The 70,276-nt window shown below is 36.9% G+C and overlaps 6 protein-coding genes, 2 long non-coding RNA genes and 2 pseudogenes across 27 annotated transcripts; 7 read left to right on the top strand and 3 right to left on the bottom strand.

The window, feature by feature from the left end:
• Positions 1–23,578: 23,578 nt before the first annotated feature.
• LOC126617350 (acyl-lipid omega-3 desaturase (cytochrome b5), endoplasmic reticulum-like) lies at positions 23,579–26,215 on the top strand. Its single transcript, XM_050285398.1, has 8 exons — positions 23,579–24,051; positions 24,151–24,240; positions 24,541–24,607; positions 24,779–24,871; positions 25,132–25,317; positions 25,404–25,484; positions 25,615–25,752; positions 25,870–26,215. Exons 1-8 carry the CDS (start codon positions 23,732–23,734, stop codon positions 26,059–26,061), a joined length of 1,167 nt encoding a protein of 388 aa, XP_050141355.1. The 5' UTR covers positions 23,579–23,731; the 3' UTR covers positions 26,062–26,215.
• Positions 26,216–28,014: 1,799 nt separating this feature from the next.
• On the top strand, positions 28,015–49,169 carry LOC126617346 (putative disease resistance protein RGA4). 13 transcript variants are annotated; one of them, XM_050285391.1, is made up of 4 exons: positions 28,023–28,753; positions 35,127–35,481; positions 46,776–48,730; positions 48,841–49,169. In XM_050285391.1, the coding sequence occupies exons 1-4, from the start codon at positions 28,146–28,148 to the stop codon at positions 48,842–48,844; spliced, it is 2,922 nt and encodes a 973-aa protein (XP_050141348.1). In that variant the 5' UTR covers positions 28,023–28,145; the 3' UTR covers positions 48,845–49,169. The 13 variants fall into 13 exon arrangements, 11 of the variants coding, with proteins under 11 accessions (XP_050141349.1, XP_050141345.1, XP_050141347.1 ...); XM_050285393.1 differs by having other exon boundaries at positions 28,025–28,753; positions 35,127–35,650; positions 46,945–48,730; XM_050285389.1 differs by having other exon boundaries at positions 28,026–28,753; positions 35,127–35,671; positions 46,966–48,730.
• Positions 32,444–33,406, top strand: LOC126617352 (uncharacterized; annotated as a pseudogene).
• On the top strand, positions 32,447–42,303 carry LOC126617353 (uncharacterized). Of its 2 annotated transcripts, XM_050285402.1 has the most exons (3): positions 32,447–32,583; positions 39,893–40,190; positions 42,167–42,303. In XM_050285402.1, the coding sequence occupies exon 2, from the start codon at positions 39,913–39,915 to the stop codon at positions 40,177–40,179; it is 267 nt and encodes an 88-aa protein (XP_050141359.1). In that variant the 5' UTR covers positions 32,447–32,583; positions 39,893–39,912; the 3' UTR covers positions 40,180–40,190; positions 42,167–42,303. The 2 variants fall into 2 exon arrangements, with proteins under 2 accessions (XP_050141359.1, XP_050141358.1); XM_050285401.1 differs by lacking the exon at positions 42,167–42,303 and having other exon boundaries at positions 39,893–42,139.
• LOC126617354 (selT-like protein) lies at positions 37,676–39,543 on the top strand (annotated as a pseudogene).
• A 786-nt stretch (positions 49,170–49,955) lies between the features above and the next one.
• On the top strand, positions 49,956–51,527 carry LOC126617351 (selT-like protein). The gene is made up of 4 exons (XM_050285399.1): positions 49,956–50,212; positions 50,323–50,396; positions 50,690–51,008; positions 51,170–51,527. Exons 1-4 carry the CDS (start codon positions 50,024–50,026, stop codon positions 51,278–51,280), a joined length of 693 nt encoding a protein of 230 aa, XP_050141356.1. The 5' UTR covers positions 49,956–50,023; the 3' UTR covers positions 51,281–51,527.
• A 408-nt stretch (positions 51,528–51,935) lies between these two features.
• Positions 51,936–55,741, bottom strand: LOC126617349 (internal alternative NAD(P)H-ubiquinone oxidoreductase A2, mitochondrial-like). The gene is made up of 8 exons (XM_050285397.1): positions 55,001–55,741; positions 54,393–54,606; positions 54,137–54,297; positions 53,922–53,987; positions 53,521–53,684; positions 52,996–53,110; positions 52,595–52,774; positions 51,936–52,511 (listed from the first exon to the last, which is right to left on the bottom strand). The coding sequence occupies exons 1-8, from the start codon at positions 55,475–55,477 to the stop codon at positions 52,359–52,361; spliced, it is 1,530 nt and encodes a 509-aa protein (XP_050141354.1). The 5' UTR covers positions 55,478–55,741; the 3' UTR covers positions 51,936–52,358.
• Positions 55,742–56,897: 1,156 nt separating this feature from the next.
• On the bottom strand, positions 56,898–60,955 carry LOC126617496 (protein PSY3-like). The gene is made up of 2 exons (XM_050285590.1): positions 60,843–60,955; positions 56,898–57,182 (listed from the first exon to the last, which is right to left on the bottom strand). Exons 1-2 carry the CDS (start codon positions 60,931–60,933, stop codon positions 57,031–57,033), a joined length of 243 nt encoding a protein of 80 aa, XP_050141547.1. The 5' UTR covers positions 60,934–60,955; the 3' UTR covers positions 56,898–57,030.
• Positions 57,773–60,271, top strand: LOC126617497 (uncharacterized). 7 transcript variants are annotated; one of them, XR_007621376.1, is made up of 6 exons: positions 57,956–58,274; positions 58,369–58,452; positions 58,582–58,657; positions 58,748–58,843; positions 59,203–59,284; positions 60,012–60,271. It is a non-coding gene; the product is annotated as an uncharacterized LOC126617497 (long non-coding RNA). The 7 variants fall into 7 exon arrangements; XR_007621377.1 differs by having other exon boundaries at positions 58,362–58,452; XR_007621372.1 differs by having other exon boundaries at positions 57,958–58,274; positions 58,396–58,452.
• Positions 60,956–68,269: 7,314 nt separating the features above from the next.
• On the bottom strand, positions 68,270–69,251 carry LOC126616440 (uncharacterized). The gene is made up of 2 exons (XR_007621156.1): positions 68,942–69,251; positions 68,270–68,690 (listed from the first exon to the last, which is right to left on the bottom strand). It is a non-coding gene; the product is annotated as an uncharacterized LOC126616440 (long non-coding RNA).
• Positions 69,252–70,276: the final 1,025 nt, after the last annotated feature.

Raw genomic sequence — 70,276 nt, 5'->3', positions numbered from 1 at the left:
TTTTATATGCTAATTATTTTTAGTAAAACTTTTATTCTTTTATTTATTTATTTTTTTACTAGAGAGAATAATTTTTTTATCTTTTGTTGATGCACAAAACTGGATGGTCTTGGTACAACGTAAATCCGACCGTGAATCTGCATGAAATGTAAATGACACAAGAGTTATCGTGGTTCACCCCAAGGTTTGGGCTACGTCCACACTGATTGTATTGTATTTCTCTGTTGAAGAGGGAGAGAGAGAGCTTAGAGCTTAAGGGGTGTGAGGAAGCTTTGAGAGGGATGAGGAGAGACCTCGGTGGTGTCAGGTCTCTCCTGAATGTAATGAGAGCTTCTCTTAGCCTTCTTAGGCTTGGCTCTTTTTGCCCCCTCTAGAATGAGGGGAGGAGTCCCCTTTTATAGAATAAGGGGCTCCTCCTCTTTTACAAAGTATGGGCTTTAGTGTGAGGCTCAAATACAAGGCCCAAGGCCCAAATATACGAGGCCCTAAATATGGTATAAACAGTAGTCCCCCAAGTCTTCAGTCAAGAGAGTCTTTTGGCTGGAGACTTGAAATTCAGTCCATGTGTGGGCCGAAGTAACTAAATGTCGTCTAGAACTGATGCTCGATATGAGGCGGTGCCCAATCTGAAATGATGCTCAACTAGAAGTAGCACATGTTGTGAGGCCGCTTTGCTTGTAGCTTATGTTGCCTTGGTTGGCTTGGCTTGTGGCGTTTGAAGGTGAGGGAGTCCCTTTTATAGAATAAGGGATCTCTCCTCAATACATAAGTGATGGGTTAGAGTTGATGCTCGCAGTGAGACGGTTGCTCAGTAGGCGGCGATGCTCTCTAATGGTGGTGAGGGAGTCCCTTTTATAAACTAAGGGCTCGCTCCTCAATACATAAGTGATGGGCTAAGTCCCCCAAGTATTTTTCATGAGTGCTCTCTAAAAGTGAAGGAGTCCCTTTTATAGAATAAGGGCTCGCTCCTCAATACATAAGTGATGGGCTAGAGTCTCCCAAGTATTTTTATGAGGCCCAGTTGAGGCCCAATATATGGTACATAATGTAGTCCCCCAAGTCTTCGGTCAATAGAGTCTGTTGGCTGGAGACTTCAAATGGAATCCATGTATGGGCCGAAGTGGCGGTTGTTCGGAGGCGGTATTTGTATACCCTGCACTGAAGCTTTGTAGGTGAAGCTTTGCAAGTGAACCTTTGAAGCTGAAGCTCTGTAAATGAAGCTTTCGAAGCTGGAGCTTTTGTAAATGAAGCTTTTGAAGCTAGAGCTCTGTAAATGAAGCTTTTGAAGCTAGAGCTCTGTAAATGAAGCTTTTGAAGCTAGAGCTCTTGTGAATGAAGCTTTCGAAACTGGAGCTTTTGTAAATGAAGCTTTTGAAGCTAGAGCTCTGTAAATGAAGCTTTTGAAGCTGATTGACATGAGTGATGCTCATGAATGTTTATGTTGATTGACATGAGTGATGCTCATGGATGTTGTCATGAGTGATGCTCATGAATGTTGACATGAATGATGGTCATGAATGTTTATGTATGATTGTCATGAGTGATGCTCATGAATGTTTATGTATGAATGACATGAGTAGTGCTCATGTATAATTTGGAGTACTAGGCGTACTTGTGATGACCTGGGTGGTGCTATTTCAAGCCTATGGGCCTTTGCCCTCCACAACATGTCAGCCCATTAATTTTGGACTTTGCCTTTTTTTTTTTTTTTTTTTTTTTTTGTATTATTACCCTCTGATGGGGTTTATACAGATGTTTATATCATTCTGGTGGAATGTTTATTCCTTACTTTTGTTTTTCTCTTTCTTTTCTACTTTTGTAATTATCTCAGTGGGTAGCCATATTTTCTGCTTTGCTCTTTTCCACCGCAAATCTCATGTTGAAAGGGTAGCCATGCTTTCTGCTTTGCTCTTTTCCACCGCAAATCTCATGTTGAAAGGGTAGCCATGCTTTCTGCTTTGCTCTTTTACTTTGCTTTGCTTTTACTTTCCCTTTTCTTTCTCTTTTCCTTGCGCTGCATTTATTATTCTCTTGCTCTTGCTGAGGTCCAGGTGCATTAGCCTTTGCAGATGGCAGACAAAAGTAAAGTGAAGTGCTCTTTAGTTTGCTTTACTTTTGCAGATTGCAAATGGCGGAGGCATAGACTTGTCTTTACAACATCTTCTGGAAAGTCAAAAAGCAGCTTTTAAGGCCACTAGCAGCAATAGCCATCATTTCTCCTTTTTCCTTTTCTCTGCTGGTTTATTGAATCTCTTCTCACGCCGGTCGCATGCGCCCCGTCCATCTGAGAACTTACCACCCTGACTTTTTGATGAAATGATGCCCATAAATCATAGGGTAATCTGTTTTCTCTAGAATCGCCATAGCTGCATTCTTATACTCCTTGAACAAAGAGACCGAAGGGAACCTCCCGGATATGCTATGAGCAGCTATAGAGCTATCATCCCTCTCCTCCCTCTGCGCCTGGCTCAAAGGGCTCGCAAAATTTTCGATCCCCGGTGACAAGTACGTTTCCGGCAACGAATAAAACGGCGTCGTAAGAGTGGTAGGCGTCGTGCGCTGCACATCTACGACAAGAGGACTAGTGTCGTTCATTTCGGAAGAAGAGAAACTCGCGATCTTGCTCGGGGAACGAAACGCCCAGGGTTCCTCGATGACCACGCCCTCTGATGCGGATGACTTGGAGTCAGAGTCGGCCGAGGAGAGTCGGGGGATGAGCAGAGAACCGTCAGACCAAGAATTGGGCTGAAGATGGGCAGAGAAGCAGTGCAGAAATATCTGGAATCACGGTGGTCCTCATCGTCGGAGTCGGGGTTGACGATCCAGAAATATCTGAGAACTTCAAACACTACAAAAATGGCAGCAGCTAATTTCCCAGCGTTTGGCTACTGAGAAGGTAGCAGATCACAAAAAAGGGGAAAAATCCAGTAGAGCTTATTCGATCTGGAGCCGAGTAGCGTCAAGTATCGAAAGTTTTACTGCTTCTTCTCTGACTCTCAGCCGTTCGAGTCGGTGATGTGATCCTCCCGGCTTTCAACAGTTCCTATGAATTTTGAAAATTTGAAATCCGATCTTTCTCGGAAAGATCAGAAAAGTGAACTTTCTGGGAGAAATTGGGAAATGAAATTGTTTGATCTCTCACAATTCCGCACAAAGCTGTTTGGGATCACCTTCAAGATTAAGACTAGCTGAGTAGCGATCCTCCATCACCTATCTCCAACCTGTCGTCGACGGCGTCGGCGGAGCAGACCCAAATCCCGGGGACACCACCGGAATACAAAGCTTCGCCGGCCTCGTCCTCCTCATTCTCTTTAACAGAAATAAACGCAGCAGCGCCAACCTTAGAGAACAAAACGTAATTTTTCGTCCCAGCCTGCCGTCGTTCCCACACTTGGCAGCGCCAAACCCTCGCCTACCCCAGCCTGATCTTCTTCCGAGTTCCTTCTGAGTTGACCCGTTCTGTATCAATCGAGCCGTTCGATTTCGCCGCCCTTTCGTGTTGCTTTTCTTGCCGGAGCCCCGTATCAATCCAGGCAGTCGGACCTGGCGAGGTTCTCTGACCTGGTCGACCCGCCTGAGTCGTGCGCTGGGTGTCTGTACAAGTCACCAGGTCGGGATCCTGTCACTGCCGAGCTCCTATTGCAGAGGCCGACGTTGAGTTCCTCCATCATTTAACCAATCCAAGCCTTGAGCTCCATCACGTCATTGATCAAGGTAGAGAGACAAGACAGAGATGAGAGATTTGATTCCCTGAATCTGCCTTGCTAGATTTGGCAGAACCAGTGCCTTTCTTGCCGGAGATGGAGTCGTCGGAAGAGATCAGGCGGTGCTTGTAGATGCGGTTGGTGGGTTCCAGGATCCGTACCCGGGATAGATTGGGTCGGAGCAGGTCCATGAGGTCGAGCGTCGCTCTTTGTGCAGAAAGAAAGGGTTTTGAGATTGGATAGGCAAGACGAGAGAGGTGAATTTTTCTGGTCTTCTTCGTCTTGTCTCGACTCTACTGGAGTGATGAGAGAGAATGAGAGAGTGTGTCTTGGCATGCCCAATGGGCTGTTTCTAAAACTTGTTTTTGAATGTGGTTTTGGAAATGGATTTTTGGGCCATTTCTGGGTTTCTAGAGAGAGAAAGATGGGCTGAGATTTTGGTTTAGTGTTTCTGCAGAATCACGGCAGAGGTGAAAAAAAATGAAAGAGAACCGACATAGTTTTTTGTAGCGATTCCCACAGACGGCGCCAAATGTTGATGCACAAAACTGGATGGTCTTGGTACAACGTAAATCCGACCGTGAATCTGCATGAAATGTAAATGACACAAGAGTTATCGTGGTTCACCCCAAGGTTTGGGCTACGTCCACACTGATTGTATTGTATTTCTCTGTTGAAGAGGGAGAGAGAGAGCTTAGAGCTTAAGGGGTGTGAGGAAGCTTTGAGAGGGATGAGGAGAGACCTCGGTGGTGTCAGGTCTCTCCTGAATGTAATGAGAGCTTCTCTTAGCCTTCTTAGGCTTGGCTCTTTTTGCCCCCTCTAGAATGAGGGGAGGAGTCCCCTTTTATAGAATAAGGGGCTCCTCCTCTTTTACAAAGTATGGGCTTTAGTGTGAGGCCCAAATACAAGGCCCAAGGCCCAAATATACGAGGCCCTAAATATGGTATAAACATCTTTTATAAAACTTTTAAATTTTCCTAATCACATAGATTACTTCAAATTGATATAAAAGAATCATTTTTTATTTGCTTCTAACTCTTAATCACCCTAAACCCTATTAGAAATACCAACATAAAGTAAACTAAAATCAAATTTTACTTCCTTCTCTCTCTTCCCCTTTTCTTTCCAATCTTTGTTTGCAACCGCTTGACCAAAACGCTCAAACTCACCATCAAACTCTCGTCCAATGGATGTTGCCCAATACACAGTATTCACACCCCACCATCCAATCTCAAGAGGAACCACAAAGCCATGACCCACCCCATCAACAAAAAAAAAATCCAATTTTTCAGGGTGAAAGTGATAAAAGTTCTTTCCTTCTCTTCTGTTTGGGTGTGCAAATCGCAATTTCCTTGAGGATTTAGACGTTCGTTGTTCCAAATCATGGTCGTCGTTGTGGCATCGTTTCAAACCCTAGGCGATTGTTGTTCCAAATTGCAGGCATTCGTCGTTAAGTGCTACGACATCATTTCAGATTGCGAAGGTAGGGTGGTCTATGTTGTGAGAGAAACAAATACAGAAGGGAGTGATTGATGAAGGTAGGAGTTGTTTTAGGAATATACATGGGTATTTTGGGTAGAAAACTTTGATTTGTGATGGAGCCCTCTACCCAGAATTCAATTACCACCTCTACAGAGGTAATCCAATTCCAGGAAAATCTGGAATTGAACTCCTAAAATTGGGTGGACCCCACATAAAATCTGATTCCCAATTGCTAGTAAACGGCGGAATGCTTCGGGAGGAATTCAATTCCATTTCTCTCCATTGCACTCCCGATTGGTAAACACACCATTAATATATTGCCATGTATCGATCTCTCGTTGTTTTATCCATTGTTCAAATTCACACGATTCCTTTTCTAACTCAGAAAATTTAAATAAAAATAGACTCTTGTGATTATAAAAAGCTCATGAATGACACAATGTTAAATAACATCCGGATCCTCTTTGTAAGGATTCTGGAGATCCTCTAATCATATCCGTTCATTGTACATCGTGCGATCAGTTTTTGTCAGGTATTGTTTATATTCAATTTTAAATAAAAAAGTTTTCAACATGATGTTCGATGAACGGATGTGATTTGAGGATCTCCAAAACTCTCCTGCTTAATAGCATTAGCTATATATAAAGAAAATCTTATCAAAATATAAATTAAAAATGTTCTCTCTACCTTTTTTCTGCTTAAAAAAATTAAACGAACAGTAATTTAATTGATTAAGAAATTTCACTTCATAATATTTGATATCTCTAGATTTTGATTTCTTTCACTCCCTCCTTCTAATGCGTTTGTATAAAAAAAGTTTAAACGAAATTAGAAATGGGTGCAATCATACTGTTTAATCTCAATCAACTTTTTCTTTTATGTTTTAGGGCAGAAAGGAGAAAAAAGACATAATGCCTTTTCTTTTATGTCTGCAAATTAACAAATATCTGAAAGATATGCTTTTTCTTTTATGTGATCTGAAAAGTATATATGCCTGAAACAATTGGGAATAAAACCAAATTATGTACACGCATGATCTAAGATATATTGATGCTATGTGTATACTGATTATTTATGTTTAGTCCTACACATTTTTCTATTAATTACACTTAATTGCACACCTTCTAATGAGTATCTCTTCCATACGTGACAAACCAAAGATGCTATTACTGGATATTATTTCGGCTTTTTAGTCAAAATGGTTCATGAGATTTGCATAACTCATCACTTTGGTCTCTGAGATTTGAAATCAATAGAAGTGGTCCCTGAGATTGTCCATCATCAATCATTTTGTTCCTTCCGTGAAACATTATGTTAAATAATTATCAAAATAACAAACATACCCTTAGTTCAATAAACAATAGGTCAAAATGATTTGACAAAAATTAAGGGTATTTTTGTCATTTTATTCTTATCTAGTGGATATTTTTCACGGAATGATCAAAATGATTAATGGTGGAAAATCTCAGGAACCACTGTATTGATTTCAAATCTCGGGAGCCAAAATGAGGAGTTATACAAATCTCAGAGATTATTTTGGCTAAAAAACTTATATTTTTCCCTTTAATTTTCAAATTTGGGATCACACCCTCCTCATTGCTCGGATTCAGCTTTTAATTTTGGTATATGGGACTTTGGTGATGGACAAGGATTATCTCCCCTTTTTTTTCCTTCATTTCTTGTTTGAAAGTTCAAGATTTTATCTTTATAGAAAGAGAAATATATACATATATAAAGAGTAGAGAATAGGGGTTGTGTGCTCTAATTTTCTTTTCTTAGTAAAAAATAAAAACAAAAAACAAAAAGAGATCCTAGCACATGCCTTCTTAATAAATTAAATGTCAATAAAGGTTTTCTACGAAAAAAAAAAATAGGTGATAGGGAGTGGATTTTTTATGCAATTGAATCTATAAACTTACTTTTGTGGTTGTAGGATTTTTTATTGTTGGATTCTTTTTCGCGATTTTTTTTCTAATGCTTGTTATACATCAGAGCACAAAATAATTTTTGGCTTGTAAAAGTATAGTATGTGTAACCGATCTAATAAAGGTAGCGTTTCACCTATACAAATACGCATGTATAATTTCTATTAAAAACGTGTGATAGAATATAATACAAATAATGTGGTTTCTCTGACTTTTTGGTCAAACAGACGTACCATATTTCCTTTTATATATAAAATACACCACAGCATCTATACTATTATTTTCTTAATACGTTCTCATGGTAATAAAATTCTTGTGCCGGCACTAGGCCTGGCAAGTGATCGTATTTGTCGTGTTCGTGTCGTTTTCGTGTAACATCTGTTATCTTAACGGGTCGTGTCGTGTCACATCTGTTATCTTAACGGGTCCTTAACAGGTCGGGTCACTTTACCCGTTATGAACCGTTAAGAAAAATATAAATTTTCTTAAATTTGCACATACCACACATTACCACATAAATATTACTTCAAAACATTAAAACATATTTGTCATTTAAGTACTACATCTACACTCGAAAATAAGAGCCTAATAAAAAAACAAGTTTGACAGTTATGATCTCGAAGCATATATAAACAAGTTTGTGATTTTTGGCGTATGCGATCTCGAAGCATACACAAACAAGTTTGACAGTTGGATCGTTAAAATTAAATTCATAGAATTCGTATCCCATCAAAACGATAGATTCACTAACATTTAGAGTTTATTTATACTTTCATTAAGTATAACATAAGATTTTGTGGTATCCACTTGTGTAAATATTTTAAATTGATGATCAATTCATTCATTGTCTTCATATAGGGTTAAGGAGTGTAGCTGTAAAAAATTATCAAAATTGGAGTTAAAATAACCGTTAAATCGTGATTTTTTATTTTATAACCGTCGAAAAGTTTTGTTTAATTACTTGATCTCTGAATGTTTATTTTTTGTGATTTTTGGCGTATGCAATCTCAAAGCATATACAAACAAGTTTGACGGTTGGATAGTTAAAATTAGTTTCATAGAATTCGTATCCCATCAAAACGATAGATTCACTAACACTTAGTTTATTTATACTTTCATTAAGTATAACATAAGATTTTGTGGTATCCACTTGTGTAAATATTTTAAATTGACGATCAAATTCATTCATTGTAATCATATGGTCAAGGAGTGTAGTTGTAAAAAATCATCAAAATCGGAGTTAAAATAACTGTTAAATCGTGATTTTTTGTTTTATAACCGTCGAAAAGTTTTGTCTTATTACTTGATATTTGAATGTTTGTTTTTTGTGATTTTTGGCGTATGCGATCTTGAAGCATATACAAACAAGTTTGACAGTTGGATCGTTAAAATTAGTTTCATAGAATTCGTATCCCATCAAAACGATAGATTCACTAACACTTAAAGTTTATTTATACTTTCATTAAGTATAACATAAGATTTTGTGGTATCCATTTGTGTAAATATTTTAAATTGACGATCAAATTCATTCATTATATTTGTATAGGGTCAAGGAGTGTAGTTGTAAAAAATCATCAAAATTGGAATTAAAATAACCGTTAAATCGTGATTTTTTGTTTTATAACCGTCGAAAAGTTTTGTCTCATTACTTGATCTTTGAATGTTTGTTTTTTGTGATTTTTGGTATATGCGATCTCGAAGCATATAAAAACAAGTTTGACGGTTGGATCGTTGAAATTAGTTTCATAGAATTCGTATCTCATCAAAACGATAGATTCACTAACACTTAGAGTTTATTTATACTTTCATCCACTAGTGTACATATTTTAAATTGAAAATCGAATTCATTCATTGTATTCATATAAGGTCAACGAGTGTAGCTGTAAAAAATCATCAAAATCGGAGTTAAAATAACCGTTAAATCGTGATTTTTTGTTTTAAAACCGTCGAAAAGTTTTGTCCCGTTACTTGATCTCTGAATGTTTGTTTTTTGCGAGTTTTTGCTGATTTGATCTCGAAGCATATACAAACAAGTTTAACGATTGGATCGTTGAAATTAGTTTCGTGTATCCCATCAAATTCAATGGTGTGTGTGTGTATATATATATTTATTATGCAGATTTAAATCTATTTATTTTGTACGTATAATTATTATAGTTTTTAGGGGTATAAAATTTAATTTAAAACTTAATATATATATATATATAATTATTATAGTTAATATTTTGGGGGTATAATTATTATAGTATATATAATTATTATAATTATTTTAGTTAATATTTTTGGGGTATAATTATTTTAGTTAATATTTTGGGGTATAATTATTATAGTATTTTTTTAGGGTTATAAAATTATAAAATTAATATTTTGCTTATCGTGTATCATGTTACCCATGTATATACCCGAACCAACCCATTATCTTAACAGGTGCTTATTAGGTTAGCCGATAACACCTGATTCGTTATCGTGTCGACCCGAACACCTGTTAATTTCGTGTCGTATTGTGTCGGGTTGTCGGGTCGTGTCACGAATTGCCAGGCATAGCCGGCACTAACCTTGATTAACCTACTCAAATTGCGAAATAATTTCTATGACCCGTAAAAATATATTTTTTAAAAAAATGCCTCTGTTTACGTACCCGACCAATAATTCTTTGGGCTTTATGAAGTTACTACATGACTGATAAACTCATGTATTTTAATTTACTTGTTTTATAGTTTCAAAAAATACAAAAATAAGAACACACTTTCGGTTGCATGGGGTCTCCAACCATATTGGTACAAGTGTAATCTGTAAAAATGTCTCAGAAATAGGCATAACCGCAGACCAAAGCTGCCAAAGACATACTTGAAGATGAAGGAAGGCATGTCCAAGTTCCCATAATCTAAATCTATCTCCGGATCTCGCATTTTGGAGCCGACAAATCGAGTAATTCAGATCTTTTATTTTAAATTTTATGGTCTCATTAGTCCATTTTGCTGGTCCACACAAAAACCAAAAGTCTAATCTCTCTCTCTCCCTCTTTTGAACGGTTCAAATTATGCAGTCCATCAACTTTGGACTGCAAAATCTGGAGAGGATTTAAATTCAACTTCGCATACCCCCTCTTTTGAAAAGTGTAATAGACAATATTTATTCTGATCTAAATATCTTCTGAATTTTCTATCTCTTTTCTTCTACATCGTGAAACCTCGATGTTCTATCTTTATTGATACATGTTGCCAGAGCCACACAGCCACGTTGTAGTGAAGCATTCATCCAACCCTATTGCTCAAATGTGGGCGATTCTTCCGACACCATTACCCCATTGCTCACTTCTAAGAAATTTTTTGCTTGTCCCTGTTATTATTTAATAGTGGATGAAATGGCATTTTCTGTACGAAACTGTCATTTGGACTCTCTCGAATAAGTCCAGCATTTTCAACAAGGCCAGTAATATTTTTGTTATTTTAGCAAGAAAAATTGTTAGTTAGTTTTAGATTATTTTTTGTGATTTTTGAATTAAAGTAGCTAAACAAGATAGTTTAGTTGGTTTGCTAGAGATGTTATTCTCATACTGTCATACATGCATTTCTTACTTTAAACTTATGTTGCCGCTTTAGCCTATTATAACAAAATATAGCAATGTTCCTAAAAAAACTGAACTGAAACAATATTACACGTGTTAGCGATAACTTGCTTTTGAGATAGTTTGAACAGTAGCTTTAGTTTTAGGGAAAGAGATCCTCTCCGGATCTATGCATAAGAAGCTCAGGGATCAAATGATCTGAGCCTTTAAAATTTGATTCAACGGTTAAAAGCAGAGAAGTTAGTAAAAACGTTTAAAAGCTATAATAATTTTTTACTGTAGGATCAAATTTTAAATGCCCGGATCATTTGATCTTTGAGCGTTGAATGCATAAATCCGGAGATGATCTCTTTCCATTTTTTAGTGCGCTTGAATGGTATTAGAAGTCTTGTATATTTTTTAATAAGAAAAAGCAAATTACATAGAAAAGTCCCTAGGGTGCCACGAAAGCATAGCAGAAATCTAACCAATCTAACCAATCTTTACAATCGCATGCATCAGCAACAAAATTTGCCTTATGAAAAATACAGAAAAATATATGTTCTGAAAAGTGGCAAGCTGACTTTTGAATACTGGAGAGAAAGGTTTTGAGACACCATAGATGGAATCAATGAGAATCTTTGAGTCACCTTCCACCTCATCTGGAGCAAGTATCCAATAAACCATCAAGCAAAGCTTGACCTTCCATGATTAGAGAAAGTAGCTACTCATTGGTACTGAATCCCTTAGAGCACCTTCACCGTGCTAAATAGCTCGATGGACAGGCTTCCCCACCAACCCAATGGCCCGAGCTGCATGCTCCAGCCCACAAAGGCGTGTGGATGAAAGGGGGCCCGAGAGAGAGGCCTGTGGGGAGTCGTTGGCCCGAGAGCCCGGAGTGGGTATGATGCAAGGCTAACGTCAGGGCAACGTCGGCCACATTTTCTCTCTTTTTTGTGTCAGGTGCGTGCGCTTCAAGTGAGCGTGGGTGCGCGTCGTCCGACAAGGTTTCAGACGTGGGGCTCGCGGTGCTTTTCTGAAATGTTTCTGTTGGGGAGGCCACGTGGCTTCCCCATGTTCGTTGGATTTCAACGACAACATTTTATGGACTATTGGATTTCCAACGATAAAAAAAATTTAAAACCTTATTTAATTTCAGTCGTTAGATCTGAGATCAACGGTCCACGTTATTCGGCTTTATAAATTAAAAAAAAACAATTTAAAATTCTGAAATCTTACCGTTGTGCCACGTGGCACAATATGGAGTGTTGGAATTCAATTCTTTTTTAATCCAACAACAGAGATTAATTATGTGAATAAAAAATTTTAAAAAATATCTTTTCGGATAAAAATCTTATTGAAATCCATCACCAATAATTGTCTTTTCAGATAATGACACGTGGCGCAACGAGAACGATTAAAAATCTTATCTCAAATTACAAATTAAATTATTTTGTATTATTTTATAAATAAAAAATACTAATATTTTATTACCTATTGCCAGGGCTATTCAGTGTAGGGGTTGAGATGCAAAAGACAGTTACTGTTCATTAAGGGCAATTACTGTATACTGGGTGAATTAAATACTGAATAGCCCTAGGGGGCCTTTGCAACGGTGGAGTTGCTCTTAGACCATCTCCAGGAGTAAAACCTAAAATTTTTAGCTCATAAAATTTAGGTTTTAACTCAGAAACAGTTTTTCTACTCCAACTCTTCTGACCTAAATTTTTTAGCCCAAGGTTATTAAGGAATAAATTTGGGCTAATTTTTTTTAAGTAATTTAAAAAAAAATTATGTACACTATCCTAATTTAATTTTATGAACATTTTAAAAATATTTAGATTCCGATAAATATTGAAAAACGACTAAATTTTGGTGAATTTTGAGTTAAATAATTTTTTTAATTATTTTAGCCGTTAGGTTTAAATTTGGGTTGTTAGTGTTGAATGTAATTCAGAAATGATGAGTGCCATGTCAACATAAGTGGATAGTGATTGGAGTGCCATGTCAGTAGGGTTGTTAGATAGGTTTGTTAGAGTCGGTTATATAGTTAGAATAGTAGCTTGGCTACTAAGTCTTGAGGGAATATATATATCAACCTTAGTAATGCAATTGTAGTCATTCAGAACCATCAATACACAAGATTTCATTTATCTCTCTTGTTTTCTCTCATTTGTTCTTTAACATTTCTTTCTGTTCTTCTGGGTTTTCTGCATTCTAGTATAGCTGTTATCATGGTATCAGAGTCGAAGGTTTCGATTTTTGGGGCTGTTCTTCCGCTGTGATTGCTGAGGGTTTCTTTTTGTTCGCCGGGGTTTTCTGGTAACTGGTGATTTGCTGGAGTTTCTCTGATAGGGTTTTCCGATCACGAACTCAAGTCTCAGGTTTTGTTACTAAATTTTGCACTCCATCTGTTTGCTTAAATGCCGCAGTGAAAATTTGTTTCTTCGATGTGGTTTCTTGTATGAAAGTTTCTCTGTTAAGGCTGACATCCATTTTTTGCGAGATTGTTGAATGAATACAAAGGTCTATAGCCATTCCTTTCTATTGCCTGATTAGTTCTTGGTTGTTTGAGATTTGTGCACTCAAAAAAGGCTGATTGCCAAGAATGTGTTGAATGCAATTTGTTTTCTATAGATTGTTGAAGGAGTACAAGTGCCGATAGCCATTCTTTTCTGTTGAATAGTTTGTTCTTGATTGTTTAAGACTTCTGCACTTGAAAAGGCCGATTGCCAAGAAGTGTATTGATTACAACAAACCAAAGGTTAATACTTGCTTGAAGTATGCCAAGATTCTATGTTCTTAAGAAGATATGGCGTTCAATACTGTCAAGATTAAGAGTCTTTTGGGTATGATAACTGTGAAGCTAGAAGTTGATAATTTTTTCAAATGGAATTATCAGTTCTAATATGTTCTTCGAGGTTATGATCTTTTTTATTTCTTTGATAGGGAATCACAATGTATGCCCAAGTTTTGTATCATTGCTGAAGCTGGAGTGACAAAGAAAGTCTCTATGGCTTACAAAGAATGGGTTAAGACTAATGTATCTTTGTTGAGTTTGCTCATTGCTACTCTTTCGGATGGAGCCATAGACTATGTTATTGGCTGCAAATCCTCTCATGAAGCATGGAAATGTCTCCAAGAACGTTATGCATTTATGTCTGTAGTCAAGATTAATCAGCTTAAGACTGAATTTCACATGATACAGAAGGGATCTGACTCTGTGGATAAATATTTGTTACGGTTGAAGGGTATTAAAGATCAGTTAGTAGTTGCAGAGGAGAAGGTCACTGAGAATGATTTGGTCATTACTGCTTTATCTGGGTTACTATCAGAATTTGAAACGATTAAGGACAATAATTCTGGCTCGAGAAACACCAATATCACTAACAAATTTTATTGCACAACTTCTAGGGGCTGAAGCAAGCTGATAGCGATTTTACCACTTGTAAAATAAAGGGTTAAACCATAGAAAATTCTTGCAAGAGAACAAGTGTTTGTAGTATAGAATGGCTCAAGCAAGGTCGATCTCCTCAGTGACTGATATAAACAATTTACGAGTTTTTGTGTATTTAACTTATTTAACTCTAAGAACTAAACTAATTTGACGAAACTAAATACTACTGGATGTGACTTAAACAAATATCTAAAATGGGAATTGGTTTATAGGAATAATGATTCAACTAAACAAAACAAGTAAATGAGAAAATTCAAGATAAAATAAATGATTGAAGAAAAATAGATTGACAATATGCTAGAGTTCAACCTTTACCAACAACACTCCTACGTAGCTCTTCCAATTGCTTAAATAATTGAAAACACACATGCTTTGAAGGTTGGATTTTCCTTGTGTATGTTTTACTTGTGACATTCAAGCTAAAACGCATACCACTACATGCAACTTATCCATGACATTTGGATTAAATATAAACATGAGTGATTCATTAATCTTGGTGAAAATCCTTTTGTTAAACCATGTAATCCCTAAGAGCATGATATTTACCTTAGGAGAGTACAATCCTCAATCACAAGAAGCACAACCAATTTTAACGTGACATTCGTTCAAAATTGCATCCGATAACTTTTCTAAGCATCCTAATGGTGATCAAGCATCAAGGTACATAGATAGTTTAATTCAGTGATTGAAAATATCAAAGCAAGCATGTAACAACACTTAAGCAATTGAAAAATAAATCTACGTATTCATGTTGCAGCTTATGGCCTCACTCTAGCAAAATAAATTAGTTACACATAATTATTTGAATACATAAGAAATTATCCATGAAGAATCAAAGAAAGAGACAACCCTTTTTTACAAGACTAGCTCTCCATTCCTTTACTCTCCTCTGCTCCTGACTTCCTCTCTGCCGTGCTCCCTTCTTCTTCTCTGCTGTGTTGCTCTGTTTGTGTGCCTCCCTATTTCCTCTTCTGTTTTTCCTTGTTGCCGTGCTCTCTCCTCTCTGTCAGTCTCTCCTTTTCTCCTCTCTATCCTTGTCCCTTCAACCCACTAATCAGCTATATGCTTTTCTTTTTCCCCACCACAAAAGCTTTATGGAAGACAAGTCCAATCTCCACTTGCCATGTCCCCTCTTGCTTTTATTCTTTCTTGCTGTCAATTGCCTTAAACAATAAGGCAAATGATTTTTAAAGACACCACCCGTGGAGACAAGCTCCACTTCCATTTCTTTTGTTTTTTATTTTTATTATTTCCTTTTCTCCATTTTGCTTGAAATTGATCCTAAAACAAATTTAACTGCACACTAACACAAGGTAAGGTAAAATGCCACAATTTTAACACAAAAACATCACAAAAACTTTAGAAATGGATGGTATAAATGCATGAAATATATGAGTGATCACAAGCATTGAGTCTAGATTACATAGTTTGTCTCAGTCTATTTCTGCAATGTCTGTTTAAGGGCATTCCTCACATTCACAGGGGCAGTGCCAAAGCTATGAGAAGGGTGAAAGCTCGAATTCACAAAGGTCACAAGGAAATAATTTCAATGATGGTTATGGAGATGGGAGTTTTAATAGAGGATATGGTTATGGAAATAATGAGGGCAAGAATTTTCATCAAATGCCAAGTTATAACAATTTTAACAATAGAAGAAACAATGGAGGAGGCAACAACTTCAGGTTTAACTCTAGAAACAGATTTAGTTCTACCTTTTCTCATGATAATGGGAAAGGTTCTTAGTTCAATGGGTCTCAAAATTACTCCAATGGAAGCAAGAAAGTTAACTCTAGACTGGAAATACTAATTACAAGTCTGCTATATCTCCTGAGTGCCATATATGTACAAGAAGGGGTCATACAACACCTAATTGCTATTTCAGAACTGATAGTAGTCAACCTTCTAGAGGATTTGTGGTTTGTCAAATATGTGGCAAGAAGGGACATATTGCTTTAGAATGCTTTCACAGGAATAACTTTTCGTATCAAGGTGCTTCACATCCTGCTTCAATTAATGGAATGACTACTCAGAGTTCTACTACTGCAAATGGAGTCCAAAATATTCAAGATTTTACATATGCTGATATGATAGGAGTATATTTATGCGACTCAGTTAACTTGTTTTCTTGCATTTATGTTGTTAGTTCATAGTTATCTTAGTATTTTAAGCTATTTTCGTGTGTTTGTAGGTCCAAAAGGCTAAGTAGCAAGAAAGTACATTTTGGAGTTTTTTGGAGCAGTTTTGGGCTTGGAATGGATATCACATGCATGGAGCAAGGTGGATGGACGAAATTGAAGACCAAAAGAGGCTAGGATTATGCTGAAGTTATAAAGAAATTAATTCAAGAAAAGGAAGTTAAAGATGCAAGCAAGAAAGAAGGAATGTTAGTCAAAGTTACCTTATTTTGTCCTAATCCTTTCCTAACCCTAAACCACCTAATTTCCAGCTGCAAGAAGGATATCTAATTATTTTAGGAAACTAAATAAATGATTCTAGAAGACCTAATTTCATTCCTGATCTGTGCCGCACCTTTCTTACCCTTTTCCTAGCATTGTATGACTTTCCCCTTTTCTCCTAGTCCTAGCCGCATATCTCCTTACCCTTTCTTCCAAAATCTGCCACATATCTTCTTTCCCTTTTTCTCAAAGTTGTGCCGCACCCCACACTCCCTTTCTTCTTAAATTCTGATATTTATTTCTCTTTTTCCTTGTGGATTTGGGATCAAACCTGTTTACAAAAATTAATTAGGTTGTGCCTTTCCCATCCCTATAAAAAAACCCTTTGCCGCACCACTTGGGGGTTCTGATCACCACAATACCAATCCATCCTTCACCATAACTCACCTACATTCATCCATCACCACAATTCACCACTCATCCATCATCACAACCCTTGTGCCGCAGCAAAGAAGAAGAAAGATGACCCTTGGATGTGCTTGCCATTCAAGCTTTGTTTTTAATGTTTAAGTTTAATTATCTTTGTTTTGCTAATATGAGGAGAATTCAAAGCCATGAACATATTTGTAATATGAATTGATTACTTTCAGTTGTGATTTCATAAATCATGAATGCAATTTACTTAACTGTTTGATTCAGAACTTATTTTTGTATGTTGATTAAGAGGGCCCGCTTAGTTTGCATGCATGAATTTGATGCTAGAATATAAGGGAATTTCACCTAATCGTTATTAACTTATATTCATAAGTAGTGGAGGTTGCTAGTCACAATCGTGTTAAGTAGATTCCTGGCAGGAGTATCATGTTGTTCATAGTTACGAATGCCTTGTCAATGCTTATGATTTTCACAAAGCTTAATGATTTTTTATTGTATCTCTATTATGTTGTTCATGTAGGGGACTATTGAAGAATAATTTGGTTGCCGATGCGTTATCCATCCAATTCAATGACTTAAGGAAAATCTGAGGGTTAATTAGTGCTGTTCACGGTTAATCTGAGGCGTTGAGGTTCATGGTTTATTGGAAAAGCAACTGGAAATCATTTTGTATGCAAATGTGTCATGTGTGGAGAATGACTCTCTAGCTAGCTTATCACCTATCCATTTACCCCAATTTCGTCCAAACTTTGTTTAAGTTTACAATCTGCTTGTTTTTACTTTAATTTCGTCCAAAACCCAATCCCCCTTTACTTGGTTGTTTCTTTTAGTTAGAATATGTCCCATTTTGTGTCTTTTAGTATTTTGAGTCAAGTTAAAGTTAGAATTCGTTCAAAGAAATTCCTAGTGTATAGTTTGAGTCTATTTGATTGTTTTGTGTTGTTTTGAGTTGTTTTAGTTTGTTTTGAGTTCTTTGAGTCTAGTTAAGTGTTTTTAAACCTAGTTTTATGTTTTTAAGTCAGTTTTAAATAAATTAGCAATCCCTCCTAATCCCCAGTCTAGAACGATCCCTACTTATATCTTTACTACAATTGTTAATAAAAGGGTTTAATTTGTGTGTCAGTTTATATCACATCAAATTTTGGGTCTCAAAATTACTCAAGTGGAAGCAAGAAAGTTAACTCCGGACTGGAAATACTAATTACAAGTCTGCTATATCTCCTAAGTGCAGATATGTACAAGAAGGGGTCATACAACACCTAATTGCTATTTCAGAACTGATAGTGGTCAACCTTCTAAAGGATTCGTGGTTTGTCAAATACGTGGCAAGAAGGGACATATTGCTTTAGAATGCTTTCACAGGAATAACTTTTCGTATCAAGGTGCTCCACATCCTGCTTCAATTAATGGAATGACTGCTCAGAGTTCTACTACTGCAAATAGAGTCCAGAATATTCATGATTTTGCATTTGCTGATACATGGGTGGTTAATATAGGTGCAACTCACCATATGACATCAAATCTTGATGTCTTAAACAATATTACTTCTTATAATGGTGATGCAAAGATAAATGTTGGTAGTGGATAAGGTTAGCCAGTTTCAAATATTGGCTTATCTATATTTAAAACACCTCAGCATACTTTAGTTTTACATAATGTTTTGCATGTTCCAAAGATTGCAATGAATTTATTATCTATCAAGAAATTATGCAAAGATAATGGATGCTGGTTCATTTATGATGATTTGGTTTTCTTTATACAAGACAAGGCAACTTGGATGGTGTTGTACCACAGAAAGAGTGACGATGGGGAGTTATTCCATATTCCTGTTAATGTGTTTTCAAGGTCTTTTGTTGCAAAGCTTGGGAGTAGTACTGCTTTTGTTGGAAAGAAAAAAAAGAGTTCAATATGGCATAAACGGTTGGGTCATCCTTATGAGGAAATATTAAATAGGATGTTGAATGTTGCTCAGTTGTCTGTTACTTCAGATTCTAGTCAATCCATATGTACTGCATGTTTTCATGGCAAGATGAGTAGGTTACCGTTCCTTGTAAAACAAGAAAGATCACATGTAGTATTTGAGAAGATACATTCAGATGTATGGGGACCTACACCTATGAAGTCTGTTGAGGGTTTTAGATATACATAAGCTTTGTTGATGACTATTTCAGATTTGTATGGATTTTCCCAATGTTGAATAAATCAGAAGCTTTTCCAATATTTTGCAAATTCTATGCATTTATTGTTACTCAATTCCATGCACATGTCAAGTACTTTCAATCAGATGATGGTGGTGAGTATATGAGCAACATGTTTCATAAGTTTTTAGAAAGCAAAAGAATTGTACATCATACTTCTTGTCCACATGTACCTCAACAAAATGGTCTAGTTGAAAGAAAGCATAGACATGTTGTGGAAACAACAATTAGTTTGATGCAAATGCCAAGTTACCAACTCAATTTTGGTACCATAGTTGTTCATATGCATCTCTTCTGATAAATAGAATGACCTGCAAGAATTTGGATATGAGGTCTCCTTATCAAATGTTGTTTAAGTGTCATCCTGATATTACTTCTCTTAAGATTTTTGGAACTGCAGTATATCTTTTCCTTAGACATTTTAATGACAATAAGCTTCAACCAAGATCACTTCAGTGTGTTTTTCTGGGTTTTTCCAGTGGATACAAAGGAGTATTGCGCTATAATATTAATACAAAGAAATTTGTCATTTCCAAAAGTGTAATTCATGATGAAGAGGTATATCCTTTCAAGCAGTTTTGTGATATAAATGGTTCCAATAATGCACAAAAGAGGTCATCTTCTCCTGTGATAGTGCATGTTAATATACCAAGTGCAAGGTCTCAACAATTGTCTAATTTTCATAATGTGATTCAAGAAAGGATGAATGTATCAATATATGAAAGAAGTCAGTTTTCAGGATCAAATGAAAGAGAAGTTCAATCTCCTGGTTCCAGTATTAGTTATAATTCTGGAAATTCAGATAGTAATGGGATTATTCATCATAACAATGAATCACAGTTGATTGAATCAGGTTGCAACAATGTACAAGCTACTTCTCCAAGTCATCACTCTGGTACAACATCCATGTTGCATGTCCACTCCTCTAATCAGCTTGAGGTAATTCTTCCTATCTCACCTAATTGTGAATCAGTTCAGTGTGACACAAGGATCAATACACATTATATGACTACCAGGCTAAAAAATGGAGTGATTGAGAAAAAGAACTATGCTGTTTTAGTAGCTTCATTTCCTGAGCTTCATTCTTTACACATTACTAAAGAAGATCCAACCACGGATGGTTATTCATTTATCTCTGAGATAGCTGATGTGCAAGAACCTTCTTCATTTAGAAAAGCATCTACAATACGTCAATGGCAGGTCGCAATGCGAGATGAATATGACTCATTGAGGGCTCAAGGCACTGGGGTTTTGGTACCTTTACCAAAAGATAGAGCTATAATTGGCAGTAAGTGGGTATATAAAGTAAAGAAGAATCTAGATGGTACAATCTCAAGGTATAAAGCAAGACTTGTTGCTCAGGGGTTTTCTCAAAAACATGGCATTGATTATATGGACACATTTAGCCTTGTTGTTAGACACACTACAGTTAGAATTGTCTTAGCCCTAGTTGCTATTAATCACTGGAATTTGAGACAAATAGACATTAAAAATACCTTTCTTCATGGAGATATACAAGAGGAGGTATACATGAAGCAACCTCAGGGGTTTGTTGATGTTTCTTATCCCACACATGTCTGCAAACTTGTCCAATCATTGTATGGTTTAAAACAAGCTCCAAGAGCTTGGAATTCGAAATTTACAGCCTATCTGGGAGCTTTGGGATTCTGTGCTTCTGCATCTGATACTAGTTTATTTGTGAAACAGGATGGGTCTGATATAATCATTTTATTGTTATATGTTGATGACATAATCCTAAATGGTTCCAATTTTGTGAAGATACAAGGTGTGATACAAGAGCTGTTTGAAGTCTTTGATTTAAAAAACATGGGTAAGCTCACATATTTCTTGGGGCTACAGATACAGTATAAAGATAATGGGGACATCTTTGTCAATCAATCAAAATACATCAAAGATTTAATACATAAAGCTGGTATGAAGGCATGTAAACCAGCTCCAACTCCTTGCAAACCTCATCATCAACTATTAACTTCAGAAGGTACATTGTTGACAGATCCAACTTTGTATAGGAGTATAATAGGTTCATTGCAATATTTGACCTTTACCAGGCCAGACATTGCTTATGCAGTCAATACAGTTTGTCAATTTATGTCATCACCAATTGAGATTCATTTTGGGGCTGTGAAAAGAATTATACGCTACTTGCAAGGGACGATGACTACTAGGATCATGTATTATGCAGATACAATTCCACAATTAAATGCCTTAGATTATGATTGGGCAGCCGACTTGAATACAAGGAGATCAATCACTGGTTATGTCCTATTTTTAGGCAATAATTATATCTCGTGGCAGTCTAAAAAGCAAACATCAGTGTCTGGGAATTCAACAAAAGCCGAGTATAAAGCCTTAGCTCATACTGTAACTGATATAGCTTGGGTGAGAAACATACTAAAGGATCTGGGAGTGTTTTTATGTCATCCACCAAGTATTCATTGTGATAACATGTCAGCTATTACACTTAGTGCCAATCTAGTATTTCATTCACATATCAAACACCTTGACACATATTTTCACTTTGTTAGGGACCAAGTACAACAAGGAGATTTGGAGGTATTGTATGTTCCCACAGAAGATCAAATCGCAGATATATTGACAAAAGGGTTACATAGTCCTTCTTTTGTTAAACATTTTCGCAATCTCAAACTAGGAAATCCTAGTTAAGATTAAGGGGGGATGTTGAATGTAATTCAGAAATGGTGAGTGCCATGTCAGCATAAGTGGATAGTGATTGGAGTGACATGTCAGCATGGTTGTTAGATAGGTTTGTTAGAAGTCGGATATATAGTTAGAATAGTAGCTTGGTTGCTAAGTCTTGAGGGAATATATACATCAACCTCAGCAATGCAATTGTATTCATTCAGAATCATCAATACACAAGATTTCATTTCTATCTCTTGTTTTCTCTCATTTGTTCCTTAGTATTTCTTTATGTTCTTCTAGGTTTTCTGCATTCTAGTAGAGCTGTTATTAGTTAGATCTTTTTTTTATACCGTTGAATTTTATCATATTAGATATCAACCATTGGATTCAATAAAATTATAAATATATAAAAAAACAAAACAAATATAAATCTGGACCGTTGGTCCATTTGAATTATGGCCATTGGATTAGAAAAAAAGAGTCGTTGGGCTCATTATTACGGCCGACAAGAGGGAACATGCCCACATGGGTGGGTTCCAACTGGTGATGGGCAGTTGATGGGCTGACGTGTGCTAGCACGTCTGAGCGTGGATCTTGGGCAAATGGGCTTCACATCCCGTTTTCCACTCTCACATATGGGCTCCACCACTAATCTTGGCCTAAATCTGACCTTTTTTTTTTTTTTTTTTTGAGTTTTAAGACTTAACCCCATTTTAGAACAAGGGTTGAAATGAAATGGGAGAAATAGAAGGGAAAATTTAAACAATGGTTGAAGTTAGTCTTAGTAGAAAGGTCTTGGTCCATTCATTGGCCACAGCTAGAAACCAAAGCTATAGTGGGTAGTGGGCATAGTATGGACAAGTAACCCAGCTGGCCTTCAGGATTTGGTGGAGAATTGCACATGGCAGGCTGCCTCATGTTCAATTTTTGGAGGTAAGATTTAGCCGAAAGGCCACAACTTGTGACCAAAAGACATGCAAATTTCTCGATGACTGGAATGAGTGATGAGTATGATGACCACCCTTTTACTCCATCTTTTGATTTTTCTTTCTTTTCTTTCTTTTCGTATCACAAACAAATGTACGAGTGCATCATGACCAAGCGTAGAGATCTTTCTTGTACGTGTATGCTTACGTGATGAAGGACTTTCATGCAACGAGATGTTTTAGACCAATCACATATTATCATAACGTAAAGTTAAAATGTATAACAATGCATGTTTGACTTTAGATACTACACAATGATATTCTTTGTAAATAGTTTTTTTCTTTCTAAATGGTACAGTGTACTCTCGCTCCGTGCATTCATTATGCAACCATATTATCCAGCTCATTAATGGTGTACTCTCGCTCCGTGCATTCATCATGCAACCATGTTATCCAGCTCATTAATGATGCACCTTATTCATCTAAGCATAGAGATTTTTGTGTCCGTATGAAGAAGAACTTTCATCTCATTATAACGGTATCTTAAATCAATTTCGTACTATCGTGATGAACTTGGAATATTTTCACTTGGTCATCTTTGTTGTAAGTAAGGTTCTCTTCTATGCAATGGGATGATGATTGTGCCAATTTTTCAAATCAATTATATATGTACTATCATGCATGAAGTACAAAATGTAAAGAATGGACTCAGAAAATAGTCGTTTGGGCTATCTATTGACCTAAGATATCGACACAAGAGGATTTTATTAATCTGAAATACTGTCACAATGAAATACTGTAGTAAGTTTCTCTAGTGTGTATGGTACGGTGTACCCTCGTGCACCCATCATTGCACTGTGCTTAGGCTTATAAATATAAACTTTCTGACCTTAACCTCACTTCCTGTAGCAGCCCTCTTGTCCGCTCTACAGTGGATACAGAGATTTTGAACCAGTGGTTTCCTCCTCCTCCACCAAAGGATTCAACTTTTGCTACTATGGTGGAAACTCAGACTCAGAAGCAGCAGAGCAACCCCATCAATGGCGTCAATGGGATCCACAACCACCACCATGACGAAGCAGATTTCGACCCAAGTGCCCCTCCTCCATTCAAGATAGCTGAGATCCGAGCTGCCATTCCCCAACACTGCTGGATCAAGGATCCATGGAGGTCTCTGAGCTATGTTTTCAGGGATTTGTTTGCGATTTCTGCAATGGCAGCTGCTGCCATTTACTTGGAAAGTTGGTATCTTTGGCCTTTGTACTGGGCTGCTCAGGGAACCATGTTCTGGGCTGTCTTTGTTCTCGGACATGATTGGTAATTTTCCCTCACTCACTCACTCACTTTATCCTCCATTTTCTGTACATTTTTCTGCATCTGCTTGCTTCTAATGTGGTTGGTTTTTGGATTGAACAGTGGCCATGGAAGCTTTTCAGACAGTAGAATTCTGAACAGTGTTGTGGGGCATATATTGCATTCTGCAATTCTTGTACCTTATAATGGATGGTGGGTTCCTCGTATATCTCTTTGCTTCATAACCTGCTTCAAATGATTTTTTTTCGTGAAGTGATTTTCGTGCTCCAGTTTTATCTCCCCTGCATTTCTCCCGTTTGTTCTAGCCTGTGGATTGAATAAATCGAAAGAGAATAAGTGATGGAAACAAGAGGAGTGCACAAGAAAACGAGAGTGTGAAAATCACTACCGTGTTATTTCTTTCTATTTTTGACCTTTTAGCCTTTCCTTTTGAAAATGTTGTTGATTTTTTAATCTGATTTAAATTTTTACATTTTCATGTGATTTCTCCAGGAGAATTAGCCACAGAACTCACCATCAGAACCATGGACATGTTGAGAACGATGAGTCATGGGTTCCTGTAAGTGCTTCTCTTAATTCAAACTGTTTCATCTATTATTAATCATAATGCTCTTACTTTGCACAACAGAAATAATTAGTTCTGGAATCTAAATCTGCTGATGCTGCTTTACTTAATTTTCAATTAGTAATTGATTAACCTGTATGTTTGTTGTTATCTTTTTGGATATAGTTGACTGAGAAGATTTATTCGAGTCTCGATGAAAGTACCCTGAAATTCAGATTCAGTGTGCCTTACCCCATTTTTGCATATCCTTTCTATCTGGTGAGAAAAAACCATCTTTTATTGCTCATACGTTTTTTGAAGAGTGATTTTCGCGCTCCCCTTTTCTCCCCGCACTTCTCCCTTTTGTTCGAGCCTATTGATTGAAGAAATCAAAGAAGAATCAAGGGCGAGAAACAAGAGGAGTGCAGGCGAAGAAAACTGAGTGTCGTGTAATGTTTAGGTCCAAAATTGTGTGTTTCTGATGGTTCATGAAGCTAAATTTTGCCTCTTTTTTCGGTTGGGTTGCCTTTCGCTATCAGTGGACTAGAAGTCCAGGAAAGCAAGGTTCTCATTTCAATCCGTACAGTGACTTGTTTGCCCCAAATGAAAGGAGAGATGTGATAACATCAACTACTTGCTTGACTATGATGGTTTCCCTGCTTGTTTATCTGTCATTTGTCGTAGGCCCTGTCCAAATCCTCAAGCTTTATGGTGTCCCTTACTGGGTTAGTCCAATTTTTCTTCCTGATAAGTTGCACTTACCTGCAGACAGTTTTTTTTTTTCCTTATTCTCATCAACTTCGGCTTGCAGATTTTCGTAATGTGGTTGGACATGGTCACATATTTGCATCACCATGGTTATGACGAAAAACTTCCTTGGTACCGCGGCAAGGTAAAACTGATACATTAACCCTACTACGTTGATCATACATGCTGCAAGTGAAGATCGTATCAGAAGGGTTAAATCAATTAAGACTCTTAATCAAGAAGCTCTATTTCCTCTCATGGTTTTAATTCTGCAGGAATGGAGTTACCTACGAGGAGGCCTCACAACCGTTGATCGCGATTATGGAATGTTCAACAACATCCACCATGACATCGGCACTCATGTTATCCATCATCTCTTCCCTCAAATCCCACACTACCACCTAAGGGAAGCAGTACGTTACTTTCCATGCTCTTCCCCACTTAAAACAAATTAACCTTCTATTCACAATTTACAGATATTAGCCCTGCTTGTTGATTCTAATGGTTGCATTCACATGATTATATTGCAGACCGAGGCAGCTAAACCGGTTTTGGGGAAGTACTACCGGGAGCCGAAGAAATCCGGGCCGTTTCCGGTTCACTTGATTGATAATCTGTTGTCAAGCATGAGCATTGATCACTATGTTAGTGACACCGGAGACATTGTATACTACCAGACAGACCCCAAGCTGTTCAAAAGCCTCAAGGGCAAGTCCAATTGACTTTTCTTTTTTTGGGGTTAGCTCAATTGGGAAGGCAGATATGAATTGTTTTCTGTATTGCATTATCTGCCTAAAACCTTGAGAAGGATACTTGTATTTGGTGATTTGTTTAGTTTCTAGCAAATAAACAATAAACAAGATTGTTAGTTTGCCTCGTCCCGTGAGTTATCCTATCCAAGCTAATTTTAGACAACAAACAAGGCCAAAGAGTAGATGAAATCGCAAGAAAACACAAAATATTTTTCTTCACCACCCCCCTAAAGTTTTTCATATGAAGTGTCAGTCGTGAATAATGTGTTGCATTTTTATTTTTTAAATTTAGAGATATGGTATGATGTTATGTGGGTGAGGGAAAAAAAAAAAAAAACAAGAAGATTTGGTTTGTATGAAGTTACATTACTACCGATGATTTTATTTTGTGATATAAAATCAAATTGTTTTTTCATCTTTTGGTTGACAAAAAATGTTTTGTTAATAGGTACACTAGCAATCAATTCGCACGCGTGTGCAATTAAGTTTGTTTTTTAATTTACTGAAATTTATCATGCCTAAGAATAGCAATTGAAAAATAAAAATAAAATAAAAAGAGAAAAGAAAAAGAGACTGATCCATGCTGCTCTCTGTTCTCCATCTTCCAACATTTTTCACACTGTACCAAAGCCACCTCCCCCACCTTCCCCTTCCTTGCCCACTCGTACATCCCCACTTCTCATCGCCCCCAACTATACCCACCAAATCCCCAGCGCCAATCACTTCAATTGCAGATGCGAATCTTTTAAGTTAATTTTAATTTTTAAATAAGACTGTTATTATTACCTTGAGATTCAGGTAAAAAACAGTAAAATTCGTTTTCATGTAATTATTGAATTGCTCATAATTTTTATTTATGTTCAGTTTTAATTAGAAGGTTAGCATGGTAATTTTTATTGTGTTTTGGTTGACAATAAAAGTTTTATTAATATGTAATTTAGATTAGATAAAGAGAGAAGGCAAAAAGGCGAAACTTTCATAATATCCAAATTACTCTTCTCCCATTAGAATTTCAAAAAAACAAAAATTAAAAAAAAATCATAAGAAAACCTACATATTAGGACTATGGGTGGTTACGTTTATTATTTTTTTAAATATATTTGAATGAAAATAATAATATCTACCATAAATAAAACTAAAAAAAAATATTAAACAATAAAAAAAATTAAAGTTATCTTTAATTTGTTCTACAAGCCCAAAATTATTTGGGCTACACACAATGAGCTGAGACCAATATCTCAAAAGGTCCAAATAACCATCTTCCTCCATCTTCCCCTGTCTCTCTCTCTCTCTCTCTCTCTCATATCTGTAGAGTGCGGCAATGGATCGATCACAGATTGTTCTGCTAGGGTTTTCACCACCATCATCACTTCCAGCTTCCGGAGAAATCTGAGAATTCTTCTTGCAGGTATTTTCCAAACTAAAGTTATCTTTAATTAAAAAGTCAATAAACTGTTAATTGTCAAATGGTAATTAAGCTCAAGAAACACTCTTTGGCGTATTACAGTAAGCTGTTATTTTCCATTAAATTTAAATTTAATCCTTGGGTTAAGCAGTTAAGCTCAATTATTTGTAATTGTCACCCACGAACCCCTCATTACTTAATTAACTATACTACTGCATTATAATTTGTTCTCGTAATCCAACTCTGATGGCTAATTATTTGTAATTGTCACCCACCAACACCTCATTACTTAATTATTTGTTCTAGTTGTCCAACTCTGATGGTTAAACAAACTCAACTTAAAACTTGAAATAAATAGTCACTTGAATTTTTTTTATGCATTATAATTTGACTATTTGGGTTTAATATATTATAATTTGGAGAATTTTCAACTCAGTTAGCTGGATCCATGTATCAAGACAGCGTGTCCCCGTCTAATTTTTGTTGAATTCAAAGTTAGGATACGTAATATAATTGACTTGGCTTTTGCCTTGAAAACTATGATCTTGGTAGAGGAAGGACACTTGCACAACCATCCTGCCTTTCTTCTTCATATAAACTTTCCTATTTGTTTCACTAATCCACTGTCAGTTGATTCCAAACACTAAACATGGCTGATGCGATCGTTTCCGTGCTGCTAGAGCGGTTGGCTTCAGCAACTTTTCATTACATAGAAGATAAGGTGAAAAACGTTTTGGACGTTAAGAAATACGTTCAAGAATTCACTAGCAATCTCAAAGCTGTTCAAGCTGTGCTTCAGGACGCTGAGCGAAGGCAAGTGGAGGACGAAAGCGTGAGAAACTGGTTGGATAACCTCAAGGAAATATCATACCAGATGGGGGATGTGCTGGATGAGTGGAACTATGAGATTCTGAGGCAACAGGTTGAGAAGCAAGAAAGAGAAGGTGCAGCTGCTCTTGTTCCTGAAAAGAAGGTCAGATTTTCTGTTTCCTCTGGTTGCTTTTGTTTTGGCCAAGTCAGTCAGGTCTTTCTTCATGATGACATTGCTGCTAGGATAAAAGAGCTGAATGAGAGTTTAACTTTGATTTATAAGCAAAGAAAAATGTATGGGTTTCACATAGAGAAAGGCACTCAACGACTTGAACAACGGATAACTTCGTCTTTCGTTGATGTATCTAACATCTTTGGACGAGAAAACGAAAAAGATGTTTTGATAACAAAGTTGTTGACTGATAGTAGTGAACAAGGGAGGGGGACCTTTATCATCCCTATTGTAGGGATGGGAGGAATGGGCAAAACAACTTTGGCCCAACTAGTATATAATGATCCCAAAGTTAAAACCCATTTTGAAAAGAGAATATGGGTTTGTGTGTCAGATCCTTTCGAGGAGATTAAGATTGCCACAGCTATTATTGGTAATGACCCCCCAAGTTCAAATGAGTTGGACGATGTCTTGCAGCGTGTGTCTAAATTCATTGAGGGCAAAAGGTTTCTCCTTGTCCTTGATGATGTGTGGACCCAAGACCGTGAAAAGTGGGAGCAATTAGAGGTAGCATTGATCCAAAGTGGTGCTAAAGGCAATAGAATATTGGTGACAACAAGAAAACATGAGGTTGCTGATATGATGAGAGCAACAAGTCACATGATCAGTATGGGAGAATTGAGTGAACAGTCTTGTTTGTCAATCTTCAATCACATGGCCTTTTATGATAGGGAAGTAGATGAGTCCAAGAAGTTTGAAGATATTAGTCATGAAATTGTAAAGAAGTGTAAGGGTTTGCCTCTTGCTGCAAAGACTTTAGGTTGTCTGATGCACAACAAGAGAACACGGAAAGAATGGAAAGATGTTTTGAGCAGTAAAATATGGGATCTAGAAGATGTCGAGCAAAAAGTTTTCCAACCACTGTTACTAAGTTATTATGATTTGACCCCAACAATTAAATGTTGCCTATTATATTGTGCTGTTTTTCCTAAAGATTATGAGTTTGACAGAGATTGTTTGATTAATCTCTGGATGGCACAAGATTACCTTAATTCGAAAGGGAATAAAGATAAGGGAATGATTGGTCAAACATATTTTGATAACTTAGTAGCACGCTCTTTTTTTCAAGATTTTGAGAAAGATCGTGGTAGTGGTAAAGTCGTAAGTTGCAAAATGCATGATATTGTGCATGACTTTCTACATTTTCTCACCAAGGATGAATGCTTGATTATTGAGGGTGAGGGTGCCACCAATGAAATACCAGTATTGGGTGATAAGGTTCGCCATTTGACCTTAGCTTCAGTACCCGAGGGTCCACTTTCACCAGCTATCTCATCTTCCAATTGCAAAAATCTACGCACAGTCACAACTTTTAAATCAAAAATAACTGCAATAAGCTCAGATTTTATTTTGCAATTGAAATGTCTTAGGACATTAATTTTGAGTGGTGAATGGATAGGTTATACTTACGTCAAAGAACTCCCAGAGGAGATTGGACAATTGATACATTTGAAGCATATTGATTTGTCTTATAATAGTAGTTTGGAGAAATTACCGGATGCTATTTGTGAATTGTACAATTTGTGTACCTTGCGCCTTTTCTATTGCGTCGCACTCGAAGAACTACCTGATAACATGGGAAAATTGATTAGCTTAAAACATCTTTATATTGAAGGATGTCTTTCTCTCGAGTACTTACCAAAAGGGATTGGGAGGTTATCAAGTTTGCAGACACTGGATACGTATATTGTGTGTTGCGATGACAAGGAAGAAGCATTACAATTTGAAGATCTGAGAACCTTGAAACTTCAGGGTAGTCTTGTCGTACAGGTTTCTGGGGATGTAAAAGATGTGAGGGAGGTTGAGAAAGCTCAGTTGTGGGATCAAAACCAACTTTTTCATCTCGGAATAGATTGTAGAGATGTGCACTACAAGCAGACAAAAAGCAATGTAGAAATATTGAATGTCTTACGACCGCACAAAGATTTGGAAGCTTTGGACATTCTTGGGCATACTGGGACCACCTGGCCAATTTGGATGGCATCGTTAAACCACTTGAGAATCGTTACCATTGTTGGGTGGGAAAAGTGTGAACTTTTGCCTCCTCTTGGGAAACTTCCGTCCCTTGAAATACTGACCATAGATGGGATGCCAGGAGTGAGAAAGGTTGGTGGTGAATTTTTGGGAATAGGAGATCAAACATCATTCAAATCATCGCCATCATTATTCCCAAAATTGAAAGAACTCCGCCTACGCAAAATGGGGAACTGGGAAGAGTGGGAAGGCGTGGAAGGGTGGAAGAAAGAAGAATCTGAAATTACAATCATGCCATGCCTTTCTTACTTAGAAATTTATTTCTGCCGTAACTTAAAGACACTGCCAGACTTCCTTTGCAAAGTATCACTACAGAATCTTATCGTCAACAGATGCTCGAGCATCCTTGAAAAGCTTCGCGAAGAAGGCAGTGGAGAGGAGTGGCCCAAGATTTCTCAGATCCCAAACATCCATTTTCTATCCGAACGGAGGGCTCCAAACCTAATGCATCCTGAAACTAGAAATTGGCGGACCCTGGAGCTTATTTCAGAGTACGAACCCTGAAATACCAATCTCGTCCACTTCTTCTGGTAATTGAACTATTATGTAGATATTTATGTATGAGATTATTAATAGTCACTGCCATTATATTTGTTTTCTTATTTTTCTTTTAAATCTTCATATGATCTCTGGACATGATTTGTTAAAGGAGCCATGTCGATCAAGCGGTGACTCGCTAGGCATAATCTTCTTATGGCACATGATGATCATCAAGTTTAAATTGTCCTGTACTCCTGTGGGGATATGTATGATCAGGAGCAATGCCGCACTTAGTCCCAACATCTTCTTACTGCAATCCGAGGATTACTGATGCTAATGGGTAATTTTCAACTATCAAACCATGATTTGCTTTAAGCTCTGGGTTTGTCTCACTTTCTTGTATTCTTTTTGTTTTCGTTTCTAGATGGGTAAGGTTTATGCCCCCTTCTTTTGCATGTTGTTTTTTCTCCTTTTTTTTATTGTACTACGAAGGGTTAGGTTTATGTCCTCCCTTCTTTTGCATGTTGTTTTTTTATCTTTTTTTCTTGTACTATGAGGGTTTATGTTTATGTCTCCCTTTGACTAGGTGTGATTTCTTTTTTCGTTATCAATAAAAAATTTCTCGTACTGCCGAGGTTTTCTAAAAAAAAAAATAATAATAAAAGTAATTTTGACTTTGTATGCACGAGCGTTCTTAACGGCTTAAGTAATGTTGTATTTATCGTTCTATCTACGAAGAGTTTATCGGTTTTTCTCTCTTTGCTATCAATGGATGTCATACTCTTCGTTCTCCTTTCTTTCTTTTTCTTTTTTTTAAAATTTTTTTTTCAGTTTATAATTTTAGTGTTAAATTCTCTATTATATCAAATCAAATGTAACTTGTAAAGGTTTAATTTTGGTTTATTTGTAAACTTGTTTGGGTATCCAAACCAATGTTTTTTTTTTTCATTTGTTAGGCAAGCAATTTTGTTTAAGGAATGAATACCTTAACCAACTGAATTTCAACCTTCTTACATATCAAAATTCCTTCATAAAATTGTTATATAATTCTCCAAAGAAAGCGATTGTCTAGCAAGACACATGTAACTCAAGTAGGTAAGAGCGTTTACCTTTAAGAAGGTAATTTTTACTCTTTTTAGCTTCATGCACCTCATTTTTTTATCGTCATATTGAATAAATCAAACAAAATGAACGGACTGAATTAAACAGGGATGTATGAAGCTACAAACGGTGTGTGTGTATCATTTTCCTACCTTTAAATCATTATCTCTCCCTCCATTGTTCATATTCGTCTAAAATGAGAAAAATGACCATCAATGTGCTAGTTATGGGCCAGAAGCCCAAAGTTTCCTTGAGGCCAGCAAGCTGGTTCCGGTTGCTCAAGTTGGAGTTTCAAGCTCGCATCGCATACTTAGTTAGTAGGTTCAAAGGCTTCGAGCTAGGAGTTGTGATGAATTGTCACTGTTATACAACACAAGACACATCAATAGAATGTTTTGTGGATAGTTGTAATGAACAGTTTCCCATCCAGGTTCGCGTTCGTCTCAATTTCTCAACCATTTCGTTTTCTTTGAGTTATATTTTTTCCATTTGATTTTTGAAAATTTTGGAATTTCGATAGATTTGATTGGAATAAAATTTAGGGTTTTTTTAATGGATTTCTTAGTGTTCATTGCGAATTGTTTAATCAAATTCAAATTTGAATCTCGAAATTTGGTTGTTCGGTTAGATTATGTTCAATTCACCGTACTTGTTCTATTTCAATATGAATTTGATTGTTTGAATCTGGAATTTCTGTTTGGTTCCGAGAAAATGTGCAATCAGAAACGAAAACTCCATATATAATGGGATTTGCATATTTATGTTGAAATTTGGAATTTACAAAACTTTCTCATCTCTTCACCCACTCGAATTTTCCTAAATTTTTCATCAGTTCTCAATTCTCAAGTGTATTTCTAATGGAAATTGTGAAATTAGTATTTCGTTTATCCCTATCGAGCTTAATTTTCTCTTTTTCGCAGAAATCCAAGCTTGAAACAAAATGACTGGGCGTGGCAAAGGAGCCAAGGGTCTCGGAAAAGGGAGGGGCAAAACGTCACTGTAAGGTTCTCTGCGACAACATCCAGGGCATCACCAAGCCGCCCATTCACTGTTTGGCTCGCAGAGGCGGTGTGAAGCGTATCAGCAGCTTGATCTACGAGGAGACACGTGGCGTGCTCAAGATCTTCTTGGAGAACGTTATCATAGACATTGTGACATACACTGAGCATGCTAGCCGCAAGACCGTGACCTCCACGAATGGGGCCTATGCGCTCAAGAGGCAGGGCAGGACCCTCTACAGGTTCAGTTGGTAGGGTTTTTTTTCGTGTTCTTGAAGTCTTGCTGTTAAGAAATGGGTTAATGGGTTGGGTATAGTGGTTAATTACGTATCAATTAGGTGTTTTGTTAAATTAGTCACTGATAAGTTTGACCAAAAAAAAAGTCACTGATAGGATTTGCATCTACGCCCTTGTGAAAAGGGACAACAACTTTTTTGCATGGGAATATTTCTAGGACAAGGATTGCCCTCTTTGTTTCTGTGCCCTCCCATGCCTTCTTGTTTGTGTGGTCACATATAAAATGTTAACGTGGTTTAACCGTGACCACACGATGGCACATGAACAAAAAAAGAGCAGATAATCCTTGCCCATATTTCTATTTCACCTTTCTGTTTTTTGTGATTTGTCTTTTTTATTTTTTTATTTTTTTATGAACATGGTGTCAGCTGGCAACAATGGCAAGTTAGAGTTGATTGTGTCGGCCACTTGAAAGGTTCGATCGCTTTAGAGCTGGAAAGTGATTCGTTACAGGAAAGAGCCAAAGCTAAAAAAGAAAAAGACAAAACACTCGGTACAAAGTTTTCACTTTACAGGAAAGGGCAACCGAAAGATGACAACAAGGGTTGATAAATAAAAAGATGACAGGGTTTGATAAAATAAAAGAGAACTTTAACGAAAAGTATCCGGTTTATTTTAACGAAAAATTATATTTTTACACTAAAAAGTCGATCATGGTACTATTTACTTTACCCTTTATTTTGTCCTTATCATTAAAACTCAAAGTTTTCAAGCCCTTTTCATTAGTTTTCCTAATCATTAAAAAATTAATAACATAAAAACTAAAATTTCTCACCACTTATCTAAGAACACGTGATGTGCCACTCTGTGTTCTGGGCATCCTAAAAAATTTCTCCACTAATTGATTTTAATGTATTATAATTTGAGCTGGATTCGTGTATCAGGACAGGGTGTCCCCATCTAATAATTTTCGTTGAACTCAAATATAATTGAGTCTTGACTTGGAGTTTGCCTTGAAAACTATACTTGGTAAAGGAAAGGCACTTGCACAACCATCTAGCCTTTCTTCTTCATACGTACTTTCCTACTTGTGTCGCTAATCCACTGTCAGTTGATTCCAAACACTAAACATGGCTGATGCGATCGTTTCCGTGCTGCTAGAGCGGTTGGCTTCAGCAACTTTTCATTACATAGAAGATAAGGTGGAAAATGTTTTGAACGTTAAGAAATACGTTCAAGAATTCACTATCAATCTCAAAGCTATTCAAGCTGTGCTTCAGGACGCAGAGCGAAGGCAAGTGGAGGACGAAAGCGTGAGAAACTGGTTGGATAGCCTCAAGGAAATATCTTACCAGATGGGGGATGTGCTGGACGAGTGGAACTATGACATTCTGAGGCAACAGGTTGAGAAGCAAGAAAGAGAAGGCGCAGCTGCTCTTGTTCCTGAAAAGAAGGTCAAATATTCTGTTTCCTCTGGTTGCTTTTGTTTTGGCCAAGTCAGTCAGGTCTTTATTCGTCATGACATTGCTGCTAGGATAAAAGAGCTGAATGAGAGTTTAACTTTGATTTATAATCAAAGAAAAAGGTATGGGTTTCACATAGAGAAAGGCACTTAACGACTTGAACGACGGATAACTTCGTCTTTCGTTGATGTATCTTACATCTTTGGACGAGAAAACGAAAAAGATGTTTTGATAACAAAGTTGTTTTCTGATAGTAGTGAACAAGGGACGGGAACCCTTATCATCCCTATTGTAGTGTTGGGAGGAATGGGCAAAACAACTTTGGCACAACTAGTATATAATGATCCCAAAGTTAAAAACCATTTTGAAAAGAGAATATGGGTTTGTGTGTCAGATCCTTTTGAGGAGATTAAGATTGCCAAAGCTATTATTGGTAATAATCCCCCAAGTTCAAATGAGTTGGACGATGTCTTGCGATCTGTGTCTGCATCCATTGAGGGCAAAAAGTTTCTTCTTGTCCTTGATGATGTGTGGACTCGAGACCGTAAAAAGTGGGAACAATTAGAGGCAGCATTGATTCAAAGCGGTGCTAAAGGCAGTAGAATAGTGGTGACAACAAGACAGCATGAGGTTGCTGATATGATGAGAGCAAAAAGTCACATGATCAATATGGGAGAATTGAGTGAACAATTTTGTTTATCAATCTTCAATCACATGGCCTTTTATGGTAAGGAAGTCAACGAGTCCAATAAGTTTGAAGATATTAGTCAAGAAATTGTAAAGAAGTGTAAAGGTTTGCCTCTTGCTGCCCAAACTTTAGGTAGTCTAATGCGCAACAAGACAACACGAAGAGAATGGCAAGATGTTTTGAGCAGTAAAATGTGGGGTCTAAAAGATGTCGAGCAAGAAGTTTTCCAACCACTGTTACTAAGTTATTATGATTTGGCCCCAGAAGTTAAATGTTGCCTATTATATTATGCTATTTTTCCTAAAGATTATGAGTTTGACAGAGATTGTTTGATTAATCTTTGGATGGCACAAGATTATCTTAATTCTCTGGATGGCCAAGCATATTTTGATAACTTAGTAGCACGTTCTTTTTTCCAAGATTTTGAGAAAGATCGTGGTAGTGGTAAAGTTGTAAGTTGCAAAATGCATGATATTGTGCATGACTTTCTACAATTTCTCACCAAGAATGAATGCTTGATTATTGAGGGTGAGGGTGAGAGTGCTACCAATGAAATAGCAGTATTGGTTGATAAGGTTCGCCATTTGACCTTAGCTTCAGTACCCAAAGGTCCACTTTCACTAGCTATCTCATCTTCCAATTACAAAAATATGCGCACACTCACAACTTTTAAATGGAATATAACTACAATAAGCTTAGAGTTTATTTTGCAATTGAAATGTCTTAGGACATTAAATTTGAGTGGTGACTTGGTGTATGGTAATGGCTTCGAAGAACTTCCAGAGGAGATTGGACAATTGATACATTTGAAGCATATTGATTTGTCTCTGAATAATAGTTTGAAGAAATTACCGGATGCTATTTGTGAATTATACAATTTGCGTACCTTGCGCCTTTTTTGTTGCGGCTCACTTGGAAAACTACCTGATAACATGGGAAAATTGATTAGCTTAAAACATCTTTATATTGAAGGATGTTGTTTTCTCGAGTACTTACCAAAAGGGATTGGGAGGTTAACAAGTTTGCAGACACTGGATACGTTTGTTGTGTGTTGCGGTGACAAGGAAGAAGCATTACAATTTGAAGATCTGAGAACGTTGAAACTTCAGGGTAGTCTCGTAGTAAAGGTTTCTGGGGATGTAAAAGATGTGAGCGAGGTTGAGAAAGCTCAATTGTGGGATCAAAAGAAACTTTTTCATCTCGGAATAAATTGTAGAGATATGCACTACAGGCAGACAAAAAGCAGTGTAGAAATATTGAATGTCTTACGACCGCACAAAGATTTGGAAGCTTTGGACATTCTTGCGCATGCTGGGACCGCCTGGCCAATTTGGATGGCGTCGTTAAACCAGTTGAGAATCGTTACCATTGTATGGTGGGAAGAGTGAATTTTTGCCTCCTCTTGGGAAACTTCCGGCCCTTGAAACACTGACCATAGCTGAGATGCGCAGAGTGAGAAAGGTTGGTGGTGAATTTTTGGGAATAGAAGATCAAACATCATTCAAATCATCGCCATCATTATTCCCAAAATTGAAACAACTCCGCCTTCGCAGAATGCGTAAATGGGAAGAGTGGGAAGGCGTGGAAGGGTGGAAGAAAGAAGAATCTGAAATTACAATCATGCCATGCCTTTCTTACTTAGAAATTTATTTCTGCTTTGATTTAAGGGAACTTTAATGAAAAGCACCCGGTACTGTTCACTTTAACGAAAAACCACATTTTTACACTAAAAAATCAATCATGGTACTATTCACTTTACCCTTTATTTTGTCCTTATCATTAAAACTCAAAATTTTCAAGCCCTTTTCATTAATTTTCCTTTGATTTAAAGACACTGCCCGACTTCCTTTGCAAAGTACCACTACAGAATCTTATCTTCAACGAATGTTCGAGCATACTTGAAAAGCGTTGCGAAGAAGGCAGTGGAGAGGAGTGGCCCAAGATTTCTCATATCCCAAACATCCATTTTCTATCCGAAATAAGGACTCCAAATCTATTGCATCTGAAAATAGAAATTGGCGGACCCTGGATTTTGTTTCTGGTAATTGAACTATTATGTAGATATTTATGTATGAGATTATCAATTGTCACTGCCATTATATTGTTTACTTATTTTTCTTTTAAATCTTCAGATGATTTCTGGACGTTATTTTGATCAGGAGCAATCCGAGGATTACTGATGCTGATGGGTAATTTCTTCAACTATCAAGGCTTGTTTTGATTTAAGCTAGAGGGTTTGTTTCACTTTCTTGTATCTTTTTTGTTTTCGTTTCTAGAAGTGGTAAGGTTTATGTCTTTTCTTTTTTTGCATGTTTTTTTTCGTTATCAACAAAATATCCTCATAACGCCGAGGTTTTCTTTAAAAAAAATCCAAATATGTTTAGGTTACACACAAGGAACTGAGCCCAATTTTTCCATGAGGTCCAAAGAATATTATCCGCTACCTGCATCAATGGATCAATGGATCGAGCACAGCTTGTTCTAGTGGGGCTACCGCTTTTCCCCTTCTGCACCGACCTCCTAAACCTCTTCACTCCGCCCCCTCCTCCACCCAACAAGCCTCCCCACCACCACCACCACCACCACCACCTCCAACACCAACCTGCTCCAGTTGCCAAAGATATTTCAATCTGAATTCCTCTTAAATTCCCAATCTTTGTTGCAATTGATTCCATATTTTTATCGTATTCTAATTTCCGTCTGTAATTCTTTGGTTTGATCGGATTTCAGAAACCAACCGCTTTCGGGGCAATCGGCGACGGCAGCACGGTCAATTAGCTTCTGCACTTCTTGCTCTTACAAGTAATTCTCTTGTTTCTTGTGTGATTTCTTGAATTGGGTTTTTAATTTTATGTCGAATTATGATGTGGGATAATAGAAGATCAATTGAACAGCTATTCAATAGAAAACTGAATTATTATTCGGATCCTGGGGTTTATCCTTTAAGCTGTAAAATGCTCTTAATTTATCTGTTAGCTCCGAATTAATGCTCCGAGAAATATGTGGTTTTCTACTTGTTTTGCTCTGAACATGTTAGATTGGATCCTCGGGGTTGGGCTATATTTACTTATCGAAAGTATTTGCATTTGGTAGGGGGAATGCGGTAACAATGACGAAGATGTTGGAGGCTGCGTTTCCTGGAATTCATGTTGAACTTTCGAACTGTCCCCTGCCCCTTCCAAAGCGTGTGGTCAGCAAGCTGGTTCCGTTGCTCAAGTTGGAGTTTTTGGGATTATAATGGCGGGCGAGCAGATATTTCCTATGTTGGGGATTACGACACCTCCTGCTTGGTATTATTCTCTTCGTGCAAATAGATTTGGTACCATTGCATCCACTTGGCTTCTAGGCAATGCATTGCAGTCCTTCCTCCAAGGCACTGGTGCTTTCGAAGTTTACCTCGATGAATTGGTGCGCAAACCCCTTTTTCTTCTTGCTGGGAGCTAGATTATCATTTCCTGTTCGTTTAATTCCTTTTGTGAAAACAGCTTTTGGCCTTTTCAATAACGCTCGTCTTTGATTGATGCACACGATTTACTGTTAGCTTCTGTTCTCTTGTATATTGCAGGTTTTCTCTAAGCTGAAGGAGGGAAGATTTCCGGGAGAGACTAAGAGTGCCATTGTGAGTAAGTTGGGTAGTTCAAGAATCACAGACTCGGCTTTATGGTCCTAGTCTAGCAGCTTGATTGGAAAGTCCAAATGATTGTGGTTGGAGTATCAAGCTTGCATCGCATACTTGCTTAGTAGGTTCAAAGGCTTCGAGCTAGGAGTTGTATTGAATTGTCACTGTTATACAAACAAGACACATCAATAGAATGTGTTGTGGATAGATTATGCATCAATAGAATGTTTTGTGGATAGTTGTAATGAACAGTTTCCCATCCAGGTTCGCGTTCGTCTCAATTCCTCAACCATTTCGTTTTCTCTCTTCTTTTTTTCCTTTGATTTTTGAAAATTTTGGAATTTCGAAAGATTTGATTGGAATAAAATTTAGGGTTTTTGATGGATTTTTAGTGTTCATTGTGAATTGTTTAATCAAATTCAAATTTGAATCTCGAAATTTGGTTGTTCAGTTCACCGTACTTGTTCTATTTCAATATGAATATGATTGTTTGAATCTGTAATTTCTGTTTGGTTCCGAGAAAATGTGCGATCAGAAACAAAAACTCCATATATGATGAGATTTGCATATTTATATTGAAATTTGGAACTTACAGAACTTTTTTCATCTCTTCACCCACTCGAATTTTCCAAAATTTTTTGTTATTTCTCGATTCTGAAGTGTATTTCTAATGGAAATTGGGAAATTAGTATTTCGTTTATCCCTATCGAGCTTAATTTTCTCTGTTTTCGTAGAAATCCAAGCTTGAAACAAAATGTCTGGGCCTGGCAAAGGAGGCAAAGGTCTAGGAAAGGGAAGAGCAAAACGTCACTGTAAGGTTCTCTGCGACAACATCCAGGGCATCACCAAGTCGACCATCCGCCGTTTGGCTCGCAGAGGCGGTGTAAAGCGTATCAGCGGCTTGATCTACGAGGAGACACGTGGCGTGCTCAAGATCTTCTTGGAGAACGTGATCATAGGCGTTGTGACATACACCGAGCATGCTAGCCGCAAGACCGTGACCTCCATGGATGTGGTCTAAGCACTCAAGAGGTAGGGCAGGACCCTTTACGGGTTCAGTGGCTAGGGTTTATTTCAGGTTATTGAAGTCTTGCTGTTAAGAAATGGGTTAATGGGTTGGATCTAGTGGTTAGTTACCTATTAATTAGGTGTTTTTACTTTTTTTGTTGCGGTCTATTTTATCTGACAGAGGGACTAGGGCCGGCGGCAGAGAGAGAGATGAGAGAGATGTGTGTTTGTAGAATTGTAGGGGAATGTGTGTGTTGTTATCCCTCCTACATTGTGCCTTTATTTATAGTAGTAAAGGGAGAGAAGATATTTCTTCTCCTCCAAGTAATACAAGTTGTAATAGGAAAGGATAACTAGAATCAAATCTTATCTAGGATTTACACAATCATACTTAAACTAGGAATGTTTACAACACTCCCCCTTGAGTGGGTAAATACTCAAGGTAGATTCAGCATCATGCAGAAGTTGAGGAAGTCGACTCGTTGGCATTGATTCCAAGGAACAACGCTTATTCTCAATAAGGTAGGAACTTGCATAAGTAGTAAGTCTTACTAAAAAACCCTAAGGCTATGGCAAAAACCCAAGTAGGGACAAAATCCATAGTCTAAGGAAAAATGCGTGAGAAATGCAAAGTCAAAAGAAACGTCTATAGGACGTCATCAGGGATATGACCAGCCCAAGGTGGGTGCCTCGTTAAAACCTAGTTAGGTAGCAAAAACCCAGTGGGAAAAATGCTACTAATCGTAGGGAAAAAGAGTACATTAAGATCAAGCAAGTATCTAGAAGATACTCCCCCTGAGTTTGACATAATTCCACAGAGAAATAGCAAAGTTACAACTCAGAAAGTTTACGCATACCAATTCCATGAACAAGCTTCTGAAACGTCGCCTTCGGTAGTGATTTGGTGAAGAGGTCGGCCAGATTGTCTTGTGATCGGATTTGCGTGACTTCAATCTTCTGATGCTCTTGTTGTTGATGTGTAAAGAAGAACTTCGGCGCAATATGCTTGGTGTTGTCTCCTTTGATGTAACCCTTCTTGAGCTGTTCGATGCAAGCTGCGTTGTCTTCAAAAATCGTCGTCGGGGCATTAACGGCGGGATGAAGATCACAGGAGCTTCGAATATGGCCCACTACTGCTCTCAACCAAAAGCATTCCCGATTTGCTTCATGTAAGGCGAGAATTTCAGCATGGTTAGACGAAGTGGCTCTGTTGATCGTTTCCGCTAAGTTTCTTTTACTCTAAGCCAAGATGGCTGGAGAACATTATGAAGCTGAGTGCTCGATGGATGCTCTGTTGATCGTTTCCGCTAAGTTTCTTTTACTCTAAGCCAAGATGGCTGGAGAACATTTACTCTAAGCCAAGATGGCTGGAGAGCATTTACTCTAAGCCAAGATGGCTAGAGAACATTATGAAGCTGAGAGCTCGATGGATGCTTTAGCTCTACCTAACGTTGTTCAAGTTTGTGGCACGAAGCCATTATTCTTTGTTTGCGGCACGAAGCCAGCCATTATTCTTTGTTTGCGGCACGAAGCCATTTCAAGTTTGTTTGTTTGCGGCACGAAGCCATTACTGTTTGTTTGCGGCACGAAGCCATTTCAAGTGGGAATTTGGTAACATGGCGCAGCAAGAAGCAAAGCGTTATTTTTACTAAACCTCTTCCTACGGTTCAGTTCATGCGCATTCTGTCCAAGCTTGGCTCAAGGAATCCCCTCGATCCAGCTTGAGGGGGAGTGTTGGAATGCATGCAAGTCATATCTTTTGTTAAAATGCATGCATGAAATAAACATGTTGGATGACTAGTGAAGTTAGGCTAGTCAACCTTCTTTGTGTAAATTAGGCAAGTTAGGCAAGTTAGGAAATTAGGCAAGTTAGGTAAGTTAGGCAAGTTAGGCTTATGTTCTCTTTCTTTTCCTATATAATGTTTCATCTTGTAATTGTTTTGATATGAAATACACATCCAAAATTCAACAAAGATTAATCTGAGAAATTTTAATTACAGAAGTGGTTGAATTTTGTCTGGGTTGGCCTGGCCGCTGCAGGAACTGTCACCCCAGGCCAATCTCACGTCTTCACCTTGCCGGCACTGAACAATCATCAGCATCGTCGAATCTTTGCCGAACGGGAGCCTAGTAGAAGGAGGAAGGAGGAAGGAGGACGCGGGGGGGGGGGGTGGTGTGGAGACAGATGAGTGGGGAAGAAGAGGGTGAGATGGATAGGGGTAGGGCCACAATATTAAAGTTTCTTAATTATTTTATGTTTAGTTTTAAATTTTAAATATGTTTTAAAAATTAAAACTAAAAGGAATAAAGTAATTGTTTAAAAAGTTAATTTTGATTGGTTAGAGGGACACATAGCAAACCATAATAGGTGGTGAACATATCCTATTGATAAGGGTAGTGAATAAATAAGGTTTTTTTTATCACAAATGATCCTTAAAATTGACCCACCCTATCAAGATGGTCCCTGAAATTGAAAATCAATCAATGTAGTTCCTGAAATTGGGTATCACAAATCAATGTAATTATTCCGTCATAACTCCGTTAAAAATTCTATTATGTGATGGCAAGTGACGTGACACACTTTATATTAAAAAAACTAAAAAAAATATTATTAAAAACTAAAAAAAAATCATTTAATATTTTTTAAATGTTAAAATAATAATTAATTATTAAAAAAAAACCCATGTGTGTCAAACTCCACCCCGTCCGTTTCTCCCCCAGCCCCTGCAACCCGAAGAAGAGAAAGAGAAAAAAAAAAAAAAAAACCTTCTCCCCCACCCCCTGGAACCGAAGAAGAAGAAAAAAAAAAACTCTTCTCCCCCACCCCCTACAACCCGACGAAGAAGAAGAGAAAAAAAAAAAAACCCTTTTCCCCCACCCCTTGCAACCCGAAGAAGAAGAAGAAATATATATATTAAATGATTTTTTTTTTAGTTTTTAATAATATTTTTTTTAGTTTTTTAATATAAAGTGTGCCACGTCATTTGTCACATCAGCATATAACAGAATTTTTAACGGAATTATGACGGAATGACTACATTGATTTGCGACACCCAATTTCAGGGACTACATTTATTGATTTTCAATTTCAAGTACCATCTTGATGAGGTGAGTCAATTTCAGAGACCATTTGTGATAAAAACCCGAATAAATATGCTTCCTTATTTAGTTCAACTTGGTAAATTTATTTCAAGTTACTTCTATAAAACGTGGACCACTGCATCTTTATATCCACTTAAACTTGAACATTTGAGTTACAGAAATCTGATATCTCAAAATGGTTCCAAAGTGAATTTTGTTAAATTAGCAACGATAAAATTTACATAACCGCCGCCGTGAAAAGGTACAACAACTTTTTGCATGGGAATATTTCTATTTTACCTTTCTGTTTTTTGTGATTTTTTTTTACAGCTGGCAACCGTGGCAAGTTAGAGTTGATTGTGATGGCCACTTGAAATGTGAGATCGTTTTAGAGCTGGAAAGTGATTTTTTTTTTTTTTTTGTAGAGAGGATCCTCCAGAGGATATTAGGAATATTTTAATCATATTCGTTTATTGTATATCGTGCGATCAGTTTTTGTTAAGTACTGTTTATATTTAATTTTAAATAAAAATTTTAAAATAATTTATGATCACACAATGTACAATAAATGAATATTATTGAAGAATCTCCAAGATCCTACTATTATCCTCCTGGATTTTTTTGGTAGAAGAGCTAGAAAGTGATTTGTTCGATGAATAATTGAAGTAATGGGTCCCAGTTTTGAGATACAATTAGTGCAAGTTGTAAGTATCTAACATGAGTTTTCTTTCTGAAAATTAATATGGTGTATGCAACCAAAAGTGACTATGACTTGATTGGTTTCGGTTGTTTTAGGTGGCATTTTCTTCCAAGTTTGGTACAATGTCATTGTTTCCAAATTTTTCATTTGATAGAAACATCATGTAATATAAAGTTATAATAATATATTTATCAAACCATTAAAAATATATAAATTAGTATATAATATTTCAATATGCATCTATAATGTGACGATTTGTTTGAAACGTGTAAATTACTGATACTGTAGCCACATCACAAATTTCGTGTTTGAATTTTTTTTTTTCCCTCTCTAATGTCGTAGAATAAAAAATAGTTTGATAATTTTTTTTATATTTTTATAAATTTAGAAGGTAAAGAAATATTAGAGAATGTAAACACAAAAAAAGTTAAATTCTTTATTACTTTCTTTGGCGTGTAAAAAGAGTCAAAGCAAAAAAAAGAAAAAGCCAAAATACTTGGTACAAATGTTGGAAATTCATTACAGAGCTTTCACCTTACAAGAAAGGGCAACCGAAAGATGACAACAGGGCTTTGATAAATAAAAAGAAAAACTAATGAAAAAGGTTTAAAAATTTTGAGTTTTAACGATAAAGACAAAATAAAAGGTAAAATAAATAGTAACAAAATTAACTTTTTAGTGTAAAAATATTATTTTTTGTTAAAGTAAACAGCACCGAACTTTTCGTTAAAGTTCTTTAAATAACAAAAATGACAGGGTTTGATAAACCAAAAAGATGACAACGACGGCGGCAAGTTGCGGAAGATGTCAGAGCAAGGTTTGATCCACACAATGCGATTGCGGTTGCGAGTGTACACACGTAATAGACTAGTTTCTTCTTTTCACATTGTAATATTCTAAACAACTCTAATTTACTAGAGTTTAGAAGAAATTTTGAATGCAGAACACTTTTTGAGCCAATTGGCTTAACTACAATGTCTGCAAAAAAAAGAGGCTATAATTGCAAAACAAAGATCAAAGACCACTAACAATGACTGATAAAATTACCAAATGATCAAATGCAATATAATGACCATTAACTACGATGTCTTTGCTTATGTTTATCACCCACTTGCAGGCATAGGTCTTGGTTTATCAGCAATCTTAGTTGTTGCTTGAAAATGTTAACATGATCGCAAACTATGTAATTTGTTTTATTTTATTTTTAATGTTATCGTTTTTATATTAGCCATTTGCTAAGGAGACTCTCAAAACTACATGTTTCACATTTATTAATACTTCAATTAATTTACTCTACTGCTTTGAGCTATAAAAATCCCTTAAATTTATAAAAAGTGAAATTTTCAAAATATCCTTAAATTTAACATTTCTTTAGGGGCTAAAGCAGACAAAATCGGTTTCAAAAAGTAAATTATAATACATTAAACTCAATTAATGATACTAATTGAGGTTAATATATTATAATTCATTAATTAGAGAGATTTTTCAATGTGGCCGGAACACGGGGTGGTACACCACATGCCTCTATACAAGTTGTGAGATTTTTGTGTTAAAAAATTAATAATATAAAAAATAAAATTTCTCACCACTTATATAATCAGTCTTCTAGATACATTGAACAATCTCTCCACTAATTGAGTTTAATGTATTATAATTTGAGCTGGATTCTTGTATCAAGACATGGGGTCCCCATCTAATAATTTTCGTTGAATTCAAATATAATTGAGTCTTGACTTGGAGTTTACCTTGAAAAATATAAACTTGGTAGAGGAAAGGCATTTGTACAACCATACTGCCTTTCTTCTTCATACATACTTCCCTCCTTGTTTCACTAATCCACTGTCAGTTGATTCCAAACACTAAACATGGCTGATGCGATCGTTTCCGTGCTGCTAGAGCGGTTGGCTTCAGCAACTTTTCATTACATAGAAGATAAGGTGGAAAATGTTTTGGACGTTAAGAAATACGTTCAAGAATTCACTAGCAATCTCGAAGCTATTCAAGCTGTGCTTCAGGACGCAGAGCGAAGGCAAGTGGAGGAGGAAAGCGTGAGAAACTGGTTGGATAAGCTCAAGGAAATATCTTACCAGATGGTGGATGTGCTGGACGAGTGGAACTATGAGATTCTGAGGCAACAGGTTGAGAAGCAAGAAAGAGAAGGTGCAGCTGCTCTTGTTCCTGAAAAGAAGGTCAGATTTTCTGTTTCCTCTGGTTGCTTTTGTTTTGGCCAAGTCAGTCAGGTCTTTATTCGTCATGACATTGCTGCTAGGATAAAAGAGCTGAATGAGAGTTTAACTTTGATTTATAAGCAAAGAAAAATGTATGGGTTTCACATAGAGAAAGGCACTCAACGACTTGAACGACGGATAACTTCGTCTTTCGTCGATGTATCTAACATCTTTGGACGAGAAAACGAAAAAGATGTTTTGATATCAAAGTTGTCGACTGATAGTAGTGAACAAGGGAGGGGAACCCTTATCATCCCTATTGTAGGGATGGGGGGAATGGGCAAAACAACTTTGGCACAACTAGTATATAATGATCCCAAAGTTAAAACCCATTTTGAAAAAAGAATATGGGTTTGTGTGTCAGATCCTTTTGAGGAGATTAAGATTGCCAAAGCTATTATTGGTAATGACCCCTCAAGTTCAAATGAGTTGGACCATGTCTTGCAACGCGTGTCTGAATTCATTGAGGGCAAAAGGTTTCTCCTTGTTCTTGATGATGTATGGACCGAAGAGCGTGAAAAGTGGGAGCAATTAGAGGCAGCATTGATTCAAAGCGGTGCTAAAGGCAGTAGAATACTGGTGACAACAAGAAAACATGAGGTTGCTGATATGATGAGAGCAACAAGTCACATGATCAGTATGGGAGAATTGGGTGAACAATTTTGTTTGTTAATCTTCAATCACATGGCCTTTTATGGTAAGGAAGTCAACGAGTCCAATAAGTTTGAAGATATTAGTCGTGAAATTGTAAAGAAGTGTAAGGGTTTGCCTCTTGCTGCAAAGACTTTAGGTAGTCTGATGCGCAACAAGAGAACACGGAGAGAATGGCAAGATGTTTTGAGAAGTAAAATATGGGATCTAGAAGATGTCGAGCAAAAAGTTTTCCAACCACTGTTACTAAGTTATTATGATTTGACCCCAACAGTTAAATGTTGCCTATTATATTGTGTTGTTTTTCCTAAAGATTATGAGTTTGACAGAGATTGTTTGATTAATCTCTGGATGGCACAAGATTACCTTAATTCGAAAGGGAATAAAGATAAGGGAATGATTGGTCAAACATATTTTGATAACTTGGTAGCACGTTCTTTTTTCCAAGATTTTGAGAAAGATCGTGGCAGTGGTAAAGTTGTAAGTTGCAAAATGCATGATATTGTGCATGACTTTCTACAATTTCTCACCAAGAATGAATGCTTGATTATTGAGGGTGAGGGTGCTACCAATGAAATAGCAGCATTGGGTGATAGGGTTCGCCATTTGACCTTAGCTTTAGTACCCAAGGGTCCACTTTCACCAGCTATCTCATCTTTCAATTGCAAAAATCTACGCACACTCACAACTTTTAATTGTGAAATAACTACAATAAGCTCAGAGTTTCTTTTGAAATTGAAATGTCTTAGGACATTAAATTTGAGTGGTGAGTGGGTGTATGGTAATGACTTCGAAGAACTTCCAGAGGAGATTGGACAATTGATACATTTGAAGCATATTGATTTGTCTGATAATGGTAATTTGAAGAAATTACCAGATGCTATTTGTGAATTATACAATTTGTGTACCTTGCGCCTTTTTGGGTGCCGCTCACTTGCGGAACTACCTGATAACATGAGAAAATTGATTAGCTTAAAACATCTTTATATTGAAGGATGTATTTCTCTCAAGTACTCACCAAAAGGGATTGGGAGGTTAACAAGTTTGCAGACACTGGATAAGTTTGTTGCGTGTTGCGGTGACAAGGAAGAAGCATTACAATTTGAAGATCTGAGAACCTTGAACCTTCAGGGTAGTCTCGTCGTACAGGTTTCTGGGGATGTAAAAGATGTGAATGAGGTTGAGAAAGCTCAATTGTGGGATCAAAAGAAACTTTTTCATCTCGGAATAGATTGTAGAGATATGCACTACAGGCAGACAAAAAGCAGTGTAGAAATATTGAATGTCTTACGACCGCACAAAGATTTGGAAGCTCTGGACATTGTTGGGCATACTGGGACCGCCTGGCCAATTTGGATGGCATCGTTAAACCACTTGAGAATCGTTACCATTGTAGGGTGGGAAGAGTGTGAATTTTTGCCTCCTCTTGGGAAACTTCCGTCCCTTGAAATACTGACCATAGCTAGGATGCAGAGAGTGAGAAAGGTTGGTGGTGAATTTTTGGGAATAGAAGATCAAACATCATTCAAATCATCGCCATCATTATTCCCAAAACTGAAAGAACTCCGCCTTCGCAGAATGGATAACTGGGAAGAGTGGGAAGGCGTGGAAGGGTGGAAGAAAGAAGAATCTGAAATTACAATCATGCCATGCCTTTCTTACTTAGAAATTTATTTCTGCCCTGATTTAAAGACACTGCCAGACTTCCTTTGCAAAGTACCACTACAAAATCTTATCGTCAACAGATGCTCGAGAATCCTTGAAAAGCGTTGCGAACAAGGCAGTGGAGAGGAATGGCCCAAGATTTCTCATATCTCAAACATCCATTTTCTATCCGAAGTGAGGACTCCAAATCTAATGCATCCTGAAAATAGAAATTGGCGGACAGTGGATTATATTTCATAGTACGGACCCTTGGCCAGGTAATTGAACTGTTATGTAGATATTTATTTATGAGATTATTAATTGTCGCTGCCATTATATTTGTTATCTTACTTTTCTTTTAAATCTTCAGTTGATCTCCGGACATGATTTGTTAAAGGAGCAATGTCGATCAAGCGGTGACTCGCTAGGCATAATCTTCTCATAGCACATGATGATCATCAAGTTTAAATTGTCCTGTGGGGATATGTTTGACGAGGATTACTGATGCTGATGGGTAATTTCTTCTTTTGCATGTTGTTTTTTCTCCTTTTTTTCTTGTACCATGAGGGTTTAGGTTTATGTCCCATTTTCTTTTACATGTTTTTTCTTATTTTTTCTTGTACTATGAGGGGTTAGGTTTATGTCCCCCCTGACTAGGTGTAATTTTTTTATCGTTATCAATAAAATTTCCCTCGTACCGCCGAGGTTTTCTAAACAAAAAAAAAAAAAAAAAAGTTATTTTGACTTGTATGCATGAGCATTCTCAATGACTTAAGCAATGTTGTATTTATCGTTCTATCTACGAAGATTTTATTGGTTTTTTTTTGTCTTTGCTATCAATGGATGTCATACTCTTCGTCCTCCTTTCTTTTTATTTATTTATTTTTCTTCAGTTTATAGGTTTAGGGTTAAATTCTCTATTATATCAAATCAAATGTAACTTGTAAAGGTTTAATTTCGGTGTATTTGTAAACTTGTTTGGGTATCCAAACCAATGTTTTTTTTATTTGTTAGGCAAGCGATTTTGTTTAAGGAATGAATACTCATAACCAACTGAACTTCAAGCTTCTTACATATCAAAATTCCTTCATAAAATTTCTATATAATTCTCCAACGAAAGCGATTGTCTAGTAAGACACTTGTAACTCAAGTAGGTAAAGAGTGTTTACCTTTAGGAAGGTAATTTTCACTCTTTTTAGCTTCATGCGCCTCTCTTTATTTGATCATCGGATTGAATAAATCAAACGAAATCAACGGACTGAATTAAACAGGAATGTGCAAAGTTACAAACGGTGTGTGTTTATTATTTTTCTACCTTTAAATCATTATCTCCCCCACTATTGTTCATATTCGTATAAAATGAGAAAAATGACCATCGATGTGCTAGTTATGGGCCAGAAGCCCAAATTTATTTGGGTTACATGGATGGAACTATGCCCAAAGTATCGTTGAGGTCCAAACAATATTATCTGCTACCTGCCGGTCGAGTCAAAACAACCATTTTCGTCTCCAACACACTCTCTCTCTCTCTACTGTCTCTGTAGACTGCATCAATGGATCGAGCACAGCTTGTTCTGCTAGGGCTTCCGCTCTTCCTCTTCTGCACGGACCTCCTAAACCTCTTCACTCCGCCCCCTCCTCCGCCCCACAAGCCTCCCCACCACCACCATCCCCACCTCCAACACCAACACCAACACCAACCTCCTCCAGTCGCCAAAGAAACCCTAGAGTTTCCCTCACAGGTATTTCAATTTGAATTCCTCTTAAATTCCCAATCTTTGTTGCAATTGATTGCATATTTATATCGTATTCTAATTCCCGTCTGTAATTCTTTTGTTTGATCGGATTTCAGAAACCAAGCGCTTTCGGTGCCATCGGCGTCGGCAGCACGGTCAAGATTAGCTTCTGCACTTCTTGCTCTTACAAGTAATTCTCTTGTTTCTTTTGTGATTTCTTGAATTGGGGTTTTAATTTTATGTCGAATTATGATGTGGGATAATAGAAGATCAACTTGAACAGCTATTCATTTGAAATTGAATTGGTTATTCGGATCCTGGGGTTTATCAGTTAACCCTGTAAAATGCTCTTGATTTATCTTTTAGCTCCGAATTAGTGCTCCGAGAAATATGTGGTTTTCTACTTGTTTTGCTCTGAACATGTTAGATTGGATCATCGGGGTTGGGCTATATTTACTTATCGAAAGAATTTGCATTTGGTAGGGGGAATGCGGTAACAATGACGAAGATGTTGGAGGCTTCTTTTCCTGGAATCCATGTTGAACTTTCGAACTATCCCCCGCCCCTTCCAAAGCGTTTGGTCAGCAAGCTGGTTCCGGTTGCTCAAGTTGGAGTTTTTGGGATTATAATGGCGGGCGAGCAGATATTTCCTATGTTGGGGATTACGACACCTCCTGCTTGGTATTATTCTCTTCGTGCAAATAGATTTGGTACCATTGCATCCACTTGGCTTCTTGGCAATGCATTGCAGTCCTTCCTCCAAGGCACTGGTGCTTTCGAAGTTTACCTCAACGATGAATTGGTGCGCAGACCCCTTTTTCTTCTTGCGGGGAGCTAGATTATCATTTCCCATTCGTTTAATTCCTTTTGGTGAAAACAGCTTTTGGCCTTTTCAATAATAACGCTTGTCTTTGATTGATGCATACGCGTGAGTTCTAGCTTCTGTTCTTTTGTATGTTGCAGGTTTTCTCTAAGCTGAAGGAGGGAAGATTTCCGGGAGAGATTGAACTAAGAGATGCCATTGCGAGTAAGTTGGGTAGTTCAAGAATCACAGACTCGGCTTTATGGTCCTAGTCTAGTAGCTGGGTTTGTAAAGTCCAAATGCTTGCGGTTGGAGTTTCAAGCTTGCATACTGGCTCGCATACGTGCTTAGTAGGTTCAAAGGCTTCGAGCTAGGAGTTGTAATGAATTGTTTCCCATCACTGTTATACAAAGTTATGAACGATAACCTGGGCCTGCTTGCGTCCTGAGACGGTCATTGATTCGGTTTAAAATCGATTTCAACTCTATTAAGCCTGTTAATATAGTTTCATTCGGAATATTCCGTATCTACTCAAAATACGTATTCTTCCTGGTTTGCACGTATTAGTATGGTTTTGGGGTACTTGATCGTGTACTCGCTCGCTCTAAGTTCTGCTCTGCATACTGGAACTGCCTCGAATGAAATGGAACTTGAACGTGCATTTCAATTTTCTTGAGTTTATGGAGGTGTTTTGGATACGTAATGCATGTGTTTTATTTTGTTCAAAACTTCTAACTCAAGGGAGATGACGGTTTACGTTTCATATCAAGAAATAGCCGAACACGATGGTTGTATTGCCAACAGAATTGCAATGTAAACAAAGATTCAGTAGTGTCTCGAGTTGTAACTGTACGTACTTGTAAAGAACTTAAACTGACACCGCGGGACGATAATGCACGATAATACGATGTGATGACAACGCTGCACTTCAAGAATGATATCCGAAAGGAAACCAAATCACATTAGTATTCATATAAACAGTCACAATATGACCTATAAAATCTGAACGGCAAGAACATCTTGTGTAACCCCGTAGTTCGAAAGCCATATGTTCTTAGAAATGAACGTAAGTAGAGTGAATAAGAGCACCACGTCATATGACACAAAACATGGCAATCGTTATCATATCTACGTCATCTCTTAGTACTTTATTTTATTTGTTTATTTTACCGCGGGAGTGGTTCAATCGCCACCGCCACCATCAACCGTCCATTGAATCTAATCGTTAACCATCACAGCACTCACCGCCGCCACATCATCATTGCCACCGCAGCTTGGTCTCGCCTCAGCCGCCAGCATCACCTAGTAGCAGTATTCATGCTACTAAGTTTCTTCGTTTCCTTGTCAAATCTAGATTCTGCTTATATCGCGCCCAAACACGAATGTTGTAAGCCAATTGATCGCCACATAGAATCTGTTCCTCCAGCTTATGACTCGGGTTAAATATGCCGAGCGCCAAACAAACCAACTGAAGAACCCAGCCATAGATACGCCTTTTCCCGCCTGCAAATATGTGCGTTACATAAGGTCAGTTATCTTTAGCTTAAAGCGCGAGAGCAGAGGCTTCGAAGTAGCTTGAAATTCACCTTGCTCTGTCTGAGGTCCACAAGAGCCTTGTATCTCCCCAGAGTCGCCATGCTTCCTAAATGCTTGTACACAAATGGTTCCTCGTATTTATACTCTCTTGCGGCGTTGGCACGTCCTCCACCAGCTTTGCCAATTTTGTTCAGTAAATTGGCCAAATACTTTCCTTGCCTCTCTGCAACCTTCATATATTTTAAACAGAGATGCATAAAGATCATTTCAGTTGCCCTTTAACAGCAGACCATAAAATCTCGAATAACTTTTAAAAAGAAAATACTTTCATTGAATTTGCCGGTTGGCTAGACCTTCATAGTATAATCCTACCATCACACAAAGTTTATGGACTTTTGCACACATGGGAGATGGGATTCTACGAGAATAGATAATTCGAACAAATCCTAACCTGGGCCAAGGCAGGAAGAGTTGGTTTTCCGGTACTTTCAACAAAACCGCTACAGTCTCCAATTGAATACACATCCTGCACGTCAGGAACACGCAGCCACTCGTCAACACCAATCCTGCAATTAGAGAAACGGTTCATAAAAAATTATGCTAACAGGATATGTCATTCTAAAGCATACTAAACAATTTGGGTAGTGAAATAGGGAGCAAGAATGGGAACACATGGACCAAATCATACCGAAACCTTATGATATGAAAAGAAATATGACATTCAAAACAATTAAAGACAGATGGTATTGAAATGAAAGATTTGTGTTGTAGAGGAGGAAATGGAACAATATAAACTGAATTTGGGGCGAAAAGTGAAGTAAAAAGTTCACCACAAGGTACCGAAATTTATGAAAACTCATGAGGTTCTAAGATGAAGATCAGAACAATACTATACCATAAGCTTAGATTTGTTAGAAACTCCAGTAGTTGAAAGGAGGAACAAACTCATTTCATTAGAAACAAATTAAAGTATTACCTTCCACCAGGAGACTTTGTAAGCGGCAATGAGTTCACCAAAGGTGATGGACCAACACCGGTAGACCATACCAAAAGACCATAAGGAACCTCTGTGCCATCATTAAGAATTATTTTCTTATCCTTGACATCCTTAACGATCCCACGGACAAGACGAACTCCTGACTGAGAGAAACAATCAAATGTGCAATGAACACACCCAGGGATTAGTGGGAAAACTGTAGCAATCAACAACTGTAGTTTGTGGGAGATAATCTCTGCGAACCAGTCTTAGTTCTTTAATACAACAGGTGGTGTAAGGATTTGAAGTTCCCATTATGTGCATAAGAGCGATTCTCAGAGATGATCTCATTTGACTAATAACAGGGCAATAGGTTCTGTTATGAGTAAAATATCTCTTACCTTCGTCAGTTGTTTCGTAGCATAGTGCCTCAGCCGATCATCAAATGATGATAATATCTCATTTGCCTATGAAGACAAGAATGTTACTAAGTCTCCATATAGAAATCTACTTACTCAGTTGCATGGACTACATTTTTATCTAATAATTCTGCAAAAGAGAAGACATTAAGGAGTATTCAACATGGTTGAATCTCGAGGCGAGGTAATGAACAAACCTCAATTAAGGTAACATGAATATAATTTTTCACATGAGCATATCGTTCCTGAACATCTCTCTGAATAAAGTCACTAAGTTCACCGCTGAACTCAACTCCCGTGGGACCACCTCCGACAACAACACAGTGTAGGAGTCTGCTTTTCTCTTCCTCTGAAACACCTGCCTCCAAACCAAAATCAAACGAAATACACAATGAGATCTCATATCATGTGATTGTCGCTCTCTAGTAATTAAATCCAACTGCAGCAGTATACCAGGCACATCCGACAACATCAAGTTTAGAAGCAGCTTCCTACGGATTTCCTGGGCATGAGAGACTTCACGAAGAAAAATTGCATGTTCATGTACACCTTGTATGCCAAAAGTGGTTGGCATTGCTCCCAAAGCAATTACCAATTTGTCATACGCAATTTCAAACTTCCATGGCTTCAAGGGTTCAGCTCCATCAGTTACCGTCTCGCATTTCACCTTCATTTCCCAAACCAGCATTTTTGCAAGTAAGGCAATCTTAAAATCCAAATATTCTCCAACATTTTGTATATTCTCTCCACCCAAAAAAAAAAAAAAAAACTCAAATCTTTGTAGCACTTGAATCAAATAATGAGTTAAAATTAAGCCACTTTCAGCTGAAAAATCATATTTTTTATCAAAGATTAACAACACAGAAGCTAATTATTTGATCCACATTTTTCATTACAGTGTACAGAAAAGCAAAAGTTCAATTAAGTAATGATTACCCATTGCAAACTTAACCCAAAAGTTTCAAAATTTTACCAAGAAAGTCACTAATCCCGTAAATCTAAAGCTACCCAATTCACTATTTACTATTCAAGAACAAAAAACTAGGAACAAATTGACGTACCACATGCTTATCAGGATCGAGGCCGATACAATTGGAGAGGAAGAAATACGACCCGGTTTCTCTCGAAATAGCGGGTTGGATCCTCGCAATGGGCTCGGCTACGGACCGGAACTCCAGAGTTCCGACGCAGGTGGACGCCAGCAGCGGCGTGAACACCATGTGGTTCCTCGGCGACACGCAGACGATGTCGTATTGCTCGGTGTCCAATCCTTTCATAAGCCGGCACCCCGCCCAGCCCGAACCCAGGACCACCACCCTCGGCTTGTCGCCGGGCATCGTGGGGCCCAGACCCGAGTAAAAGGTCGGCGGTTGAGGGGTCGGAGTCGGAGCCGGAGTCTCATGGATCGGACTCGGTCGAGCCGGCTCAGAGCTGAAGCGGGAGAGCAGAGTGTAGGAAAACGGGTCGGAAATTCTGGGTCGGGCCGATGATCTGGCGGTGGTGGCTGAGACTTGGATGAGGCTCCTGAACCAAGACATGGCGTTCGGATGGGTTACGACGTCGTTTAGTGGAAGTTAAGAGTAGAAAGTGGCTCTGCAGCACATATACGTGAGCTTGACGAAGGTGGAGAAAGTTCCAATAATTTGGTGTCGTTTTCTGCGGTTGTGATGAATCTGTGGCAGGTCGTTTTACGAACTTGACACGTCAACAGTGGCCTTCGTTCTCGTGGCAGTTACATTCATGTTACAGTTGGCTTGGCTGAAACGTTCGGACAAGCTGTAATTCTATCCGTACCGTTTGTAGCGTTTCCTTGGTAAATCCGTAAAGACTTGGAGAACAACCAAGTTCAAGAGAAATTTTTTGGCATATCAAAAACACCGCCTAGTACACGTGTCATTAAATAACAACCAATTATTTTACGATTTGATTTATCGGAGAGTGTTTTTGATACATTAAGTTCATCTTTAAATGATATGCTAAATTTAAACATAAAATTTAAATTTAACAGCTTATGTGGCACTTTATATGTCAAATTTTAAACATAAAATAGAAATTCATATTTATTTTCTTTTTATTGGTAATGAAAGAAAATGAACTGAAAGGTATACAAATATTTAAACATTGCATCGGTAATGAACAATAAAAAGGCAATGCTTTAAACAAATAAAAAATTAATAGAAAGCATTTAATAATATATTAAAAGAATTTGAAAGTGCTGTCAAATTTGGCAGTAAGGGGTAGAGATGTCATTTTATGTTATGTCACATTAGATTTAATTTATTAGTTGGAAAGTATTAATGCTATCTTTTTTAACTATTATTGCTGATAAACACTTTGACATCTCCTTTAGAAATGCTCTATACAAAATTTCCAAGTTCAACATCATACACCAGGAAATTACCACGTTGAATTGTAATATGTTACATGTTTTCGAGATTTTCGGCTATACTTCGAGCTCTCATTAATCTATTACACTCTAGTAAAAAATATAAGGAATAAGATTTAATGAAAAAAATGTCAGATCATAAAATACTTTGAAGATACATTGAAAAAATGGTGAATAATACAATAAAGTTGATACACTTTCCCAAATTAAAAGTGAGATAAGCTAGAGTACTTATTCTACATATGTTTTCTTCTTATGAGCACAAAATCTCAGTGTACAGGTAAGTATTATTAACTACTAGCCTAACTTTGTTTTGTTTTGTTTTGCAGAGGTTTGTGCAGTTAAGAAGAGAGGCGTTGGGTAGAGATAGAGTGGGGTGTGATGCTTTGAAGAAGAGAAAAATAAACATAAAATTCTTTAGGTGCAACTACCTTGATGTCCATAATTTTTCTTTTCTGATATTTTTATGGAATTAGACCAAATCGTCTTTCCACACTTTTTTAATTAACAAAAAAATTTTTGTCAACAGATAATATAGATTACAGTCATCGCTTATTTAATGTAGCTAAAAGTTAGAATAAGAATATTTTGAGTACAATTTTATTTGAGATACAACTTGGGTGAACTCAATGGAAAAAAATGAAAACACGTTATGTATGAGGCAATATATTAGCCTTTTCAAGCAATATATTACATTTTAAAGTTTTAGCCCTTCCGGCCGCCGCCTCCTTTGGATTTGACTCTTGAGGAGGCGGGGGAGGGATCATGCCCACGATTGGCAGTTGGGTCGTTGTAGTCATTTGTCGTCACCCTCAAAGACCTACCCTCCATCTCCATGGCCATCACCACCTCATCATCTTTAGTATATAACCAAGCACCAACAAAGGAAAGAAGAAAATTAGACTCCATTGCATAATATTTAGTACATTACAACGATAAATAAACACCTTGTTAACAAACTAATTACAAAAGATATATGTATATTAGTATTTACGAAATAATGTTTTTATTGTCAAACTTATATTGCCTTATAAACACTAACGTTATGAGACCTATATTGTGAACATACAAAGCACACTTAGCTAATCAAGAATCAAAGAAAACAATACATATCCTTATATACCCTCTATCTTAGGGTCAAAGAGAAAAATTGACACTGCTTATTAGTCTAAGGACTTCTCCACCCATTTCTTTGGCTCCTGTCTTTATTTCTCACTTCACGTGAGATGGAAATGAGAATATTAATTGTCCTTATGTCTCACTACATGATAAATGAACAACAAACGAGGATATGGAAGTTTATTAATTGTCCTTATGTCTCACTACATGATAAATGAACAATAAACGAGGATATGGAAGTTCTTCTCCAACGAAAGGATCTAGGGAAAATGGTTTAAACAAAGTTTCAATTAGTGTGTGAGCAGTGTCCATAAGCACAACTAGCAAATATACAAATTCAATCTATACTAAAAGAGAAAAAAGCCTGAATCACTGTTCATAAGCACAGTGAATTTCCGATTTTGCCCTCGCTTATTTGTCTGTAATTTCAATATTAGTCTAATTTAAATCTGATTGAATCTGGACCGTTCATTGTTTTTGGGCAGTGTGATAAGAAATCAGTCCGTATTTATTTTGTAATCTTATTCTCTCTGCTGATCATCATTCTTCCTCTCGCTCTCTCAACATCCCGAAAACCCCAACCCCACCCACGAACCCAGGTACACCCAAAACAATCACCATTCTCATCCCTTCGACCTCACGAACTCAAGTCTGAGCCCATTCTTACTTTCTAGGTCAAGATTTCGTGGCTTTCATGTACGATTTGGTGAAGGTTTGAAAAAGATTGAAGCTCAATCCGTTACCTAGATTCCGGCGAGGTTTTCCGGCGAGTCCGCTAGCTTCCCTGTATTTTTTGAGGCCCTCACAGTCATCCAATCACCAAATCTTAGGTATGTTTTGATTCTTTAAAATTCTAAAATTTTGACAATCGTTATTTAATTCATCAAATTTTGCACTATAAATGATGTAAGAGTTAGTCTTCAGGGGTTTAAGAGAAGGGTGGTTTTACAGGAGTTTACATCTGAATCCGACCGCCTCTTCTTTCACGGTTCCACCCCAACATCATCGGTAAGCTTTGAAACGTTTTTATGGGTGTGAATTTCTGAATGCATGTCTAAACTTTGATTGGAATTTGGTTGTTTCCTCAATTTCCATCAACCCTTCTCACAACTTCATCTAAAATGTTCTGCATGTAAGATCTGTGTTCGTGTAGGTCATTTCAAAGGGATTTCAAGCTGGGTAGCAGAGATTTGATTCAAATTTGTGGATTTGGGTAAGAAATTGAGAACCCCTAATCTTTTCTTAAGGTTTTGGGGCTTTTTTTTTTATGTGATTTTATGTGAAAATTATGGTTGCCTTGAAGGATGGTAACAACCCCCCGGCGGCTAATCGCTGGACATCACACGCCGACTTACCACCAGTGCATCCGCGTCGTTTCGGATAACTGTATTTACGGAAGGTAAGCAATTTATTCTACTTTAGATTTCAAAGATTTCTGTGCAAATTAAAGTTATCTTCTGGGGATTGTTCTGGAGATGCAAGATTTGAAGTAAGAGAGAGAGAGATAGGGAAATTAATAAAGAAAAGAAAGCACACAGGTAAAACCCCAACAAGATTATGTACAGAGGTAATTGCGAAATATTTAGTGGTGCGGCAAATATTTCTTGGCTAAATTGGGAGAGTTATATTTTATTTAAGTTTTTATTTTTATTTTTATAGCTTTTGGTAAAGATTAAGTTTATGGTATTTTTGATCTTCAGAGGCCTAGAGGCTGATGAGAGCCTATTACCAATCTGCTACTACTCTAAACCTTTTCAGGGCGTTTGCCTCTAGAAGTGACTAAGCAGAGGGTCACGTAGCAGAACTTGGATTTCATAGATCACAGAGAGCAGGGTGATAGGTATGTTTCCTCACTTTTACCATTTTTGAACTTAGATTATTGATAAATTAAGCTCAGAGGCAGAACGTGGAAACAGTATTGCCTGGTCTTCTAAATTTTAATCTCAAAGGCTGTTGGTCATAGTTTAGAGGATTAAGTTCCAAAAATAGTTTGGAGTTTCGTTTTTACCAAGATTCATTCTTTTTCCATTGTATTTTCAATTTGTAGGCTTTAAAAAACTTAAGTACATTGAATGTGTGGTTTAGGACTGATGGATGTTTTTTGAAGCTTAAGTGAGTATAAGGTCAATATACAAATCTGAGGTGAGAAATTATATACCAACTACATAATTACAAAGGGCACCAGTTTCACTTGAGGTCATACTGATGCTTTTAGGTTGTTTTTCAAGGTTTTGGAATGAAATAACTTTTTTTTTTACCAAAGAAACATAAGAGATGGTAACAACTATATTAGACCTAACTTCTATATGGAGAGCAGGTATAACACTGACAAATTGAGATTGATTCGGTATAGACTGAACTATATCTTAACAATTTTTTTCCCATCTTCAATGAGTAGTTTCTCTAACACGGAACTATATCTTATAAATATTGCATAATATAGATATAAATATTTCATTTGGGTTGTCGATGAGGCCAACTGGAAAATAGAGAGTTTATTTAGTATGGTAGCAAAATATATGCAATTTAGAGTCATTCAATTCTTATGTCAATTTTTTTTTTTTCAGTTCATCGTTGTCATCCAAGATGGAGGAGTTACGTATATGGGTGTCTTTAGTAGAACAAATCTTACTTTTTGAGCTTTGTATAGTTTTAGACGTAAAAGTCTCATTGGGATAGGACCATAGCTTTTGAAAAACAATCCCTAAGGATGACACACTAACATCCTCAACTTTTTGCATGTAATATATGAATGTAAATAGAACTCTCTGGCTATGGCGTACGACCATCCCAATTTTTCTCATGTATATAAGCCCTACTTTTTACACGTTTAAGATCATTTTGAAACCCGCGCTCACTTGCTAGTAATATATAAAAGAGACAAAACACATATATATGGATGCATGAGATGAGAGTCAAGAGACTATACGACTATGAATGCGCAAACCCAGCTGGTGTTGCACACACTTCAACACCCCCCAACCCAATTCCAAAACGCAGGCAACGGATACCTGACGCTTGCTGATCAATAATGAATCATTTATTCCTAGATTTATATTCTTTATATTAAATAATAGTAAGGTTCATTTGTATATCGTAACGAGACAAAATATACAGAGTATTATAGAATTAATTTCCAACAAAATAATCCTCCAATGGTTAAGATTGGAAAAGAATAGCAAATTCAATGGCTTTGGAATGATTGTTTTTATGCATCAGTTGAAGGACGGTAGGAGAAGACCTGCTTGCAACGCGTTTCATATCCTCTCTCTTCACATGATCAATGAAGATCGATGCACAGAAAGAAGGGTATGAAACTCGACTCGTTGCGGGTAAGTTTTACGCCAACAAGTGGTTGAAGTAGATATAGGTAGAGAGAGACATATACGGCGGCATACCTGAAAATAGAATGGTGTTCCGAGCAGATGAAGATATTACAGCGAAGGCAAGCAAGAGACACAAGCACAGCTGAGTACCTCCAAAGCCCATCTCTCTCTCTCTCTCTCTCTCTCTCTCTCTCTCTGTGGTTGGCTCTGATATGATTATATACAAGAAGCATCGGAGGCCAAATATTTGCTCCATTTATAGGTTGAATAATACTACTACGGAGAGACTTTTCGGCATCCTTTATCATGATGTGTATTATTTCACTCATATTATCATACGTATATTTATTATTTTTATTAATATATCTTATAAGTAGAGATATATGAACCCTAAACCCTAAACATTTGTCACGTATTATTCTACGTGCTATGCATTAAAAGTTGACATTAACAGATCATGCCATCATGGTTGTCACGTTCACATACGAATGAACAAAGGCAGACTCCTGGATGAGTGCCTCTGAAGATGCTGACTTTTAAAAGTCAACGGTGATGATGTCGATCCCCTCCTTTAATTACCAGACTAGCCGACTAGCCTTCATGCACACGGGCATGCGCGTGCAGAAGATATTTTTTGAATCACGGCATGCTACGCGTGATTTACACGTTTTAAATCATGTTAAAAGAAAAGTCAAATATTTGAAGTAAACGAATAATCTTAGATCATGCTAGAAGAAACCCTTTATAAATTAATTAAAGCAGCTGAATTCACATAATAAAATAAGTCTTTATAGAATTTACATTAAGAATAGAGAAAATAACATTTAATAAACAATTGATTGAATCACATTATTGTTAGCTCATTGTGAGGCAAAGCCCACCCCCTCCCCCTTAGTGTAGATAATATTGTTTGTTAAAAAAAAACCATTTGACAACTAATTTAATCACATTATTATCTGTGTGCAAAAGATTTTTTTTATAACCAGCATTACAGGTCTGTTAAGATGTTTTGAACTTGTTTAAAATAGAGAGAATAATATTTAATAAACAATTAATTGAATCACATTATTGATAGCCAATTATGAGACTAAGCCCACTTCATTTCCTCTTAGTATAGATAATATCGTTTGTTACAAATAAAAAATCATTTGACAACTAATTTAATCACATTATTATTCGCATGTGAATTTATAACCGGCATTATACACCTCTTAAGATATTTTGAACGTGTTTAAAAATAGATAAATTGAATCACATTATTGCTAGCCTATTATGAGGTACTAATTAAAAAAAACAAAAAAAAAACACAAAATCATTAATTATTAAAAAATACTATTAAAATGATGAAAATGTCATTTTCTTATTTGATGCATTATTTTGGGATACATTTGAAGTTTTTTATTTTGGAGTATTTTTGTCCAATTATTTTGATAAAATATTATGACACCAAAACACTACTCACCTTTCGTGTTCTCTTTATATATAATAGATTAGGAAGCCAAGCGATGACCAGACGGAAGCAGGCAGCAACGGCAGCTTCCTTTTCTCATTCAAAAGTTGTACTCATGTATATTTACTTTGTGGCCATTAATTGTATCGCTCTCTACTGTAGTCCATGTACTATGCATCACTGATGGTATTGATCATTGTCATGTATTCAAATAATAAATTATTTGTCCATTAAATATTTGTTACACCAGAATCTCTACAAACACGTACTCTTCCTATTTTTCAGTTAATTCGACCACACAGTAACAAACAATGTCTTATTGAGCGGGCCTATATGCCCAACCACATGACATCCCTCCAATACTTTGGATATAATAGGTTGTTATGGTACTTTAAGGGCTAGTTTGGTATTGTTGTGTTTTGAAAAAAAAAAAACTGTTTTTATTGTGCTGTGAACAGTGACGGATTCAGAAAATAATATTATGGGGGTTAGTAAGAATAGCGCACGCAGCGCGCATATTTTTTTATACCAGAAATAACATGCATATCGCCATTTCATTAAGTCTTGGTATGCCTGAAGTCATTTGAAAATGCATACTACAGACATGTTAATGTATGCAAGGGACAGCACCCAAGGTATTCATGGACATTCATCGGGTTTTGGTAGTCCTGAAGTCGGTTGGAGGGCAAATATAAAGCCAACTCTAATCTTCAAAAGGGTAACACTCAAGGTATCCATATACATTCATTGAAGTTTGGAGGGTCAGCACCTAAGGTATCTATAGACATTCATCGAAGTTCGGGGTTGTGAGAATAAACTCATTTTTGTTGCTTCACATTTTCAGCTTTTTTTAAGCCAAAACTGTGAAAATAAGTTGTTTTTAAATGTTTATCAAACACATTTTTGAACTCAGCTTTTTTTATACCAATTTTTTGTAAAATCACCTCAGTACCAAACCAGTACTAAGTAACATTAACAAAAACAGAGAGAAGATGCGAAACTAGGTTCATGCACTACCTGTAGCCATATATAGATAGAGCATTAGTGATAATTAAAACTACAATAATTTGATCTCATTACATCAAGGAGTCAAATGTATATCTAACAATCTCCAAATACAAATCACTACAACATTAGCGAACCCGGAAAATCCGTAGTTGCATTCATCACAAACCCTCACAAGCGTGCAAGGACGAACGTAGGAGTCACAGACCACACTTGCCATCACACTTCTCGCATAGCAGTCCGATGGCGATCCCCGGTTGTTTCCGGCACATTATCAGATCAGGGTGATGTTTGGCCATCCCTCACTTTTTAATGATCTGCAGACGTCAGACAGACGTTGAATGGTGCTAGTATTTGGACTTGGAATTGATACAAGACAACGCTCAGGCATTAAAGTACTAAATTTAAAATTAACATAAAAAACATGAAGACTAATATATTCTTGTCACTGTCTAATCTAACCAAACATTTTGGCATATTTACGTTATATGTTGTGAACCTAAACCAATTATTGATAGTTTATTGGGATGCAAAAAGATAGAATAAAAACCATTGCCCAACACATAACCACAAATATAGAGAGCTCCGTGTCATCAGTTTTGGTGTTCACATTCAGTGCAACAACATGTAAATAGAATTCGAACTAACCTCCAGCCATGATTGTCCAACAAGTTTCTAGCGGCACAACAAAATTGAAAGCTCCTATAACTCTAGTTTAAGTGATCTTCTAGCCTATTGCCACTCAAGTACCTTTCTCAGATGGAATGCAAGGCTTTATATAGGCTAGGCTAGCGACCCCTTAATCTCACGTGAAAACAAACTGACTCCACTAATCCCCACCATCAAGGGATTCGCAAGCCAAAATCTCTCCTCTTATTTGTCAACTAGAGTCATGCTCTTAGTGGATTATAATCAACTAGAGTCATGCTTGGAGTGGGTTGTTTGACTAATTCATATCTTAACTAATTACCAATATCAATAACTAAATATTAATGACTAATATGTGGGCCACCTTAAAGTGAAAATATTTGAACATTGCTAACATTTTCCCACTTGGTCCACGTATTAACATTAAAAATGATATAGACCTGAATAAACAGATAGGTTGATCAAAACTTCCCAGACAAATAATGATAAGAAACATAACCCAAATAGAACATTTCAAATATAAATCATTGCGGTGAAGACTCAAAACCCTTTCCCTTCTTACAATGTCTGAAACTCTCCATTTGAGTCCTTTAAGAACAACTTTAACTTGTTATTCTTGGTCCTTCTTTATCAATTCCATTGAATTGAAAAACTTTATTGTGCACAAAATTAAAAACACTTTATTGAGTTCAAAATACTTAAATACAAAGCTCAACAATTAATTACAGAGATGATTCAATGATTCCCATATTACCACTTGACTCTTATACAAATTTGCTAGCAAACTTTTAGTCATGGGGTCTTCTATCATTTGTTAAGTGCTTATATGTTCAATAGAAATGTCACCATTTCTAACATGTCTTCTAACAACCAAATACTTGATGTCGATATGCTTATTGTAACTTCCACTTTTATTATTCTTTGCGAAACAAACTGCAGCCATATTATCACAATAAATCTTCAAAGGACTTGCAATACTATCGAGTATCAACGATCTTAAAACCGGTGATAAAATTCCTCAACTAAGTCGCATGCGCAGAAGCTTCAAAATCAGCGATGTATTATGCTTCCATGGTAGACGAAGCAACTAAAGTTTGCGTGGCGCTCCACCAAGACACAGTTCCTCCAACAAGGAGATAAATGTATCCTTAAGTAGACTTACTTAAGTCTACACAGCCAGCGAAGTTTAAGTCTGAATAACCAACTACTTCCAAGAAGTTGGAGTGTTTGTATGTAAGCCTATATTCCTTGGTTCCTTGTAAATATCTCATGACTTTCTTAGCAGTCTTCCAATGTTCCAAGCCTGTATTACTATGGTATCTACCCAACATTTTAACTGCGAATCCTATATCAGGTCTTGTACATACTTGTGAGTACTTTAGACTGCCAACAACTGAAGCATAGGGTATATTCCTCATTTATTCTTGCTCCAAGTCATTCTGTGGACATTGATTAAGACTGAACTTGTCTCCTTTGACAATGGGTGCAATACTAGGCGCACAATCTTGAATCTTGAATCTTTCCAAAACCTTTTCAATGTAGGACTTTTGAGATAGGCTTAATGTTTGTAGAGATCTATCTCTGTGAATCTCTATGACATAGGAGACTTCACCCATATCCTTAATATCAAAATTTTGTTGGAGCACGCTTTTGCTGACCACTGAAAGAAGAATGTTGGAGCACGTTTTTGCTGACCACTGAGTTAGTACAGATTGTGTTGAACAATCTTGGAGCACGCTTTTGTTGACCACTGAAAGAAGAATGTTGGAGCACGAATGTTAGTACAGATTGTGTTGAACAATCTTGGTGCAGCTTTGAAGTGACGGTAATGGAAGGTTGAGAGGAAGTACCATTGTTGTCAGCCATTGGAAGCGAGGAAAAAAAAGAAGAGATCTTTTGTTGTTAGATAGTAGGGCTCTGATACCATGTAAAACTTTAAAGACTCAGTTTGTTTCACTTCAATTGCATACCCAGTTAATGATGGGATGCATGTATTTATATTGACTTGAGGATTACATAAAGGGTTTGAAAAACCCGAGATACAAGGACCATTCAAAAATTACAAATCTGATCAAATTGCATGCGCAGCTTTAGTTACAACAAACATTTGAAAAAGTCAACAATCCTATCAACTAGGAACAAATAAAGAGAAGAGTTTGAACTGATGAAGACTCCTCAAGTAGCAGGAATGTCGTTGTGGGCTTGACTTCGTTAACAGAAGCATGCATCCTTGTTGGCAAAATGCTTCATCAGTTTCTTTCCCTTGACCTTAGGACCTTTCTTGGCACCTTCATGCTCGTTAATTACCAAATGAGCAAATTTCAATTTCTCAAGTTTCAATCTCTCTTCCTCTTGAACACACATGGTCAGAAGTTCATTGGAAGACCACTTTTCCTTATGTATATTATAGGAAATCTTGATTGGTCCATACTCAAGTGGAGAGAATTGAGAATGAAATTAACCAAGAGTGACTCAGAAATCTTTATCTCTAAAGACTTTAATGGAGCTGCAATGTCTCTCATTTCCATAATGTGCACACGCACTCTTGGAATTGTTGTGCTTCATGCTTGAAAGTTTCTGCATCAAGGAGCTAGCAAGTGACTTATCAGATTTCACATACTGTTCTTCAATGGCTTTCATGAAATCTGTCAACTTATCACATTCTGGGATTGAACTCTGAATGCTCTTGCTCACATTGGATTTGATGAGCATCAAATTTAAGCGATTAGATCGCTCTCAACGATCATACGCAGCCTTGCCTTCTTGAGTGCTTGATTCCATGGGCATGGGTAGTTCATCTCCACAGAGAGCAGGTCGAGATCCATGCACCCCAAAGCTATCAGGACTTTGTCGTTCCAATCATAAAAATTGTCACCACACAACATTGGAACACGAGATGAATCAAAAGAGATAACTGCAAACCAAAGAAAAAACAAACAATAATCATGCTTTCGAAATGTAAATTCACACCTTCCTGTGGGCAGAGGTTGTATAACACAAGAATTTACATATGCTTTTATGTAATCAAGACATCAAAACCAAAAATCCATACGTGTGGGAATAGAAAAACTAACACTTATATGTCTAGATTGTCATTTTGCTTTTCACTAATATTAAATAATTACTTCCTGCTGGTAGAGTAGTTATTTAGATTACTGTAATTTGTAGATGCCTCATTCCTTATTTCATGTTTTTAAAACTAAACTCCTTAAGTGATTAAAGCACACACTTTATAGACTAAAGATGATGTGGCTAATCTTAAATCAACATGAAGCAATTATATATGTATCAATTTACTGAGTTCAAATGAAAACTTATAATATACATGGATATGGCATCAACTTACAGGTTCCATATAATAATGAAATATAACTCGTAATAGGAATAGATTAAACAAGTTTGAACCCTTAAGCACGATCAAACAATATCACTTCGTGCAGTAGGAAAACTGAATTGTGAACAATATGTACTGAAGGTGGCTCTGATATCACATGTTATTAGTTTTGGTGATCACATTTAACGGAGCAACATGTAAATAGAATTCAAACTAACATCCAGCCATGATTGTCCAACAACAGGTTTCTAGCGGCACAAAATAATCGAAAGCTCCTATAACTCTAGTTTAAGTGAACTTCTAGCCTATTGCCACTCGAGTACCTTTCTCAGAAGGAATGCAAGGCTTTATATAGGCTAGGCTACATACCTCTTAATCTCACATGAAAACAAACTAACTCCACTAATCCCTACCATCAAGGGATTCGCTGAGTCAAAATCACTCCTCTTATGTGTCAACTAGAGTCATGCTCTTAGTGGATTGTAATCAACTAGAGTCATGCTTGGAGTGGGTTGTTTGACTAATTCATATCTTAACTAATTACCAATATCAGTAACTAAATATTAATGACTAATATGTGAGCCACCTTAAGTGAAAAATATTTAAACGTTGCTAACACTCCGCTCTATGCAAACATAACATATTAAATAATACGACCCATCAATCAAAGTTGCACCTAAAGAAACAAATACATGAAGATTGTAACGAACAAAAACATGATAATTTATAATTCATGTCACACAATCTAATAACACGAATATGACGACAATCCATCAGGTCGCATTGTCAGACTGTCAATCCTTCCATCAACCGACACTAACACAATCTAATCTATCATGACATAAATAAGAACAATCTACCATGCTGCATTGTCAAACTCACAAATTCATTCAACCGACACCAACAGTCTAATCTAATACAATATGATCATAAACAGCGGTCTACCTATCATGTTGCGTTGTCTTACTGTCAATAATTGATTCCACCAACACCAACCTTACACTCGTGACACGAATACAGGAATTAACGAGAGCGCATTAAACAAACTTGAACCATCTATCATTGTGGAAAAATGAGTTTTGGTATATTTCCAATTGATGTTTTGTGTTTACAGCAAGAGGCGTTATATGAAGCAAAAAAACACAAGGGAAGATACACGCCACCTTCTCCTTGATTTAAGGCCTAAACATATGACTTTTGACTGATTACAAAGCATTCCTTGATTTAAGGAGATTTACATCAAGGAGTCACCTAAAGACCCTAAGACCGTAGCTTCTAGGAGCAGCAGCATGTTGCTGCAGGAAGGACAGCGATAGGACTTGCTGCTACTGAAAACTAGGGTGGCGGATGTTCAAAAAAAAAAAAAAAAAAAAAAAAAAAAACTAGGGTGGCTGCAGAAGACTTTAGGGGTTGCCTTTGTTTAATGCTTGTTTCCCTTGCTGTGGCTTTTCGTTCAAGAATCATCAATCATCAGGCTTGATAACTGATAAGAAATCAACAAAGTTCAGAAACTAAGAGATCGAACGCAACGTTTATCAAAAAAAGAAAGCAGCCTAAAAGTCTAAAAAAATATTCACCTGAAAGTCCCTAAAATCTAATAAAAAAATTTGAATAAAAAACCAAAAACAGAACAATTGTTTTCTTTTTTATACGAACCCAATCATATCAAATAAATTGACAAAAAACGAAGATAATATACATATATCATACAAGAGTTTGTCACAGAAGGCTAACCTGCGCCGCAGAAAGCAAGTTCAGGTATCTTTAACTTCTCCGAGATGCTAACTCGCGCCGGGATCGGGAGTTAAGAACTCAAGGAAAACTTCAGCCGATCGCTGTTTTGCTATCCTTCAGTTAATAAAGGAAAAGAGAAGCTGTTGATGTTTCAAGAACAATCCGGAGTTTCAAGTTGGCACTAAAAAGGTGCCCACTTTGAATTGGTTGTTAAATTTAGAGAAACGGGCTTTAGTGGTTCGCTACAAATTATGCTGAAATTTTTGTTAAATTTACATATTATTCTCCATGATATAAAAAGGGCACTATCCATTTAAGAAGAGTTGGGGCATATAACGTTTAGTCACAGTGGTAAACAGTAGAGGTGGGCATTTTAGTGGTCTACCGACCAACTCACCAGATAAGAAGAGTTGGGGCATATAACGTTTAGTCACAGTGGTAAACAGTAGAGGTGGGCATTTTAGTGGTCTACCGACCAACTCACCAGATATGGTTTTTTTTATTTTTTTATTTTTTTTTTATGAAAAATACGATAGTTTGTTTCATTTCATTCATATGGTAAAACCCAAGCGTTTACATAAGAGTTTTCAATGCCTTAGAGTACATTCTTCTGCAAATCAATAATAACACTCGGAGGGGAGGTATCCCATTCACAACTTTGGGTTAGAGTTAGCCCAATCCGTGCAAGTCGGTAGGCTATGGAGTTTGCTTTGTAGCGTGTATGGGTCATAATAACTTCAGTGATGGGTCACAGTAACTCACCAGATATGGGTTAGGTTCTAAATATTAAAACTTAATTTTGGAATAAAAATCCGACCACTCCTTCAATAGGTGGATTGGCTTTAGAAGTCGACAATTTGAAGCGAAGAACGGGGTGATTCAAATTCATTTTTGCTGTATTAAATATATCTCTCTCTCACTTTGCGTTTTGTTTTTGGGTTCCAATTGTGTTGTTCAATCTCTCCCTTTTTTTTGAGAAATTTTTTAATGTACCGGGATCACTGGCCGGTATACAAATGTCATAAAATGGTTGAAATTTTTTCTCAAATGTCCAACAATTTAATATATCGAGTTGTGTTTTTAACACACTAAAAAAATCTCTTATTTTTCTTTGGCAAATAACGAGTTGTAAGTTTTTCGTTTACTATTACTAAGGGGGACAAAGAATGCGAAAGCCACATTAAGAGTTTTATTTATTTATTTTTATTTTAAGAAAAATTACGAGTGTCAAAATAAAAGCACGTGATATTGTCTTAGGGCAACTTTCAATATTTTTTGGTCCGATAAAACGTGGCAAAGATTTGAGAAGGACGTAAAATATAGTTTCAGTAAAAC

The sequence above is a fragment of the Malus sylvestris genome, chromosome 3, assembly GCF_916048215.2.
Source record: "Malus sylvestris chromosome 3, drMalSylv7.2, whole genome shotgun sequence".
NCBI lineage: Eukaryota > Viridiplantae > Streptophyta > Magnoliopsida > Rosales > Rosaceae > Malus > Malus sylvestris.
This window is presented reverse-complemented; position numbering and strand designations above follow the sequence as displayed.

What these genes read in the sequence shown, in the direction of transcription:
- LOC126617349 (XM_050285397.1), bottom strand. Translation starts at nt 55,477, where the DNA reads ATGTCTTGGTTCAGGAGCCTCATCCAAGTCTCAGCCACCACCGCCAGA. An exon ending in TCGATCCTGATAAGCATGTG is followed by an intron (nt 54,607 to 55,000) that starts GTACGTCAATTT and finishes TGGGAAATGAAG; the next exon opens with GTGAAATGCGAGACGGTAAC. An exon ending in CTACGAAACAACTGACGAAG is followed by an intron (nt 53,685 to 53,921) that starts GTAAGAGATATT and finishes TGTTTCTCTCAG; the next exon opens with TCAGGAGTTCGTCTTGTCCG.
- LOC126617351 (XM_050285399.1), top strand. Translation starts at nt 50,024, where the DNA reads ATGGATCGAGCACAGCTTGTTCTGCTAGGGCTTCCGCTCTTCCTCTTC. An exon ending in TGCACTTCTTGCTCTTACAA is followed by an intron (nt 50,397 to 50,689) that starts GTAATTCTCTTG and finishes TGCATTTGGTAG; the next exon opens with GGGGAATGCGGTAACAATGA. An exon ending in TTTACCTCAACGATGAATTG is followed by an intron (nt 51,009 to 51,169) that starts GTGCGCAGACCC and finishes TGTATGTTGCAG; the next exon opens with GTTTTCTCTAAGCTGAAGGA.
- LOC126617496 (XM_050285590.1), bottom strand. Translation starts at nt 60,933, where the DNA reads ATGGGCTTTGGAGGTACTCAGCTGTGCTTGTGTCTCTTGCTTGCCTTC. An exon ending in GAACACCATTCTATTTTCAG is followed by an intron (nt 57,183 to 60,842) that starts GTATGCCGCCGT and finishes TATATACTAAAG; the next exon opens with ATGATGAGGTGGTGATGGCC.
- LOC126617346 (XM_050285392.1), top strand. Translation starts at nt 28,146, where the DNA reads ATGGCTGATGCGATCGTTTCCGTGCTGCTAGAGCGGTTGGCTTCAGCA. An exon ending in AGTGAACAAGGGAGGGGGAC is followed by an intron (nt 28,754 to 46,420) that starts CTTTATCATCCC and finishes AGGGAGGGGAAC; the next exon opens with CCTTATCATCCCTATTGTAG.
- LOC126617350 (XM_050285398.1), top strand. Translation starts at nt 23,732, where the DNA reads ATGGTGGAAACTCAGACTCAGAAGCAGCAGAGCAACCCCATCAATGGC. An exon ending in TTCCTTGGTACCGCGGCAAG is followed by an intron (nt 25,485 to 25,614) that starts GTAAAACTGATA and finishes TTAATTCTGCAG; the next exon opens with GAATGGAGTTACCTACGAGG. An exon ending in ACTACCACCTAAGGGAAGCA is followed by an intron (nt 25,753 to 25,869) that starts GTACGTTACTTT and finishes ATTATATTGCAG; the next exon opens with ACCGAGGCAGCTAAACCGGT.
- LOC126617353 (XM_050285402.1), top strand. Translation starts at nt 39,913, where the DNA reads ATGTCTGGGCCTGGCAAAGGAGGCAAAGGTCTAGGAAAGGGAAGAGCA.